Source organism: Lepus europaeus, chromosome X (assembly GCF_033115175.1).
Source record: "Lepus europaeus isolate LE1 chromosome X, mLepTim1.pri, whole genome shotgun sequence".
Taxonomy (NCBI): domain Eukaryota; kingdom Metazoa; phylum Chordata; class Mammalia; order Lagomorpha; family Leporidae; genus Lepus; species Lepus europaeus.
Window position 1 is genome coordinate 93,728,002 of NC_084850.1, and position 72,089 is coordinate 93,800,090.

The 72,089-nt window shown below is 38.2% G+C and overlaps 1 protein-coding gene and 1 pseudogene across 1 annotated transcript; one reads left to right on the forward strand and one right to left on the reverse strand.

The window, feature by feature from the left end:
• Positions 1-27,830: 27,830 nt before the first annotated feature.
• On the forward strand, positions 27,831-29,330 carry LOC133752766 (target of Nesh-SH3-like). The gene is given in 1 exon segment (XM_062183101.1): positions 27,831-29,330. A coding segment is annotated over 1 exon segment (1,500 nt).
• A 30,041-nt stretch (positions 29,331-59,371) lies between these two features.
• Positions 59,372-72,089, reverse strand: part of LOC133752767 (phospholipid-transporting ATPase ID-like) — a 13,295-nt pseudogene continuing 577 nt past the window's right edge.

Here is a 72,089-nt window from a genome sequence, read left to right on the forward strand (position 1 = left end):
CCGTTTAATTTCCTTTTCTTGCCTAATGGCTCTGGCTAAAACTTCCAGAACTACATTGAATAGCAGTGGTGAGAGTGGGCATCCCTCTCTGGTACCAGATCTCAGCGGAAATGCTTCCATCTTTCCCCCATTCAATAGGATGTTGGCCGTGGGTTTTTCATATATTGCTTTGATTGTATTGAGGAATGTTCCTTCCATACCCAGTTTGCTTAGAGTTTTCATCATGTTTGGGTGTTGTATTTTATCCAATGCTTTCTCTGCATCTATTGAGAGAATCATATGGTTTTTCTTCTGCAGCCTGTTAATGTAGTGTATTACGTTGATTGTTTTGTGGACGTTGAACCATCCTTGCATACCAGGGATAAATCCCACTTGGTCTGGGTGGATGATCTTTCTGATGTGTTGTTGCATTCTAATGGCCAGAATTTTATTGAGTATTTTTGCATCTATGTTCATCAGGGATATTGGTCTGTAATTCTCTTTCAATGCGGCATCTTTTTCCGGCTTAGGAATTAAGGTGATGCTGGCTTCATAGAAAGAATTTGGGAGGATTCCCTCTTTTTCGATTGTTCTGAATAGTTTGAGAAGAGTTGGAGTTAGTTCTTCTCTAAATGTCTGGTAGAACTCAGCAGTGAATCCATCTGGTCCTGGGCTTTTCTTTGTTGGGAGGGCCTTTATTACTGTTTCAATTTCTGTCTCAGTTATGGGTCTGTTTAGGTTTCCTATATCTTCCTGGCTCAATTTAGGTAGGTTGTATGTGTCCAAGAATCTGTCCATTTCTGATAGATTTCCCTGTTTGCTGGCATACAAGTCCTTGTAGTAATTTCTGATGATTCTTTTTATTTCTGTGGTGTCTGTTGTTATGTTTCCAATTTCATCTCTGATTTTATTGATTTGGGTCTTTTCTCTTCTTTTTTTAGTTAGTTGGGCCAATGGGGTGTCAATTTTGTTTATTTTTTCAAAAAACCAGCCCCTTGTTTGGCTGATTTTTTGTAATGTTTTTTTGGATTCAATCCTGTTGATTTCTTCTTTGATTTTAATTATTTCCCTTCTTCTACTGGGTTTGGGTTTGGTTTGCTGCAGATTTTCTAGATCCTTGAGATGACTTGAAAGCTCATCTATTTGGTGCCTCTCCAATTTCTTTATGTAGGCACCTATTAATACAAATTTTCCTCTTAACACTGCTTTTGCTGTATCCCATAGGTTTTTGTATGATGTGCTGTTATCCTCATTTACTTCCATAAAATTTTTGATTTCTCTTTTAATTTCTTCTATGACCCATTGTTCATTCAGGAGCATGTTGTTCAATCTCCATGTGTTTGCACGTGCTCTGGGGATTCCCGAGTTGCTAATTTCCAATTTCATTCCTTTGTGGTCTGAGAAGCTGCATGGTATGATACTAATTCTCTTGAATTTGCTGAGACTTGCTTTATGGCCTAGTATGTGGTCAATCCTAGAGAAGGTTCCATGTACTGCTGAGAAGAATGTAAAGTCCTTAGATGTAGGATGAAATGTTCTGTAGATATCTGTTAAATCCATTTGGGCTATAGTGTCATTTAAATCTGCTGTCTCCTTGTTGATCTTCTGTCCTGTTGATCTGTCTATCTCTGAGAGTGGAGTATTGAAGTCCCCCAGTACTATTGTATTGGTGTCTAAGTCTCCCTTTAAGTTCCTTAACAAGCCTTTTAAATAAGCTTGTGCCCTGTGATTAGGTGCATATACATTGATAATTGTTATATCTTCCTGTTGAATGGATCCCTTAATCATTAAATAGTGCCCCTCTTTGTCTCTCCTTTCAGTTTTTGTGGTAAAGTTTATGTTGTCCAATATTAAGATGGCTACGCCCGCTCTTTTTTCATTTCTGTTGGCATGGTATATCTTTTTCCAGCCTTTCACTTTCAGTCTGTATGCATCATTGTTGGAAAGATGAGTTTCTTGTAAGCAGCAAAAAGATGGGTTTTGTTCCTTAACCCAATCAGCCAATCGGTGTCTTTTAACTGGACAGTTCAATCCATTAACATTCAATGTGACTATTGAGAAGGAGTAACTTTGCCCTGCCATTTGCCAAAGATATTTTCTAATATCTGGTTTGAGATTCCTGTGATCTTTTGCTGTGAGGTTTCCTTCCTTTACCTTCTTTCATATTGGTGACCATGTTTCTGTGTTTTTATATGTAACACATCTTTAAGCATCTTTTGCAGGGCTGGACGAGTGGCGACAAATTCTTTCAATTTCTGTTTGCTGTGAAAGGTCTTTATTTCACCTTCATTCACAAATGAGAGCTTTGCAGGATATAATATTCTGTGCTGGCAGTTTTTCTTTCTTAGTACCTGGGCTATATCTCGCCATTCTCTCCTGGCTTGTAGGGTTTCTGAAGAGAAGTCAGCTGTGAGTCTAATTGGAGATCCTCTGAGAGTAATCTGATGTTTCTCTCTTGCACATTTTAGGATCTTTTCTTTGTGTTTCACTGTGGTGAATTTGATTACGACGTGTCGTGGTGAGGATCTCTTTCGATCATGTTTATTAGGGGTTCTATGAGCTTCCTGTACTATGATGTCTCTGTCCTTCTCCAAACCTGGGAAATTTTCTGCTAGTATCTCACTAAAAAGGCCTTCTAATCCTTTCTCCCTTTCCATGCCTTCAGGAACTCCTAGAACCCGAATGTTGGGTTTTTTAATGGTATCCTGTAGATTCCTGACAGTATTTTTTAGATTTCTGATTTCTTCTTTTCTTTGATTTGACTGTTACCTTTCCTGTTCTCTGTCTTCTAATTCTGATATTCTCTCTTCTGCTTCACCCATTCTGTTTTTAACGCTCTCTAATGTGTTTGCCATTTGATCTATTGAGTTCTTCATTTCATTGTGGTTTTTTGTCACCCTCTCAGTTTCATGTTCTACTAGTTGTTTCATTTCATTTTGATTCCTCCTTAATATTTCATTTTCACGGGAGAGATTTTCTATCTTGTCCATTAAGGATTTCTGTAGTTCAAGAATTTGTTTTTGAGAACTTCTTAATGTTCTTTTCAATTTTTCGAGATCTGCTTCTTGCATTTCCTCTATCTCTTCATCTTCATAATCTTGCATTGGCGTGTCTTTCTCATTTGGGGGCGTCATAGTGTCTTCCTTGCGCTTGTTACCTCAGCTTCCATGTTTGTTGTTTGGCATGTTGGAGATAATTTATGGTGTTTTTTTTTTGGTTTTTGTTTGTTTGTTTGTTTGTTTTTTTGCTGTGGTGTTTTTTTTCTCGTTATACTATGCCTCTAAGTGAGCTGTCTGCTTTGTTGGATCCTTAGGGGCTGTGATGAGTGTGGCCAGAGAGCTATGCTTGATTCTTCAGGTTTAAGGCTGTGCAAAGAGCAACTCTCCCAGATTGCTCACTCCCTTGCTCCTTGCTGGAACACACTCTCTCTCTCTATTTTTTTTTTGACTCAGTTGGGAGTGGAGTTGAGGGTAGTTGAAATCTGGCCTCTGTGAGTATTCGTTTGATCTACCCCTGGGACCACACAAAGAGTTTATGCAGCCTTCAATGTGTTCTCAAGTTTTGCTAAAGTTACTGAGTTTGGCTGTGCTTTACATATGTAAAATCGCGGTGCTCTTTGTTTTGCTTGGTGAGTGAAGGGAGAGGCCTCTGTTCCCCCCCCCCCAATGTCTCGGGTTTCTGAGGTTTTTGTCTTAGCCTCCTCCGTTGGTTCCCGTGCTGGCGAGATTCTGTGGCTCGTCTCCCGCCGCTCGGTTCGTCTCCCGCCGCTCGGCTCCTCTCCCGCCCAGAATGTTTCTTTTTCATCTGATGTTTTTTTATCTTTGTGCTATGGCTCTGTGGCTTAGTAGATGTCTATGTTTTCAGTCAATACCAAGAGGTGTGTGGTGCGTGTGGCCAGAGATTTCTAGTCAGTGCTTCAGGATGGAGCAAGTATCCAGGGTACCACCAAATTGGTATCTTTCCTATGGTTAACTGGATGGAGAGGAATGGTCACCTTTGTTCATACGACCACTCTTTCTCCAAGCTGAAGAAAGTCCAAGTGTTAGTCCCCAGTGTGTCCAACACCCATCTGCACCTCTGTATGAACCATATTTATGATCTGTGCAGCTCCTTATGTGAGCACTGTTCCCTTTGCTATGAGCTTCTCTAGGCAACAAAGGAGCTCTGAGAGTACGTCACTGCACTCTGTGATTTCCCAGAACTAACCTACACCTTTCTCCTTTCACTAAATCACTGTGTTTTCTCAGGTTAAAACCCAGGATTCTCGGGATCAAGGGGTGCATGTAAAGCCTTTCCAGCCTGCTATCCCGTCCTGTGTACAGGGGAACTGAGGCTTTCCAAGGACCACTGTCCACATGTGTTCCAGCCTGCTGGATGGAGTCCTGTCTTCCCAACCACAAATGATGCCAGTTGGGAATGCAGGTTTTTCTCTCTGGTAAATTCTCTGGATCACAGGTGAGCACAATACTACCAGCTGCAGCCCTGCTCACTTCACAGTTGTGCTTAGATCATAAGAGTTCCACAGGCAGCACTTCCCTTTCATAGAGATGGATCCCTCTCCTTTCCCATTGCTGGGTGGGGAAATTTCTCCATCAGTTGCTCTTGCACTGCTGTGGGTTCCCTCACCAACTGGGTGGAAGGCTACCCCAAAACTTTCTGAGGTAGCCACTGTGTGCCTATGTCCAAAAATGACACCAGCCCTCCTATTGCTGGCTGCAGGCCCCTGTGTAGGAGGGAGGATGGGAGACAGAGAGACATGCTGCTTTTTTCCCCATCTGGGAGAGCAGTTGCCCTGCTGTCCTGAGGGATCCAGGCTGACTCAAAAGTGCAGTTAACTAACCTCTCCTCCTTCTGTATCAACAATGGAATGGGCCCATGGAATCCAACTTCACCTGGTTTGCCAGGGAGGGTGCCTTCTTTCACAGATCCAAGCCACTGGGTTCTTCTGTTGTCTTGCTGTACGTTGCTGTGTCTCTACTTTCTCCACAGGTTTGGGCTGTTTCTCTGCTCTTGCAGGATCTCACACTGCAGTTTCCCCTGTAGCTTCACCCTGAGAGTGTAATTTCTCCAGCTTTTTACATTAATTTAGCCCTACATAAATCAGATAACCTTGTCACTATTCTGCCTTCCTGGAAATTCTCAGATGCTACTCTTTAAATGTGAAGGAGAAATAAAATGTTTTCTACATATGAAAAACTGATAATTCACGACCACCAGACCAGCATTACAAGAGATTCTGCAGTGTGTCCTACATTAGGAGTAAATCGTAGGGGGAAATCCCAAGAAGTTGGATTAGGAGATGTTGTGCTGTTCTAGGCTAGAGATAAATAGTAAAAAATAAAAAATTAGGAAGTGTACTTTCATGGGAGAATTACAAAAGGAAGAGAAATGTCAAGGATCTGTGTGAAATGTGCAGATGTGCGGCACAATCACAGACACAACATATGACTGCAGCAGCCAAGCAAGTGGCAGCTTGCAGATGGAGGTGAGAAAAGACTGCAGCTACCCATAGTGGTATAGCCAGAGGGAGAGTGAGGCATGAGTCTAGACTGGAACCCTAAGGGATAGCAGTTATTAGCAGTTACCTGCAGACCCAAGGGAAGTCAAAGGGGCATGTTTATTTAATCCAATCCTCCCAACAGCGATGTCTGCTGCTTGGCTGAAAAATGGTGGGCTCCACTTTGGGCTCTGGCAACAGCTGCAGAAGCCATTGTGTGTGCAAACAGCAACTGGCTGAGACATGATGCCACCTTCTTGGCAATAATGGTGGCAGTGGTAGGCAGAAGGCAACATTAAGTCAATGCTCTTGTATATGTGTGTGATCCAGAGATTCTAGCAGAGGGAAAAACCTGCAGTCTCCACTGATTTGAGCATGGCTGGGAGAAGTGACGGGTGGCTGGGCATCAACTTAGGACTGTGGGGAATCCCCAGCTTCCACACATACTACATGCTCTGGTGCTCAAGTTCCCTTGGCAGAGCTGCTCAGGGAATATTTGTCTCTGTTGAATGGACAGGCTGTCAGGGCAGAGCCAAACCTCTGCATCAAGTGACTGCAGTAGCCTATATACAGACACTGGAGGATTTGGTGGCTACATGAGAGAGTGCAGGGTGTAGCTGGGTCTATGGGCAATCACAGGGTGTGGCTCTACACATTCAGTCCTTCTTTGTTTTCTGGGACCGGTCATTGCAGCTAGAAATTTACTCAGTGTGAGGATTGTGCAGATCATTTGTGTGGTTCATAAAGAGCCATGCATGCCTGTTGAACCCATTGGAGACTAACACCAGGCATCACTAAGCTTGGAGAAAAGGTGAGGGGTGATCACACCAACAGAAGTGGCCATTCCCTCCCCTCTTTTGTTAACAAGAGATCCACTATGATCAACTTGGGTGTTACCCCAGATAGTCCCCTGCCTGGAGCAATGAGCAGAACTCCTTGGCCACACCCAGCACACACATCTTGGTATTCAATGACAGTGCAGACATTCCTGTAAGCCAAAGAGGCATAGTACAAAGATAAATGCTGGGGCCTGCGCTGTGAGCAGCGGGTTAATGCCCTGGCCTGAAGCACTGGCATCCCATATGGGCGCTGGTTCGAGACCAAGCTGCTCCACTTCCAATCCAGCTCTCTGCTAGGACCTGCAGATGGACCAAGTCCCTGGGCCCCTGCACTCATATGGGAAACCCAGAAGAAGATCCTGGCTCCTGGCTTTGGATCAGGACAGTTCCAGCCATTGTGGCCAATTGGGGAGTGAACCATTGGATGGAAGACCTCTCTCTCTTTCTCTGTCTCTCTCTCTCTCTCTGCCTCTCCTCTCTCTATGTAACTCTGACTTTCAAATAACTAAATAAATCTTTAAAAATAAAAGATAAATGCAATCAGGAGAAAAACCAATAAAGAATTCCACAAATGCCTAAAAATAAACACAGTAATTGAAGAAACAAGAATAAGAAGACATCCTGATCCCTGCACCTCTTACTAAAGGAACATAACATTTTAATGTTAGAATGTGAAGATGAAGTGGTGGATAAAGTGCCAGAAACAGAATTCAAATATTTAATTAGAGGATTATCAAAAAGCAATTAGAAGCAAATCCACTAAGTAAAGAAAACCATGCATGACATGAATGAAAATTTTCCTCAAGAAATTGAGATTTTACAGATAAATCTAGGGAGCCAAGATGGTGGAAGAATGAGGGCATGCACCAACAGTTCGGGAAAAGATAGTTTAACAAAAGTGGATTTACTGTACCCTCGGGAAGAGACTCAGAAAAAAAACTGCAGAGGAAACACTTCCGGATCTAGTGGATGTGACACAGAAGACCTACGGGAAGAGCAAGGTGGCCCACTGCCACGCCGAGCCGCGCCACAGGAGCCGCGAGAGCGGGGAACCCAGCAAGCCCAGACACAGGAGCCTAGCTGCAGAATTTGAGCCCCAGCGCTGCAAGGAAAGGTAACCCGAGACATTGGCCGGGAAGGTTAGAGCATGAGCTGAGGTCCCACGGGGGGAAACTGCACCAGGCTGACTGGAGGATATAAAAAAAAGCGAATAAATAGGGGGAACCAGCAGGGTTACTAGCCTCTCTCTCCACTCACCTTACAAAGCCAAGCAAGACAAAGGGTACGCAACATTTTACATATGTAAAACAAATTCCATAACCTAGGCAACTCGGTGAGCTGTGTGAAATTTCTTCCCAAGTGTATAAAAAAAAAAGAAAGAAAGAAAAAGAGCAAGAGAGCAAGCCAGAGAAAAACCCTGAAGAACCAAACAAAGCTCTTTGGCCACACTTCCAAGATGCCAAACAAACGTAGAAACCAAGGTAACAAGAGCAAGGAAGACACTATGATGCCCCCAAATGAAAAAGGCACCCAAATGCAAGGTTATGAAGATGATGAGATAGAAGAAATGCAAGAAGCAGATCTTGAAAAATTGGTAAGATCATTAAGAAGCTCTCAAAAACAAATCCTTGAACCACAGAAATCCTTAATGGACAAGATAGAAAATCTCTATCATGAAAATGAAATATTAAGGAGGAATCAAAATGAAATGAAACAACTAGTAGAACAAGAAACTGTGATAGTGACGAGAAACCACAATGAAATGAAGAATTCAATAGATCAAATGACAAACACATTAGAAAGCCTTAAAAACAGAATGGGCGAAGCAGAAGAGAGAATATCAGACTTAGAAGACAGAGAACAGGAAAGGAAACAGGCAAGCCAAAGAAAAGAAGAAGAAATTAGAAATCTAAAAAATATTGTCGGGAATCTACAGGATACTATTAAAAAACCAAACATTCGGGTTCTAGGAGTTCCTGAAGGCATGGAGAGGGAGAAAGGATAAGAAAGCGTTTTCAGTGAGATACTAGCAGAAAATTTCCCAGGTTTGGAGGAGGACAGAGACATCCTAGTACAGGAAGCTCATAGAACCCCTAATAAACATGAAAAAAAGAGATCCTCACCATGACACATTGTAATTAAACTCACCACAGTGAAACAGGAAGAAAAGATTCTAAAATATGCAAGAGAGAAACGTCAGACCACCCTCAGAGGATCCCCAATTAGACTCACAGCTGACTTCTCATCAGAAACCCTACAAGCTAGAAGGGAATGGTGAGACATAGCCCAGGTACTAAGAGAGAAAAACTGCCAGCCCAGAATATTATATCCTGCAAAGCTCTCATTTGGGAATGAAGGTGAAATAAAGACCTTTCACAGCAAACAGAAATTGAAAAAATTTGTCTCCATGCGTCCAGCCCTGCAAAAGATGCTTAAAGATGTGATACACGCAGAAACACAGAAACACGGTCATCAATATGAAAGAAGGTAAAGGAAGGAAACCTCACAGCAAAAGATCACAGGAAACCCAAAAATGGTAGGGCAAGGTTACTACTTATCAATAGTCACAATAAACGTTAAAGGCCTGTACAATCCAGTTAAAAGACACTGAGTGGCTGATTGGGTTAAGAAACAAAACCCATCTATTTGCTGCTTAAAAGAAACACATCTTTCTAACAAAGATGCACACAGACTGAAAGTAAAAGGCTGGAAAAAGATATACCAGGGCAATAGAAATGAAAAATGAGCGGGTGTAGCCATGTTAATATCAGATAACATAAATTTTACCACGAAAACTATTAAGAGAGGCAAAGAGGGACAGTATATAATGATTAAGGTATCCATTCAACAGAAAGATGTAACTATTATCAATGTATATGCACCAAAATACAGGGCACCGGTTTATTTAAAAGACTTGTTAAGGGAATTAAAGGGAGACTTAGACCCCAATACAATAGTACAGGGGGACTTCAATACTCCACTCTCAGAGATAGACAGATCAACAGGACAGAAGATAAAAAAGGAGACAGTAGATTTAAACGACACTTTAGCTCAAATGCACCTAACAGATATGTACAGAACTTTTCATCCTACACAGAAAGCATTTACATTCTTCTCAGCAGTACATGGAACCTTCTCTAGCATTGACCACATACTAGGCCATAAAGCAAGTCTCAGCAAATTCAAAAGAAATAGAATCATACCATGCAACTTCTCAGACCATAAAGGAATGAAGTTGGAAATTAGCACCTCAGGAATCCCTAGAGCACGTGCAAACACATGGAGATTGAACAACATGCTCCTGAATGAACAACGGGTCATAGAAGAAATCAAAAGAGAAATCAAAAATTTTCTAAAGTAAATGAGGATAATAGCACATCATACAAAAACCTATGGGATACAGCAAAAGCAGTGTTAAGAGGAAAGTTTATATCAATAGGTGCCTACATCAAAAAATTGGAAAGGCACCAAATAGATGAGCTTTCAAGTCATCTCAAAGATCTAGAAAATCAGCAGCAAACCAGACCCAAAGCTAGTAGGAGAAGAGAAATAATTAAAATCAGAGAAGAAATCAACAGGATTGAATAAAAAAAAATTACAAAAAATCAGCCAAACGAGGAGCTGGTTTTTTGAAAAAATAAACAAAATTGACACCCCATTGGCCCAACTAACTAAAAAAAGAAGAGAAGAGACTCAAATCAATACAATCAGAGATGAAAAAGGAAACATAACAACAGACACCACAGAAATAAAAAGAATCATCAGAAATTACTACAAGGACTTGTATGCCAGCAAACAGGGAAATCTATTACAAATGGATAGATTCCTGGACACATACAACCTATCTAAATTGAACCAGGAGGACATAGAAAACCTAAAAAGACCCATAACTGAGACAGAAATTGAAACAGTAATAAAGCCTCTCCCAACAAAGAAAAGCCCAGGACCAGATGGATTCACTGCTGAATTTAAAGAAGAATTAACATTTAAAGAAGAATTAACTCCAATTCTCCTCAATCTATTCAGAGCAATCGAGAAACAGGGAATCTTCGCAAATTCTTTCCATGAAGCCAGCATAACCTTCATTCCTAAGCCAGAAAAAGATGCAGCATTGAAAGAGAATTACAGACCAATATTCCGGATGAACATAGATGCAAAAAATCCTCAATAAAATTCTGGCCAATAGAATGCAACATCACATTAGAAATATCATCCACCCAGACCCAGTGGTATTTATCCCTGGTATGCAGGGATGCTTCAATGTTCACAAAACAATCAACGTGATACACCACATTAACAGACTGCAGAAGAAAATCCATATGATTCTCTCAATAAATGCAGAGAAAGTATTTGATAAAATACAACACCCAAACATGATGAAAACTATAAGCAAACTGGGTATGGAAGGAACATTCCTCAATACAATCAAAGCAGTTTATGAAAAACCCACAGCCAGCATCCTATTGAATGGGGAAAAGTTAGAAGCATTTCTGTTGAGATCTGGTACCAGACAGGGATGCCCACTCTCACCACTGCTATTCAATATAGTTCTGGAAGTCTTATCCAAGCTATTTGGCAAGAAAAAGAAATTAAAGGGATACAAATTGGCAAGGAAGAACTCAAACTATCACTCTTTGCAGACGATATGATTCTGTATTTAGGGTACCCAAAGAACTCTACTAAGAGACTATTGTAACTCATCGAAGAGGTTGGCAAAGTAGCAGGATATAAAAGCAATGCACAAAAATCAACAGCCTTTGTATACACAGGCAATGCCACGGCTGAGGAAGAACTTCTAAGATCAATCCCATTCACAATAGCTACAGGAACAATGAAATAACTTGACATAAACTTCAGCAAGGACGTTAAAGATCTCTATGATGAAAATTACAAAACCTTAAAGAAAGAAATAGAAGGGCATACCAAAAAATGGATAAATCTTCCATGCTCATGGATTGGAAGAATCAACATCATCAAAATGTCCATTCTCCCAAAAGCAATTTACAGATTCAATGCAATTCCAATTAAAATACCAAAGACATTCTTCTCAGACATAGAAAAATGATGCTGAAATTCATATGGAGACACAGGAGACCTTGAATAGACAAAGCAATCTTGTACAACAAAAACAAAGCTGGAGGCATCACAATACCAGATTTCAGGACATACTACAGGGCAGTAGTTATCAAAAGAGCATGGTACTGGTATAGAAACAGATGGATAGTCCAATGGAACAGAATAGAAACACCAGAAATCAATGCAAACATCTACAGCCAACTCATATTTGATCAAGAATCCAAAACCAATCCCTGGAGTAAGGAAAGTCTATTTAATTAATGGGAAAACTGGATTTCCACGTTCAGAAGCATGAAGCAAGACCCATACCTTTCACCTTACACAAAAATTCACTCAACATGGATTAAAGACTTAAATCTACGACCCGAAACCATCAAATTATTAGAGAGCATTGGAGAAACCCTGCAAGATATAGGCACAGGAGACTTCTTGGAAAATACCCCAGGAGCACAGGCAGTCATAGCCAAAATTAACTATTGGGATTGCATCAAACTGAGAAGTTTCTGTATTTCAAAAGAAACGTCAGGAAAGTGAAGAGGATACCAACGGAATGGGAAAAAATATTTGCAAACTATGCAACAGATAAAGGGTTGATAACCAGAATCTAAAAAGAAATTAAGAAACTCCACAACATCAAACGAAAAACCCACTTAAGAGATGGGCCAAAGACCTCAACAGACATCTTTCCAAAGAGGAAATCCAAATGGCCAACAGACACATGAAAAAATGTTCAAGATCACTAGCAATCAGGGAAATGCAAATCAAAACCACAATGAGGTTTCACCTCACCCCGGTGAGAATGGCTCACATTCAGAAATCTACTAACAATAGATGCTGGAGAGGATGTGGATAAAAAGGGACACTAACCAACTGTTGGTGGGAATGCAAACTGGTTAAGCCACTACGGAAGTCAGTCTGGAGATTCATCAGAAACCTGAATATAATCCTACTATTCAACCCAGCCATCCCGCTCCTTGGAATTTACCCAAAGGAAATTAAATTAGCTAATAAGAAAGCTGTTTGCATATTAAAGTTTATCGCAGCTCAATGCACAATAGCTAAGACCTGGAACCAACCCAAATGCCCATCAACAGTAGACTGGATAAAGAAACTATGGGATGTGTACTCTATAGAATACTATGCAGCAGTAAGAAACAATGAAACCTGGTCATTTGCAAAAGATGGAGGAATCTAGAAAACATCATGCTGAGTGAATTAAGCCAGTCCCAAAGAGACAAATATCATTTGTTTTCCCTGATGGGTGACAAAGAACTGAGCACCAAAGGGGAAACATGTTGAAGCGAAATGGACACTATGAGAAACAGTGACTTGATCAGCTCTTGTGCTGACTCTAGATGTACAATGTAATACTTTGTCCATTTTAGTATCTTTTTTTTCTAGTACTAGTGGTTGAACTCTGTAATTAACACACAATTATTCTTAGGTGTTTAAATCTTAACTGAAAAGTGATGCCAGTTAAATATAAGAATGAGAAAAAGAGAGCGAGGAGATGTACAATTGAGGACATGCTCAATCGTACTTGCCCCAAAAGATGGAGTTAAAAATGTGCCAGGGGATTCCAATACAATCCCATCAAGGTGGCATGTACCAATGCCATCTCACTAGTCCAGGTGATCAATTTCAGTTCACAATTAATCACACTGATAGATCTAAAAGTCAAAGGGATCACACAAACAAGACAAGTGTCTGCTAATACTAACTGATAAAACCAAAAAGGTAGAGAAGGATCCAACATGGGAAGCAGGAGACACAGCAGACTCATAGAATGGCAGATGCTCTAAATAGCACTCTGGCCTCAGAATCAGCCCTTAAGGCATTTGGATCTGGCTGAAGAGCCTATGAGATTATTGTAGGCATGTAAAGCCAAGACACTCTGGAAATAAAAAAGAAAAAGAAGCAGAAGACCTAAATGAAAGATCTCAGCGAGTGTGATCCCAGTGGAAAGAACGGGCCATCAAAGAAGGAGGTACCTTTCTCTGAAGGGAGGAAGAGAACTTCCACTTTGACTATGACCCTATCAGAGTAAGATCAAAGTTGGTGAACCCCAAAGGCTTCCATAGACTCGGCAACTCATGACTAGAGCCTAGGGAGATTACTGACCCTATAAACAAGAGTGTAAAATTGTTAAATCAACATCAAGAGTCACTGTGTACTTACATCTCATGTGCGATCTTTCCTTAATGGGTTGTCCAATGTGAAGTAATGCTATAGCTAGTACTGAAACAGTATTTTTACACTTTCTGTTTCTGTGTGGGTGCAAACTGGTGAAATCTTTACTTAGTATATATTGAATCGATCTTCTGTATATAAAGGTAATTGAAAATGAAAAAAAAAAACCTTGATGTTAAATTGGAAATTACATAGAAAATTAATCAATCTTTTTTTTTTAAAATATCATGTAGGATCTCTGTCCTTAATGTGCTGTACATTGTTATTTAATGCTATAACTAATACTCCAACCAGTATTTTTTCACTTTGTGTTACTATGTGATGGCAAACTGTTGAAATATTTATATATACTGAGCTGATATTCTGTTTATAAAGAGAATTGAAAATGAATATTGATGTGAATGGAAGGGGAGAGCGTTTGGGAAAGGGGAGGGTTGCAGGTGGGAGGGAAGTTATGGAAGTTATGGGGGGAAGCCATTGTAATTCATAAGCTTTAATTTGGAAATTTATATTCATTAAATTAAAAAAAAACTTCCGTGGAAAATTTAATTAAAGAATAATATAATTTTTTTTAAAAAAGATAAATCTAAATGAAATATTAGAAAAGAAGAATTCAATAGATCAAATTAAAATGCAGTGAGAAGCCTTAACAAAAGAACTGGTGAGGTAAAGTAAGAATATTTGAATTAGAAGACAAATCTTTGGAAATCTTAGAGTCACACACACACAAAAAAAGAAGAAGAATTGATACTATGGGCAAATGGAAATAACTGATATCTACAGAATTTTTCAACCATACAGTTGCAGAATACACATTTTTTTCTCAACAATGCATGGAAAATTCTCTAAGATAAACCATATACAAGGCTATAAAGCAAGTCACAACAAATTCAAAATAATCAAAATCATACCATGCACCTTTCGGATCACAATGCCTTGAAGCTTGAAACCAATAACTCAAGAATCTCAAGAACATGTGCAGAAACATGGACACTGTAAAACATATTCTTAAATAAACAGTGGACAATAAAAGAACTCTAAGGAGAATTCTAAAATAATTCTGGAAATAAATGAAGATGACAATATTTCATAAGAAAACCTATGGGGTACAGCAAAAGTTCTGTTAAGAGGGAAGTTTATAGCAATTAGTACCTACATCCAAAAACTGGAAATTCAGCAAATATTTCAACTGTCAATGCATCTCAGGGACCTAGAAAGAAAACAGCAAACTAAACCCCATATTATTAGGAAGAAAGGAATAATTAAAATTAAGGAAGAAATAAACAAAATTGAAACCAAAAAATACAAAAGATCAATTAAATGAAGAGCTGTTTTTTAAAAAAAAATAAACAAAATTGACACACCATTGGTTCAATTAGCCCAAAAAAGAGGGGTAGGATCCAAATCAAATTCAGAAAATAAAACAAAAAAAGAAAGAGAAAATATAACAGATAACACAGAAATAAAAAGAATCATCAGAAATTACTACAAAGAGCTGTATTCCAACAAATCAGGAAAGAGAGAATAAATGAATAGATTCCTAGATACACAGGCCCATCTAAATTGAATCATAAACACAAAGAACACCTAAATAGAGCAATAAGAAAGACAAAAATCAATCAGTAATAAAGACATTTCCAAAAAAGAAAAACTCAGGTCTTGATGGTTTCACTGCTGAATTCTATCAGACATTTAAAGAAAAACTGATTTCAATTCTTTTCAAGCTGTTTTAAACAATTGAAAGGGAGGGAATCCTCCTAAACCCTTATATGAATCCTGCATCACCTTAATTCTTAAGCCAGAAAAAGATACAAATATCTGGGCAAGATGGCGGAATAGGAAGGGAGCACACTATTAGTCCATGGGAGAGACAGGTTAATAAAAGTGGAGATACTGCAGGGTCAAGGAAGAGTAGGGGAAGAAACAGCAGAGGAAACACTTCCGGAACTAGTGATTCACAGTGGACCTGCGTGGAGAGTGTGGGAGCCCATGTTCGGGACACCAGCGGCAGACTCAACACACCAGCGCTGGAACGCGAGGTGAGCCGAACCTCAATAGCCCAAGACACCAGCGGGCAAGCGGAAAGAGGAGACTTGAGGGAACGAGGCTTGAAACTCCGTGGGGAAAAGTTCACCAGGCTAACTAGAAGAGAGAGAGGGAAAAAAAAAGTGACCGATACGGACACGAGTTTCTCTCTCTCCTCTCAACGCTCAAAGGCGAGCAAGACAAAGAGCAGGGGCCATTTTGGACATCTGTCATAAGCAGGGCGACCTCAGGTCTGCACCGGCCCTGAGCCTAGCAGAAAAACCTGACTCTGGGGGGAGGGGTGAAATAACAGGAGATTAGCATCTAACTTGGCAACCCAATGGGAGACTGCAGGAGAATTGGAGCCCAAACTGAGGGCAGCACAGATTCCCTGTGTGGTCCTTGTGAAAGAGCTTCGAATCTCTGGCTCCTGTGGGTATATCATTTGCCTGCTAACTACCTCCAATTACGTTCAGCTGTGCGGAATTACTTCCCTTTTGAATCAAAAAAAGAAAGAAAGAGAGATTTACCACACCTAACCTGGGAGTGTCATCTTTGACACACCTTCAACCCTGAGGAACCAAACACAGCTCTCAGTCCACACTCATCTCAAGCCTCTAAGGCTCCACCGAAAGCAGACAGTCCACTTAATATAGAGCCATAGTGTAACAAGAAAAAACACCACAGTGAAGAAACCAAATATCTCCAACATGCCAAACAACAAACACAAAAACCAAGCTAACAAGAACAAGGAAGACACTATGACGCCCCCAAATGAAAAAGACACCCCAATTCAAGATTATGAAGATGATGAGATCGAAGAAATGCAAGAAGCATATCTCAAAAAATTGGTAAGATCATTAAGAAGTTCTCAAAAACAAATTCTTCAACTACAGAAATCCTTAATGGACAGGATAGAAAATCTCTCTCGTGAAAATGAAATATTAAGGAGGATCAAAATAAAATGAAACAACTAGTAGAACAAGAAACTGTGATAGTGACGAGAAATCATAATGAAATGAAGAATTCAATAGATCAAATGACAAACACATTAGAAAGCCTTAAAAACAGAATGGGCGAAGCAGAAGAGAGAATATCAGACTTAGAAGACAGAGAACAAGAAAGGAAACAGGCAAACCAAAGAAAAGAAGAAGAAATCAGAAATCTAAAAAATATTGTCGGGACTCTACAGCATACTATTAAAAAACCCAACATTCGGGTTCTAGGAGTTCCTGAAGGCATGGAGAGGGAGAAAGGATTAGGAGGCATTTTCAGTGAGATACTAGCAGAAAATTTCCCAGGTTTGGAGAAGGACGGAGGCACCTTAGTACAGGAAGCTCATAGAACCCCTAATAAACATGACCAAAAGAGATCCTCACCACGACATGTTGTAATCAAACTCACCACAGTGAAACATAAAGAAAAGATCCTAAAATGTGCAAGAGAGAAACGTCAGATTACTCTTAGAGGATCTCCAATTAGACTCACAGCAGACTTCTCATCAGAAACCCTACAAGCTAGAAGGGAATGGCGAGACATAGCCCAGGTACTAAGAGAGAAAAACTGCCAGCCCAGAATATTATATCCTGCAAAGCTCTCATTTGGGAATGAAGGTGAAATTAAGACTTTTCATAGCAAACAGAAACTGAAAGAATTTGTTGCCACTCATCCTGCCCTGCAAAAGATGCTTAAAGATGTGTTAACCACAGAAACACAGAAACATGGTCACCAATATGAAAGAAGGTAAAGGAAGGAAACCTCATAGCAAAAGATCACAGGAAACTCAATTTCTCTTTGACATAGAATTAAACTCTGATGCTCTGTTAAAGCAATGTGTTAAAGTAATCTATTATGTTCTCTTGATGTCTGTTAAATTCGAATTGTTCAAAAACAGCTGAATTTTTATTTATTAAGAGCTATGGGTTATTTAAATATGTGCTTATTTTCAAAGATTTGAATAATCACCTTGTAACAATGATCAAATTTGGTCTATGTTATGTCATGATTTTAAGGAATCTTATTTCAACCAGATATTCTGGATTTTGAGCCTTCTTGGCATTCTTGACAGGCATTCAAAAAATCAAAGTTTCAAACAATCTGGTCTCTAAAATTTCCAGTAAACCCTGGACTTTGGTTTTTCCAGTTTAGGCCCAACTGAAAAAATCGAAGGACCTATGTCTCTCATCTTATAGAGACACCAACTAATCAGGCTATTTGGATTATATTAGAAGTACTGTCAAGATGTGATGTGGTACCAAACTTTAAGTTTCTATAATGGAAAATGCTATTAATACAAATGTTTGAGAATTAAAAAGTCTAATGATCTTGTGTTACTAGACATGATAGTTATCTTAATGAGAAAGCCCCAGAGGCCTAAAGGGTTAAATACTTGTAAAATCCTACAGGCGCTTTCAAAAATACTGTGAAGTAAGCAAGTGCCTCTTGTTGGTTGATGAGTTTATAATTTTAAACATGGCGACGTAAAGTCTTTTGTCATCCACAGTTATATATGATGTGCTGCTCATAAAACTAAAGTGTTGTTGGTTCTGTGTTGAGCTGTCCTCCTATAGGTTCCTATGGACTTTTTCCAGCCACTTCTATTGTATTCAGTACTTTGGGATGGCACTGTAAACAGATGAAACCAATAATGTATTAACAGTACCAACTGAGAGAAAGTATGGTTAACTGAGGTTACTAAAAACAAAAAGCAATTGAAATCAATTGGCAATCTACAAAAAGAGTTAAAGATTTTAAAAGCTATTATTAAAATTGCTATATTGGTCTACTATGCTATGTTATATGTGTGTACATATTGTATGTCCACATGAAGAAATTTTATTAAGAGTTTTATTTTAAATGGCTTATAGATAAGATTGTCTATAAATTTAAGCTGCTAAAATCAATCAAAGATACATTTTAAGTTGTGTGACCTGAATGTCTGCATCATATGTTTTCAACTTGTTGGTAGAAAGAAACTAAAAACATTTTATATGGTTGTGCTTAAGTTTACTGGTTAAACAAACTACACCATTTTAGATATTTAAGAGGTGTTTCCAAATACATGATTCTTAAATTTTATAGAAGGCATTGGACCTTCTAGTAAATGTTTTCTTAAGTTGTTATCTAATGGTTGAAACTGTTTGCTAAGTATTCATGTGATATTGCTATTGTCAGCAAGCGATCTAGGACTTACTCCCTCATTTCTCTATTCTAAGCCCAACTTGTTCTTTCATTTCTCTATTCTCCTCAAGGTAGGAAACTAATTCTATTATGAGGGAATCTGTAGGATGCACAATTTAATCTTTAGACCTTATAAAAGAGATGGCTAACATTTTTCTTTAATAGCATAGCCAAAATAAGAACTTAAATAGTAATGTCATAGCTAGATTCTCTTCGCCATCAGCGAAGTATACAGTAAGTAGAAAAAACCTCCCTTTCAGACCAAAGGGGATGAAAGTTTTAAAGTGAGAATAGAATTTTCCTCATGGGCATTGTCTACCTTAGAAAAACTACTACAGAACATGCCTGTGACTATAGACTTGTAGTTCAGGCCACCGAAGATTAGAGATGGGACACGGGCCTCCCTTGACTTGCATCCTCTGGGCTGCTTTAACACAAACCAGGAGGAAAAGGAAGCTGGGCATCAGAAGCAATGGGTGGCAGGCCTATTAATGGCTGATCTGTACAGTGATCTGCCCTCAAGGAGACCCAACAGGCCAGTACACTGCAGTGGCTTTCAATGTGGTAAGCCTGGGCTTCAGCAGAAGTCAGCTTGTGAAGAGCCCTGGCAGCTCTGCCAAGAGTTGGATCACTGGAAATGGACCTGCCCTGGAGTCGAAGGATGCCCAGGTCAGAGCCACAGATCTTATTGGCTCTAAGCTGAAAAGCCCTTCACTCAGCCCAACTTCCAAAGTGACCACTGCAGCTGAGGGTATGGCCAAGTAGGGTCAGCAACATTGCAGGCAGAAGTGTAAATTTCTTGTTAGAGATGCCACCTGCCTTTACCTGGCCAGCTCTCCTCCCAGGCCAGCCAAGTAATGAAAGTCAACAGAGTGCCTTCCCCTAGGAGGTTCACACCTCCCTTAGGATATACCCCATGTGAAGAGATAGATAGGTCTGGGCCTCTTAACTTACAAGGCCTAAATCCCAAAAGATTATTATGAAGCCCCTTCTATCAGGTTCTATTTGCCTCTCAATCAGAAAACTTAATTGTAGCTTAGACAGCACCTTTCTTAGCTCCTCTAATAATGACTCTGTCTTTTGTTCTAGAACCTGTCTAGCGCACTTGGGCCTCATTCCTTGGTAATCATAACCTCTACTCTACCACCAATGGCTCTACTCCCAACATGTGTGCACTGATGGTCCTCTTCCCCACTTAATGCTGTTTAATTGTTCAAACCTGGTTAATGCCACTCTTAGGATCATTGATTACTATCCTCACTCTGTCTTTTATGACCTTGTCTAAATATGATCAGAGTCGGCAAACTTGGAAGGCTTCCATATCCTTGGCAACTCATGACGACAGCCTAGGGTGGTTACTGGCGCCATAAACTAGAGTGTCAATTTGTTGGGTCAACAACAGGAGCCACTGTGCACTTGCTCCTCATGTGGGATCTCTGTCCTTAATGTGCTGTACATTTTGATTTAATGCTATAACTAGTACTCAAACAGTATGTTTCACTTTGTGTTTCTATGTGGGTGCAAACTGTTGAAATCTTTATACTAAATTGTTCTTCTGTATATAAATAGAATTGAAAATGAATCTTGATGCAAATGGAAGGGGAGAGGGAGCGGGAGAGTGGAGGGTCGTGGGTGGGAGGGAAGTTATGGGAGGGGGAAGCCATTGTAATCCATAAGCTGTACACTGGAAATTTATATTCATTAAATAAAAGTTAAAAAAGAAGATTCAAATATCCCTGATGAATAGAGACTCAAAAATTCTCAACAAAATTAATACTAACCAATTGAATCCAACAACACATCAGAAAGATCAGTCAAGTGAGATTTATTTCTAATATTTTGAGATGGCTCAACATCTTAAAATCAATAAAAGTGATAAATCACATTAACAAGCTGAAGAAAAACTACATTATTATCTCAATAGATGCAGAGAAAGCATTTGACAAAATTCAATATGCTTTTATGATGAAAACCTTGAGCAAATTTGGTATAGAAAGAACATTCGTCAACATAATCCAAGCAATTTATAACAAACCTACAGCCAGCATACTACTGAATGGGGAAAATTTGAGGCTTTCTCATTAAGATCCGGAACAAGCCAAGGATGCCCACTCTCACCATTGTTATTTATTATAGTCCTGAAGTTTTAGACAGAGACATCTGGCAAGAAAAAGAAATCAAAGGGATACAAATAGGGAAGAAAAAATCAAATGAGCACTATTTGTTGATTGCATTATTCTACATATATAGGGAACCTGAAAGACTCCATGAAGATTCTATGGGAACTCACAAACGAGTTTGATAAAGTAGCAAGATATAAAGTCAACACATAAAATATCAAAAGCCTTTGTGTAAATATACAATGCCATAGCTGAGAAGGAACTTCTAAAATCAATCCCAATTTAAACAATTTAAACAAGGACATCAAAGATCTCTACAATGAAAATTACAAAATATTAAAGAAATAGAAGACATAAAAAGTTAAAAAAATTTCCATGTTCATGGTTTAGAAGAATCAATATCTTCAAAATGTCCATACTACTGAAAGCAATTTAGAGGTTTAATGTGATACCAATCAAAATACCAACAACAGTCTCAGATCTGGAAAAATTGATGCCAAAATTCGTATGGAAGCACAAGAGACCCCAAATAGTTAAAGTAATCTAAAACAAACCAAAAAAATCTGGATGGTATCACAATAACAGCCCTCAAGATATACTATAGGGAAGTTATAATGAAAAGGGATAGGTACTGGCACAAAAAGAGATGTGTATACCAGTGGAGTAGAATAGAAACTCCGGAAATAAATCCACACTTTATGCCAAAGTGTCTGACTTTCCATTCCTGAAATACTCTCATGGGCTTTTTAGCCAGATCTGAATGCATTAATGGCTGCTTCTGAGGCCAGAGTGCTGTTTAGAGCATTTGTCTCTCCATTTAATTCGATCAATTATTGTTAACAGACACTGTTCTTATTTATGTGATCCCTTTGATACTAAATAATATCTTTATGATCAGTTAGCATGTGCTGAACTGTATATCACCTCCCTTTCTTATTCCAACTCTTATTTTTATTTTTTTTAACTTTTATTTAATGCATATAAATTTCCAAAGTACAGCTTATGGATTACAATGTCTTTCCCCCCTGCAAACTTCCCTCCCACCCACAACCCTCCCCTTTCCCGCTCCCTCTCCCTTTCCATTCACATCAAGATTCATTTTCAATTCTCTTTATATACAGAAGATCAGGCTAGTATATATTAAGTAAAGATTTCAACAGTTTGTACCCACATAGCAACAAAAAGTGAAAAATACTGTTGGAGTACTAGTTATAGCATTAAATCACAATGAACAGCACATTAAGGACAGAGATCCTACATGATATTTTTTTAAAAATTAATTAATTTTCTATGCAATTTCCAATTTAAAACCTAGGGTTTTTTTTAATTTTCAATTATCTTTATATACGGAAGATCGATTCAGTATATACTAAGTAAGGATTTCATCAGTTTGCACCCACACAGAAACACAAAGTGTAAAAATACTGTTTCAGTACTAGTTATAGCATTACTTCACATTAGACAACACATTAAGGACAGATCCCACATGAGAAGTAAGTACACAGTGACTCCTGTTGTTGATTTAACAATTTGGCACTCTTGTTTATGGGGTCAGTAATCTCCCTAGGCTCTAGTCATGAGTTGCCAAGGCTATGAAAGCCTTTAGAGTTTGCCGACTTTGATCTTATTCCGACAGGGTCATAGTCAAAGTGGAAGTTCTCTCCTCCCTTCAGAGAATTTTTTTTACTGCTGTGTAGTATTCCATAGTGTACATACCCCATAATTTCTTTATTCAGTCTTCTGTTGATGTGCATTTTGGTTGATCCCATGTCCTGGTTATTATGATTTGAGCTGCAATAAACATTGAGGTGAAGATAGCTTTTTACTTGCCAAGTTAATTTTCCTTGGGTAAATTCTGAGGAGTGTGCTGGCTGGTTCACATGGTAGGGCTATATTCAGATTTCTGAGGAATCTCCAAACTGTCTTTCATAGTTGCTTTACCAGTTTGTATTCCCAACAAGAGTGGATTAGTGTATCTTTTTCCCCACATCCTCAAACAGCATCTGTTGTTAGTTGATTTCTGTATGTAAGCCATTCTATCTGGGGTGATGTGAAACTTCATTGTGATTTTAATTGCATTTCCCTGATGGCTAGTTATCCTGAACATTTTTTCATGTGTCTGTTGGCTGTTTGGATTTCCTCTTTTGAAAAATGTATGTTTAGGTCCCTGGCTCATCTCTTAGGTGGGTAGTTTGTTTTGTTGTGGAATTTCTTGATCTCTTTGAAGATTCTGGTTATTAAAACTTTATCAGTTGCATAATTTGCAAATATTTTGTCCCATTTTATCAGTTGTCTCTTCACTTTCCTGACTGTTTCTTTTGCGGTACAGAAATATCTCATTTGAAGTGATCTCAATTGTTAATTTTTGCTTTGACTGTCTGTGCTTGTGGGAACTTTTCCAAGAAAGCTTTTCTGTGTCTATATCTTGCAGGGTTTCTCCAACATTCTCTAATAATTTGATGGTGTCATGTCATAGATTAGATCTTTAATCCATATTGAGTAGATTTGTGTATAAGGTGTAAGGTAGGGGTCTTGCTTCATATTTTCGCATGTGGAAATCTGGTTTTCCCAGCACCATTTGTTGAATATACTGTCCTTGCTCCAGGAATTTGATTTAGCTCCATAATCAAATATAAGTTAGTTGTCGGGGCTGGCGCCGTGGCTCACTTGGTTCATCCTCCGCCTGCAGTGCCAGTAGCCTATATGGGCGCCGGGTTCTAGTCCCGGTTGCTCCTCTTCCAGTCCAGCTCTCTGCTCTGGCCCGGGAAGGCAGTGGAAAATGGCCCAAGTGCTTGGGCTCCTGCACCCACATGGGTGACCAGGAGGAAGCACCTGGCTCCTGGCTTTAGATTGGCACAGCACCGGCTATTGTGGCCAAATGGGGAGTGAACAAAAGGAAGGAAGACCTCTCTCTCTCTCTCTCTCTGCCTTTCTTCTCTCTGTGTAACTCTGACTTTCAAATAAATAAATAAAATGTTTTTTAAAAAGTTGGTTGTAGATTATTGGATTGATTTCTGGTGTTTCTATTCTGCTCCATTTTCTTTCAATTTGTTTTTGTACCACTATCATGCTGTTTTGATTATAACTGTACTGTAGTATGTCTTAAAATCTGGTATTGTTATGCCTCTGGCTCTTTTTATCTGTTCAATATTGCTTTATCTGTTTGAAGTGTCCTGTGCCTCTATATGAATTTCAGCTTCATTTTTTCCAGATCTGAGAAGATTGTCTTTAGTATTTTGATTGGTATCACATTGAATCTATAAATTGCTTTTGGATAAATGGACATTTTGATAATATTGATTCTTCTAATCCATGAACATTGAAGATTTTTTCATTTTTTTTATATACAGAAGATCAATTTAGTATATACTAAGTGAAGATTTCAACAGTTTGCAACCACACAGAAACACAAAGTTTAAAGTACTGTCTGAGTACTAGTTATAGCGTTGATTCACACAGTACAACACATTAAGGACAGAGATCCTACATGGGGAGTAAGTGCACAGTGACTCCCATTGTTGATTTAACAATTGACACTCTTGTTTATGGCATCAGTAATCACCCGAGGCTCTTGTTATGAGTTGCCAAGGTTGTGGAAGCCTTTTGAGTTCAGCAATTCCAATATTATTTAGACAAGATGATAGTCAAAGTGGAAGTTCTCACCTCCCTTCAGAGAAAGGTACCTTTTTCTTTGATGGCCCGTTCTTTCCCCTGGAATCTCACTCACAGAGATCTTTCACTTAGGTTTTATTTTTGCCACACTGTCTTGGCTTTCCATGCCTGAAATACTCTCATGGGCTTTTTAGCCTGATCAGAATGCCTTTTTTTGGTTAGTTGGGCCAGTGGTGTGACAATTTTATTTATTTTTTTAAAAAAACAGCTCTTCGTTTTCCTGATCATTTGTAATGTTTTCTTGGATTCAATTTTGTTGATTTCTTCTCTAATTTAATTACTTCCTTTCTCCTACTAGTTTTCTGTTTGGTTTGTTTTAGTTATTCTAGATTCTTCAGATGCATTGATAGCTCATTTATGCGGTGCCTTTCCAATTTCTTGATGTAGGCACTTTCGCTATAAATGTTCCATTTAACACTTTTTTGCTGTATCCTATAAGTTTTGATATGTTGTGTTGTTATCTTCATTTGCTTCCAGAAAGTTTTTGATTTCTCTTTTGATTTCTTCTATGACCCACTGTTTATTCAGGAGCATGTTGTTCAGTCTCCATGTGTTTGCATATGCTCTAGAGATTCCTGAGTTGCTGATTTCCAGATTTATTCCGTTGTGTTCTGAAAAGATGCGTGGCAGGATTTCGATTCTTTTGAATTTGCTGAGACTTGCTTTATTGCCTAGTATTTAGTCAACCCTAGAGAAAGTTCCATATACTGCTGAGAAGAATGTGTATTCTTCTTCTGCAGAATGAGAAGTTCTGTATATATCTGTTAGGTACATTTGGTCTATAGTGTCAATTAAATCTTCTGTTTCCTTGTTGATTTTCTGTCTGGTTGATGTGTCCATTGCTGAAAGTGGAGTATGGAAGTCCCCCAATACTATGTCATTGGAGTATAAGTCTCCCTTTAAAACCACTAACATATCTTTTTAATTCCCTGATGCCCTGTAATTAGGTGCATATACACTTATAATAGTTACATCTTCCTGTTGAATTGATTCCTTAAACACTATATAGTGCCCCTCTTTGTCTCTTTTAACAGTTTTTGTGATAAAGTTTATTTTGTCTGATATTAAGATGGATATATCATCTCTTTTTTTGTTTCTGTTGGCATGAAATAACTTTTTCCAACCTTTCACTTTCAGTCTGCATGCATCTTTGTTAGAAAGATATGTGCCTTGTAAGCAGCAAATAAATGGGTTTTGTTTTTCAAAACTGAAAGAGCCAGTCTGTGTCTTTTAACTGGAGAGTTGAGGTCATTTACATTCAATGTGACTATTGATAAGTAATGACTTTGCCCTGACATTTTTCCGAAGATATTCCTAATCTATACTTTTAGCTTCCTGTGAACTTTTACTGGGAGGTTTTCTTCCTTTACCTTCTTTCTGTTTGTAACACATCTTTAAGTGTGTATTGAGGGCTGGATGAGTGGTGAAAAATTCTTTCAATTTCTGTTTGTTATGAAAGCTCTTTATTTTACCTTCATTCAAAAATGAGAGCTTTGCAAGATATAATATTCTGGGATGGCAGTTTTTTTCTCTTAGTACCTGGGCTATATCTTGCCATTCCTCCTAGCCAGTAGGGTTTCTGATGAGAAGTCTGCTGTGAGTCTAACTGGAGATCCTCTGAGAGTAATCTGGCATTTCTCTCTTGCACATTTTAGAATATTTTCTTTATGTTTCACTGTGGTGAGTTTGATTACAGCGTGTCATGATGAGGATCTCTTTTGGTCATGTTTATTAGGGGTTCTATGTGCTTCCTGTACTTGGATGTCTCTGTCCTTCTCCAAACCCGGGAAGTTTTCTGCTGGTATCTCACTAAAAAGGCCTTCTAATCCTTTCTCTCTCTCCCTGCCTTCAGGAACTCCTAGAACCCAAATGTTGGGTTTTTTAATAGTATCCTGTAGATTCACAACAATATTTTTTAGATTTCTAATTTCCTCTTCTTTTGTTTGGTTTGACTGTATACTTTCCTGTTCTCTGTCTTCTAAGTCCGATATTCTCTCTTCTACCTCACTGATTTTGTTTTTAAGGCTCTCAACTGTGTTTTTCATTTGTTCTATTGAATTCTTCGTCTATTTTGTTTTTTCTTCAATATCTCAATTTCATGTTCTTCTAAATTCCTCTTTTCATTTTGATTCCTCCTTAAGATTTCATTTTGACAAGAGAGATTTTTCTGTCCTCCCCTGTATTGATTTCTGTAGTTCATGCATTTGTTTTTGATAACGTCTAAATGTTCTTATCATAATTTTTTAATTCCATATTTTTGCATTTCTTCTCTCTCATCATCTTCATAATCTTGTATTTAAGTGTCATGATTTTTTGGGAGCATCATATTGTCTTCCATATTCTTGCTTTTTGGGATGTGCATTTTTTGTTTGGCATTTGTGGATATATTTGTTGGTTTCTTCTTTTTTTCTCCTGTGGTGGCTTCTCTCATTGTACTATGACTCTGTAGATAAGTGGACTGTCTGCTTTCAGTGCATCTCTAAAGACTTGTAGTGGGTGTGATCAGAGAGATCTGTTCAATTCTCCGGGGTTAAGGATGTGCCTAAGGTGACACACCCAGGTTTGTTGTGGTAAATCTCTCTCTCTTTTTTGTTAATCAGAAGGGATATAATTCTGCTCAACTGATCTCTTCTCCTCAATGATGACCAGTGCCTGAGCACTAGCCCCAATGGGTACAGTATTTGTCTGCTCTGTCCCAAGAACCACACAAAGGATCCATACAGTCCTCAGTGTAAGTTCAGATTCCCCAGCAATGTCTCTCACCAGGTAACCAGGAGTGCCTGAGCTTGCAACATCTCCCAGCTAGACTGCTCAAAGTCTCAGCCACACTGTGAGTTCTTTCACATACCCTCAATTTTTTTTCACAGTCCCAGTTCAGAAGCTTCACACAGTTACAAGGTCCTAGCCCCATGTTATTTCTAACCACCAGAGTCAGCTTTCTCCACTTAGCTGATTTCTGGTGTGCACACAAGCTGGCACAGCTGTTACTTATGTCCAAAATGCTGCCTGCTCTATCAGCTTATATACCTTTGTGAGGTGATCAGAGAGAGAGAAACGTGTCCATATCATCCTTTTTTTTTCTTTCCTCTAGTCAGGATGGTGCACTTCTCCCCATGGGGCTTCAAGCTTCATTCCCTAGCCTCTTCCTGCTGCTTGTTTTCGACAGTGTTTCAGGTTTCGGCTGCTGCAGTCTGATCTCACCTCACTTTCCAGCGCTGGTGCCTAGGTTCTCAGCTATTGTTATCCAGAGCCATGGGCGCCCATGCCCTCCATATAGGTCCAGCGTGTCCCTCTAATTTCGGTAGAGTTTCCTCTGCCAACTTTTCCCATGATTGGACATTGCCAAGTCACTGCCCCAATGACAGATTTTATACAATTCGCTATAGAGAAAAGGATAAGGAAAAGAAATGGGTTTTTCAAATCTGTCCAACCACAGAAACAATTGTGGAAAATCTAAAACCCAACACAGTGTATGAATTTGGAGTGAAAGACAATGTGGAAGGTGGGATTTGGAGTAAGATTTTCAATCACAAGACGATTGTTGGAAGTAAAAACAAAGTAAATGGGAAAATCCAAAGTACTTATGACCAAATCCACACGGTGCCAGCATATGTCCCAAAGCTAATCCCAATAACAGTCATTAAACAAGTGATTCAGAATGTTACTCACAGGGCTTCAACTAAATCCCCAGAAAGGACTCCCCTGGGAGAAACCATATTAGTCCACCTTATTATTCCTAGTCTTAATGAAACTGCTGTAAAACTTACTATGTCCATAATGTTGGAGATTTCAGATGCAATCAAGGTGCAGCTCGCCAAGAATGAAACCTTGGCATTACCCCCTGAATCTAAGAACCCAGAGGTTGAAAAGATCCCAGCACAGCCCATAACAGCGACGCCTGAAACAGTACCAAGAACCACTAAACCCACTGTGTCTAGTGCATTAGATCTATCAGAAACAACCCTAGTTCTCAGTGAAAGGACTCCAGAAATATCACAAACAATTCTAATACCTAAGTTTGAATTGCCACTGAGCACTCTAGCTCCAAAAAGGCTTCCAGAATTTCCTGAGGCAAAAACACTCTTCCCTTTTGAGAAAACTGAGGGATCCTTGGCATCAAGTGAAAACCCACGGATTGTACCAACAGTTAAAAGATCTGAAAATTCCAAAGTTCCTCAGGCTCAAATGGCAACTTACGATGCTATCTCAAGCCCTACATCTTCAGATGAGCCTGAAATAGCAGAACCTCACACAGCAACAAGTGAGCTTATTCTGGATTCTGTCTAACCTAAAACTTCTAGAACTCTTGAACAGCCAAGGGCAACACTGGCTCCAAGTGAAACACCATTTGTTCCTCAAAAACTGGAAATCTTTAGCAGTCCTGAAGGGCAACCTGCAACATCTGCTCCCCAGAAAACTACATCTACCCCTTCTACACATAAATGACGCCCCAGACCCAAAACACCAAGAACCAAACCTGAAAGAACTACAACAAGTCCTGGAACAATTACATGTAAAATTTTTAAAAAACATGAACCTACACGAACACTGGCTCCCAGTAAAACACAGTTTATTTCTTTGACACCTAAACTACCTCTCAACCCAGAAGTGATACATACCAGACCTGGTAATTACCCTGAATTTCTTAATATTCTAAAAGTAGGGTTGCAACTTTTTGGAGCAAGAGCTTTTGATATTTACATCAGTTTCAGACATTTTTTCCATGAGAAGTGCAAAACTGCAATGAAATGATCTCATCTTACCAAGCTGCTTCGATATTATCACAGTGTTGCTCTGAGCTGTGTGGGGGATCATTATGTTCATGAACATCACAGAGAAAACACAGAAATCTAACGATGTGAATGATTGAGGATCTCCTTGTCTAGGACTACAAAGTCCTCCCCAGTACCACAACTGACTGGAATTCTGCACCATGAGTAATGGTTTTTCAGCTGCAAAGGGGAGAAGGGTTTCCATTCTCTAATAACTTTGTTGTTTGGGGCCTTCTAAATTCTCAGCTGCAACACCAAAAAGGGTTAGATTTTCCTAATGCTCCAAGATTTCCAAGTTAGCACTATTTTTTATTTTATTATATATGAAGCAGAGGCAAAATAGATACAAAAAGAGTTCTCATCAGTTCGTTCACTTCCCATGTGCCCACAACAGCCAGGTCAGGGCCAGATGGAAGCCCAGAATCCAGGACTCCCACAGTGGGTGCCCTCCCAAAGTGCCCATGAGCAGGAACCTGGAGTTAGAAGTAGAGCCAAGGCTTAATCCCAAGTACTCCAATGTGGAATGTAGGCATCATAAGCAGTATCTTATCTATTAGACCAACTGCCCACACATTGGGGCTGATTTCTGAGCACTGACTTCTGATTTGCTAAAGAAAAAAGGTTCTTTTGAAAAAAAATGGGGAACAGTTATTCTATAAATATAACTAAAGACAGAGACCATTCCTTACATAAGGATCATGGGACAGATTGAATGACCAAATCTTTGTGTTTATCTACATTTTAAACCCTTGGCTCTGAAAAGAGTATATTTCTCACTATAATGCTTCATGGCTTTGAACTTGCATTTCCATTAATGGTTTGTTTATACAATTGGATTATGAAAGCAAGAGATTTTCTGCTTAAGTAGGCATGATTTATTTTTGCAATGAAATGGGTAAAGAAGAAAATTGTAATTGCTCAGAAAAAAACAAAGCTCTCATAGCTAAAGAAACAGTGGGATTTCCAGATGTAGGTGGTAGATATTAGAGATTGGGCAAGGAGAGAAGAGTTGACACTGACCAAGGGAGTGAGCTCCAAGATGGAATGAAAAACTTCCCTTTGCAGAGGTTGTTTGGAGAAAGTAAAGCTAAGCTTAACGAAAAAAAGCCCTAAGCAGCTTAAATCTAAGAAATGTGACAGTTACTTGAAAGAAAGTTTTAATGTACATTTATTTAACAATCATGTTTATAGGGCTTTGGAATGAGGTACCATCCATTATATTTATGCTGCTTTTTGAATGTTATCAGGAGATTAAGAAATATGACTACCTGGTTTGTTTACTACATTTAAATAAATATTTCTCTAAAGTTAAAAAAATAAGTAACTTGATGCTTTTCTCTTACAATCTTTAGGGTTCGCTATCTATTTTTAACATTATAAAATTTATTGACAATATGCACTGGAGAAACAATTTAGGTTGAGTCTGCTTGGGGTTCTTTAAGATTCTTATCTGGATATCCATGTCTCTCAAGACCTGAGAAATGTGCAACTATTATTTCGTTTAGCAGGTTCTCAATTACTCTTTTCCTTTTCTTCTCCTTCAGGAATACCTATAATATGAATATTTGGACATTTAATGATAGCTAATATTTTGCATAGAGTTTTTTTTATTCTGTAAAGTTATTTTCACTTTTTTCACTTTCATTTAATGAATATAAATTTCCAAAGTACAGCTTATGGATTACAGTGGCTTTCCCCCCCCCCCATAACTTCCATCACATCCACAACCCTCCACTCTCCCGCTCCCTCTCCCCTTTCATTCACATCAAGATTCATTTTCAATTATCTTTATATACAGAAAATCAATTTAGCATATACTAAGTAAAGATTTCAACAGTTTGCACCCACACAGAAACACAAAGAGTAAAACACTGTTTGAGTACTAGTTATAGCATTAAATCACATTGAACAACACGTTAAGGACAGAGATCCTGCATGAGGCATAAGTGCACAGTGACTCCTGTTGTGGACTTAAGAAATTGGCACTCTTCTTTATGGCATCAGTAATCACCCTAGGATCCTGGCATGAGTTGCCAAGGCTATTGAAGCCTTTTGAGTTCGCCGACTCTGATCTTATTTTGACAAGGCCATAGTCAAAGTGGAAGTTCTCTCCTCCCTTTAGAGAAAGGTACCTCCTTCTTTGATGGCCCGTTCTTTACACTGAGATCACATTCACAGAGATCTGTCATATATGCAACCGACAGAATGGGAAAAAATATTTGCAAACTATACTACAGATAAAGGATTAATAACCAGAATCTACAAAGAGATCAAGAAAATCCACAACAACAAAGCAAATAACCAACTTAAGAGATGGGCCAAGGACCTCAATAGACATTTTTCAAAAGAGGAAATCCAAATGGCCAACAGAAACATGAAAAAATGTTCAAGATCACTAGCAATCAGGGAAATGCAAATCAAAACCACAATGAGGTTTCACCTCACCAGGGTCAGAATGTCTCACATTCAGAAATCTACTAACAATAGATGCTGGAGAGGATGTGGGGAGAAAGGGACACTAACCTACTGTTGGTGGGAATGCAAACTGGTTAAGCCATTATGGAAGTCAGTCTGGAAATTCCTCAGAAACCTGAATATAACCCTACCATTCAACCCACCCATCCCACTCCTTGGAATTTACCCAAAAGAAATTAATTTGGCTAATAAAAAAGCCATCTGCACCTTAATATTTATTACAGCTCAATGCACAATAGCTAAGACCTGGAACCAACCCAAATGCCCATCAACAGTAGACTGGATAAAGAAATTATTGGACATGTACTCCATAGAATACTATACAGCAGTCAAAAACAATGAAATCCGGTCATTTGCAACAAAATGGAAGAATCTGGAACACATCATGCTGAATGAAATAAGCCAGTCCCAAAGAGACAAATATCATATGTTCTCCCTGATCAGTGACAACTAACCGAGCACCAAGAAGGAAACCTGTTGAAGTGAAATGGAAACTATGAGAAACAATGACTTGATCATCCCTTGTCCTGACTGTTGATTAACAACTTAATACTTTATCCCTTTTACTATTTTTTGTTCTACTTCATACCATTGGTTGAACTCTGTAATTAATACAGTTATTCTTAAGTGTTGAAATTTAACTTAAAAGTGATCTCTGTTAAATATAAGAGTGGGAATAAGAGAGGGAGGAAATGTACATTTTAGGACATGCTCAATCGGACTTGCCCCAAATGGTGGAGATAGAAACATGCCAGGGGATTCCAATTCAATCTCATCAAGGTGGCATGTACCAATACCATCTCACTAGTCCAAGTAATCAATTTCTGTTCACAATTGATCATAATGACAGGTCTAAGAGTCAAAACGATCACATAAACAAGACTAGTGTCTGCTAATACTAACTGATGGAATAAACAAGGGAGAGAACGATCCAACATGGGAAGCGGGATACACAGCAAACTCATAGAATGGCAGATGTCCTAAACAGCACTCTGGCCTCAGAATCATCCCCTAAGGCATTCGGATCTGGCTGAAGAGCCATGAGAGTATTTTAGGCATGGAAAGCCAAGACACACACACACACACACAAAAAAAAAAAAAAACCTATATTTTCACTTTATTTTTCTCTGATTGAGTTATATCAAAACTCTTATCCTCAAAATCAGAAATTATTTCTTCTGCTTGTTTTTGTTTCTGCTTCTTCATTGAAACATAGTGCTTCTTTGTTCTTTGTATATCTCGGAGTAACTTATTTGTGCGACTATACCCTATTCATGCATCTTGAATTTTTCTTGCTCTCTGTGTTCCTGCTGTGTCCTTTTTTTTTTTGGTCCTTAAAATCAGTCCTTTTTTATCTTTATATGTGATGTGCAATTTTGTAGATAACATATTTTTAAGCCTTGTTTTTAATCCATGTCAACCTACATCCTTTGATGGGAGTAATAAATCCATTTACATCATTCAGGATTAATAGTAATAGATAAATCGTAATTCTTCTCATTTTTTTATTAGATACTAATTGTATCTACTTTGTTAGTAATTTGGTAGTGTCATGTGTTTTCATGTTTATGTCTAATGTAGAACTCCACTATGGATGCTTTGTAAGGCTGGTATAATGGTGATGTCAGTAAAGCCTAGTTGGAAAATACTTGTTTCAACTTCACTTTTAAAGATAGCTTTCATTGGTTTAATAGTCTTGGTTGGAATATTTTTATCCTTGAAGCCCTTTGATATATCATACCTTACTTCTGGCCTGTCAAGTTTCTCCAGAAAAGTTAATTTTCAGTGTAATTGGTGTTTACTTATAAGTAATTCGACACTTTTCTCTGTCTCTAAGATTCCTTCCTAGCCCCTAACATTTTATAGATATTTATTTATATATGAGTTACAGACAGAGAGAGTGAGAGACAGAGAGGGAAGTCTTCAGTCTGCTGGTTCACTTCCCCAGTGGCTGAAATAGCTGGATCTGGGCTGATCCAAAGCCAGGAGCCAGAAGATTCTTCAGGGTATCCCACATGGGTGCAGGGAACCCAAGCACTTGGCCATCTTCCATTGTTTTTCCAGGCTAAAAGCAGAGAGTTGGAAGAAACCAGGACACGAGTCAGCACCCACATGGGATGCTGGAACTGCTGGTAGATAATTAACTTTTTATACCAAAGCACTGGCCCTGACCATAATTTTTGACAGCTTGATGAAGATATTTCTTTGGAGAAAGTTTTTCTTTTTAACTTAAGTCTGTTTGGTTTCCCCTGAGCATCCTGAATCTAAATTTCCATATCTATTTCAAGATCTGAGAAATTTTCAACTATGATTTCATTCAGTAGGTTCTCAATGGCTCTCCCCTCCCTCTTCTCCAGGAATCTTCGTAATAAGAATATTGTTTTTGTATTATGGTATCCAATAGTTTACACATCCTTTATTCATTTATTTTATTATTTTCTCTTAATTTTGGTTTACTGGGTGATTAAAAATTATTCTCTTCCAAATAGTAAATAATTTCCTCTGATTTCTATTCTTATATTGACACTCAAGGTTATATTCCTTATTCCATTGATTAAAATCTTATCTCCAAAATTTCTGTTCTATTTCTCTTTATTCAACACCTCTTTATTGAATTTCTAATTCATATTATTGTTTGCCTCGTTTTGGTATTTTTGGCCACATATTATATTATTATTTCAGAATTTTACATTATTTTTCAATTGTTAGATCTTATTAATATAAACAGAACAGATTGCATACATTTCATACATACAATTCAAAGACTACGATGATACCGTACTCCCTTGCTCCCTTTCTCTCTCCTTCCCTGCTGTGGGGGCTAGTGGCCCTGGTCCGACGTGAGATGCAGCAGGCTGAGGCTGTCCCTTATCTAATCCTGTTTCCTGTGCTTATTGTTCTGAAGGCACAAGACTCATTCCTGCAGGCAGGATGTGACTTCTGATGAAGGTTTATGATGTTCTTTGCTCTATCAGCAGAGCTTGTACCCTGATCTTTGCAACCTTGTAAACTTGCTTTGTTCCTGTGCTATGCATGACTGCACACAATGAATGTTATCTGTATGGGGCCTGGGGTATATATCCTTGTCTTTCTGTGTGCTCACTGCTGGAGGCTGAAGAGTTTCCCCAGGGAGATGCAGGGCCCCCTACTTTGGCCTGGAACGCGACAAGGCAATAAACGTGATGATGAATTGACTGAGTGCTGCTGCGTCTCTGTGTGGTTTGTCGGGTGGCCTCTGACACCCTGCTTCCTTCACTACTCCTTCATTTCTCTCTTTTCCTTCAATTTTTGCTATAAAATCTTTTCAATTTACTTTATAATCACATCAATGATCCTCCAAAAAAAGAACTCTATAAGTGAAGGTATACAGATGTTATATACAGCAATCATACATCAGTTTAGTTAAATATGTGTTGTTTCTTTTTGTACTGTACATATTGGCTACAATCTATTAGAGAAAACATGATATTTGTCTTTATTTCACTAAGCAAAAATAGGATTTCATTCTTTTTTAGGGCTGAGCAGGATCTCATCATGTATATGCACATTTTCTTTATATAGTCATCAGTTGATGTGCATGTGTGTTGATACCACATTTTAGCTATTGTGAATTGAGCTACGATAAACATGAGGGTATAGGTAACATCTTCATATGCTGATTTCATTCCTTTTCACTAGATTTCTAGGAGTGGTTTGACGGAATCATGTAGTATATCTATTTTCAGATTTTTGAGGACTTTCCATACTGTCATCTCCAATGCTTTTATGAGTTTACATTCTCATCAACGGTGTATAGAGTATCATTTACCTCACCTCTTGCCAACATTTGTTTTTTTTTTATTTTTGGATGATACCTATTCTAACTTGGATGAGGTAAAATTTCGTTGTGATCCTGAACATATTTAAATGTGTCTGTTGGCCATTTGAATTTACTCTTTTAAAAAATATCTATTTAGGTACATGGCCCATCTTTTAAGTGGTTTTCTTTTGTTATTGTGGAGTTTCTTGATCTCTTTGTAGATTCTGGTTACTAAACCTTTATCAGCTGCCTCTTCACTTTCCTGACTGTTTCTTTTGCAGTACAGAAACTTCTCAATTTGATGTAATCCCAATTGTTAATTCTGGCTTTGACTGTCCCTCTTGGGTATTTTACAAGAAGTCTTTGCCTGTACCTATATCTTGCAGGGTTTCTCTGATGTTCTCTAATAATTTGATGGTCTAGGATCGTGCATTTAGATCTTTCAGCCATGTTGAGTGGATTTTCGTGTAAGGTGTAAAGTAGGGGTCTTGCTTCATGATTCTGCACATGGAAATCCAGTTTTCCCAGCACCATTTGTTGAATAGACTGTACTTGCTCCAGAAATTGGTTTTAGATTCTTGATCAAATGTAAGTTGGGTGTAGATGTTTGGATTGATTTCTGGTGTTTCTATTCTGTTCCATTGGTCTATCCATCTGCTTCTGCACCAGTACCATGCTGTTTTGATTATAACTGCCCGATAGTATGTCCTTAAATCTGGTATTGTGATGCTTCCAGCTTTGTTTTTGTTGTACAGGATTGCTTTGGCTATTCGAGGTCTTCTGTGTCTCCATATGAATTTCAGCATCATTTTTTCCATATTTGAGAAGAATGCCTTTGGTTTTTGATTGGTATTGCATTGAATGTATAAAGTGCTTTTGGGAGAATGGACATTTTGATGATATTGATTCTTCCAATCCATGAGCATGGAAGATATTTCCATTTTTTGGTATCTTCTTCTATTTCCTTCTTTAAGATTTTGTAATTCTCATCATAGAGATATTTGACATCCTTAGATAAGTTTATTCCAAGGTATTTGATTGTTTTTGTAGCTATTGTGAATGGAATTGATGTTTGAAGTTCTTTCTCAGCCATGGCATTACATGTGTATGCAAAAGCTGTTGATTTGATTTTGTCCATTGATTTTATATCCTGCTAGTGTTCCCAACACTTCTATGAGTTCCAATAGTCCCTTAGCCATCAGAGAAATACAAATCAAAACCACAAAAAACCTGCCTCTGGTTAGAATGGCTTATGTATAGAAATCAGCTAACAACAGATGCTGGTGAGGATGTGGGGGAAAAAGGGCACTAACACACTGTTGGTGAGCCATTCCCAAAGGGACAAATATCATATGTTCTCCCTGATCAGTGACAACTAACTGTGCACCTAAAAGGAAAACTGTCGAAGTGAAATAGACATTATGAGAAACAAAAAAAAAGAAAAGAAACAATGACATGATCAGCCCTCCTACTGACTGAATAACTTATTATTTTATCCCTTTTAGTACTTTTTGTTCTACTTAATACCATTGGTTGAACTGTCTAATTAACACACAATTATTCTTAGGCAATTAAAATTAACTGAAAAGTGATCCCTGTTAAATGTAAGATTGTAATAAGAGAGGGAGGAGATGTATAGTTCTGCACATGCTCAATTGGACTTACCTCTAATGGTAGAGCTATATATGTGCCATGGGATTCCAATTCAATCTCATCAAGGTGGCATGTACCAATACCATCTTACTTGTTAAAGTGATAAGTTTAAGTTCATAATTGATCAAAAAGATAGGATTAAGTGTCAAAGGGATTATGTAAGTAATACCAGTGTCTGCAAATAACAGTTGATAGAATTAAAAAGGAGAGAATGATCCTACATGGGAAGCAGGATACACAGCAGACTCATAGAATGGCAGATGTCCTAAACAGCACTCTGGCCTCAGAATCAGCCCCTAAGGCATTCGGATCTGGCTAAAAAGCCCATGAGAGTTTCACAGGCATGGAAAGCCAATACACTGTGCAAAAAAATAACCTAAATGAAAGATCTCTGTGAGTGAGATCCCAGAAAAAAGAACAGGCCATCAAAGAAGCAGGTACCTTTCTCTGAAGGGAAGAGAGAACTTCCATTTTGACTATGGCCTTGTGCCAGTACCAGGCTGTTTTGAATGCAACTGCCTTGTAATATATCTTGAAATTTGGTATTATGATTCTAGCTTTGTTTTTTATTGTCCAAGATTTCTTTAGTTACTGGGTTTCCATATGAATTTTTGAATGTTTTTTATAGATATGAGAAGGAGGTCCTTGATATTTTGATTATAATTACAATGAATCTGATAGAAAGGGTTGGGAAGGATTCCCACCCATTCAATAGCTTTGAATAGATTAATAAGTATTTGTATTAGTTCCTTTAAAAAATTTTACTTAAGGTATACAGATTTTATGTATTTCATATATAGATTCAGGAATGTAGTGATACTTCTCACTATACCCTTCCTCCTGCCCATGCTACACACTTGTTCCTCCTCCCTCTCCTATTCAAAGTCTTAATTTTTACAAACTTCGATTTTAGTTTACTTTATACTCATAAGATTAACACTACACTAAGAGTTCAACAAATAGTATGAAGGAAAAAGCACACTGTTCCTCAACAATAGTGACAAGTGTTATAAACAATCATTAAATCTCAAAAAATATTAATTTCACTCCTATACACTATATTTTTGGTATTCTGTTAGTTACCACAGATCAGGAAAAACATAGGGTATTTTTCTTTTGAGGACTGGCTAATTTCACTAAATGTAATGGACTCTAATTGCTTCCATTTTGTTGCAGTAAACAGGATTACACATTTGTTTACCACTGAGTAGTAGTCTATGGTGTATATACAGCAGAATTTATTTTAAATAATTTTATTAATTTATTTGAGAATAATAGCTACAGACAGGGAGAGGGAGAGACAAAGACAAAGGTCTTCCAAAAACTAGTTCACTCCACATATGGCCACAATTGCCAGAGATGGGAAGAGCTAAACCCAGGAGCCAAGAGCTTCTTCTGGGTCTCTCATGGATCACATGCACACACAGGAGCTGACAGCTGAAGCCCTACACATTTCACAATTGGTCTTCTCCTGGCCAGTTGCCATGCAAATGCAAGAGTCTTTTCAGTCAGTACTGATGTCTGAGTGGCTCTTCTCCCTGCCTGTTGCCAGGTCCAAGCACACAAACTGCTGCAGCTGTAGATCTGACAAAATGGTGTCTTCTCCTCGCCAGATGTTAGGCATGTGCACAGGGGCTGCCATAATTGCCATCTACTTATATCTATAATGACACCTTCCCCTTCTCAGATTGTTGCTGGACACCACTGAGGGGATGGAGAGAGAGAAAAACATGCCTCCATTTTCCACTGAGTTAGTGAGCACCCTGTTTCCCTCAGGGCTCCAGGCCAGACTCAAATGCAGTGAAGTCTGTTAGGCTCTCCTTGAGGCTGTATCACCAGTGTCACAGGCCGTTGCAGTCTAATCTTACCTTGATTTCCAAAGCTAGTGCTTTCTCCTTCTCTGGGCTGTTGGATCATGTGTTGCATTTATGCTTTTTTGCTGCACATATCCACCTTCTACATGGGTCTACAGTGTCTCTCCTCCTTCCACAGAATCTCCACTACAGTTTTCCCTTGAACTCTCTCCTGAGAATAGCATTCCCTCTTTCATCCTAAAATGTCATCCTAATTTTGAGTTTAAAAGATGGTTTTTATCCATACAAAGTAACACCTTTCTATTCCTAATTTATCAAGCATTCAAAGGCATTCACTTATCTAATGAAAAGATCACATTGATTTTGCCTTTCTTTATTAATTTTTTGTAATGAATTGGTTGATTTTTGTTTAAGCCAGATTTTTATTCCTGTGATAAAAGGCACATGTTAATAGATTAAAATTCCTTTTATCATTTTATGTATTTTGCACATGTATTATTTTATTATTATTCTGTTGAGAATTTGGACATCTATGTTCTTTTTTATTTTTATTTACCTAAGGGAAACAAATTACATGTATTACATGTAAATATGCATGTATATAATATATATTTTTTTTCATAATATTTCTCACCCTAACTTCCCCCTTCATTTTCTTACTTTTAAAATAATTTTATTGGCTAGTGCCGTGGCTCACTAGGCTAATCCTCTGCCTGCAGCTCCGGCACCCCGGGTTCTAATCCTGGTCGGGGTGCCGGATTCTGTCCCTGTTGCTCCTCTTCCAGTCCAGCTCTCTGCTGTGGCCTGGGAAGACAGTGGAGGATGGCCCAAGTGCTTGGGCTCTGCACCCACATGGGAGACCAGTAGGAAGCACCTGTCTCCTGGCTTCGGATCAGTACAGCGTGCCAGCCGTAGTGGCCATTTGGGGGGTGAACCAATGGAAGGAAGACCTTTCTCTCTCTCTCTCTCTCTCTCTCTCTCTCACTGTCTAACTCTGCCTGTCAAAAAATAATTTAATAATCATATACTTTCAATTTACTTTATAATCACATAATCACAAACTAAATCCTCTACTAAATAAATAACTCAAGAATTAGTAAGTAGTGTATTCTAAAGTACAGCGGTTATATAATCGTTTAATTGTTATGTTTCCCTTTAGCACTGATATCAGGATAATGTTACCCCCATCATAATCAGTTGTAAAGTTTCCCTCATCCTCTACCATGTGAAAGTTTTTATAGATTAATATAAACTCTTTCTTAATGTAAGGGTAAATGCATCAGTGAAGCCAGCTTGTACAAGGGTTTATATGAAGAATTTCTAAGTAGTTCTTAGAAAAAATATTCTGAGATAATTGCACATGGATTCCAAATTTTTTTATATTTTCTTTTTTTTTTATTATTAAACTTTTATTTAATGAATATAAATTTCCAAAGTATAGCTTATGGGTTACAATGGCTTCCCCCCTCCCATAACTTCCCTCCCGCCCGCTACCCTCCCCTTTCCCGCTCCCTTTCCCCTTCCATTCATGTAAAGATTCATTTTCAATTCTCTTTGTATACAGAAGATCAGTTTAGTATATATTAGGTAAAGATTTCAACTTTTTGCCCATATAGCAACATCAAGTGAAAAAACTACCATTGGATTACTAATTATAGCATTAAATAGCAATGTACAGCACATTAAAGACAGAGATCCTACAGAATTTTTTTTTTCAAATTAATTAATTTTCTATGCCATTTCCATTTTAACACCAGGTTGTTTTTTTTTTTTTTTCATTTCCAATTCTCTTTATATACAGAAGATCACTTCAGTATATAATTAGTAAAGACCTCATCAGTCTGCGCCCACACAGAAACGCAAAGTATAAAAATACCGTTTCAGTACCAGTCATAGCATCACTTGGCTTTAGACGACACATTAGGGACAGATCCCACATGGGGTGTAAGTACACAGTGACTCCTGTTGCTGATTTAACAATTTGACACTCCTGTTCATGGCGTCAGTAATCTCCCTAGGCTCTAGTCATGAGTTGCCAGGGCTATGGAAGCCTTTAGAGTTCGCTGACTTTGATCTTATTCCGATAGGGTCATAGTCAAAGTGGAGGTTCTCTCCTCCCTTCGGAGAAGGGTACCTCCTTCTTTGATGGCCCCGTTCTTTCCACTGGGATCTCACTCACAGAGATCATTCATTTAGGTCTTTTTTTTTTTCCATGATATCTTGGCTTTCCATGCCTGCTATACTCCCATGGGCTCTTCAGCCAGATCCGAATGCCCTGAGGGCTGATTCTGAGGCCAGAGTGTTGTTTAGGACATCTGCCATCCTATGAGTCTGCTGTGTATCCCACTTCCCATGTTGGATCTTTCTCTCCCTTTTTGATTCTATCAGTTAGTATTAGCAGATACTTGTCTTGTTTGTGTGATCTCTTTGAGTCTTAGACCTATCAGAGCTATCAATTGTGAGCTGAAATTGGTCACTTGGACTAGTGCGATGGCATTGGTACATGCCATCTTGATGGAATTGTGTTGGAATCCCCTGGCACATTTCTAACTCCACCATTTGCGGCCAGTCCGATTGAGCATGTTCCAAATTGTTCATCTCCTCCCTCTCTTTTTCCACTCTTAGATTTAACAGGGATCACTTTTCAGTTAAAATTTAAACACCTAAGAATAATTGTGTGTTAATTACTGAGTTCAACCAATAGTACTAGAGCAACAACAACAACAACAAATACTAAAAAGGATAAAGTATTACATTGTACATCTAAAGTCAGGACAGGAGCTGATCAGTTCATTGTTGCTTATAGTGTCCATTTCACTTAACAGGTTTCCCCTTTGGCACTCAGTTGTCACCGATCAGGGAAAACAAATGATATTTTTCTCTTTGGGTCTGGCTTAATTCACTCAGCATGATGTTTTCCAGATTGCTCCATCTTGTTGCAAATGACTGGGTTTCGTTGTTTCTTACTGCTGTATAGTATTCTATAGAGTACATGTCCCATAATTTCTTTATCCAGTCTACTGTTGATGGGCATTTGGGTTGGTTCCAGGTCTTAGCTATTGTGAATTGAGCTGCAATAAACATTAACGTGCAGATGGCTTTTTTATTTGCCAAATTAATTTCCTTTGGGTAAATTCCAAGGAGTGGGATGGCTGGGTTGTATGGTAGGGTTATGTTCAGGTTTCTGAGGGGATTCCAAATTTTTTGCGTTGAGGTATTTGTATCTTTAATTTCATTTCCACTAACTTTTTGAAGTTCTCACATATATACAGCAACTTTTAAGTGCTAGTTAAACCTCTGTCTTTATAAGTCTATTAAGTTTTTTTTAATTCTCTTTGAACAATTTTTATAATTTGTGTCTTACAATGAATATGTTTCTATTGCCTAAATTACCCAATTTGTAGTCGGCATTGTTATTAGCATTCTTTATTATCACTTTTACTTCTGTAACTTTTATAGTGATGTCTTTTTTATTTCTTATTTTCTGATTGGTTCTTCTTTTTTATTGCATAGAAAACTAGCAAAATTTTTTCCAATTTATAATGTTATCAAAGAATCATGTCTGTTATTGTTATTACTATTTTATATGTGTAACAATATTTTTAAAATCCTTGTGTTAAATTTGAGATTAATTTGTCTTTTTTATTTCTTAAGGTGTAATATTCTATTTTTACTTTGAGATCATTGTGTTTTGAAATATAAATACCTATAATTATATATTTATCTCTTATTTTTTCCTTAGCGTCGTCTCATGAGTTTGGTATGATATATTTTTATTTTCAAAACATTTTCTAACTCACATGTTAATTTTTTTTTTTTACTTTTAGAGGTTTCTTGATTTAAAGTCAGAGTTACAGAGAGAGAAGGAGAGACCTTTCATCCACTAGTTCACTTCACAGATGTCAACAATCACCAGGGCTGGGTCAGGCCACATCCAAGAGCCAGGAGCTTCTTCCTGGTCTCCCACATGGGTAGCAGTAGTCCAAGTAAATGGAATATTTTCTGCTCCTTTTTTCAGGCCATTAGCAGGGGACTGAATCAAAATTGGAGCAGCGAGGATATGAACCGGTGCCCGTCTGGGATGTCTGCATTGCAGGTGATGGCTTTATCTGCTATGCCACAACATTTGCTTTATGCTGATTTTGTTTTGCACCATTTGATTATTCAGGAGTTTTTATTCACTTTATGGTTTTTGATTTGATTTATACTTTTATTCAAGTTTTAAATGACCAATTTATTTATTTCTCAAATAACTTCTTGTTGAATTTAATATAGTTCTATTATGATTAAAGAACATACTTCTACATGGTTTCATATAGTCTTTTTATTTATTTATTTGACAGGTAGAGTTATAGACAGTGAGAGAGAGAGAGAGAGAGAGAGAGAGAGAGAGAGAGAGAGAGAGAGAGAAAGGTCTTCCTTCCATTGGTGGTTCATTCCCTAAATGGCCACTATGGCCAGCACTGCACCGATCCGAAGCCAGAAGCCAGGTGTTTCTTCCTGGTCTCCAATTCGGGTGCAGGGGCCCAAGCACTTGGGTCATCCTCCACTGCCCTACTGGGCCACAGCAGAGAACTGGACTAGACTGGAAGAGGAGCAACTGGGACTAGAACCTGGTGCCTATATGGGATGCTAGCACCACAGGCAGAGGATTAACCAAGTGAGCCACAGCACTGGCCCCATTGCTTCAAAACCTCTAATTTTTTCTACAATACATATGTTTAAAACATTTTCTAAATATTGCTGAGAGAGAGATAAGAGAAAGAAACAGAGAGAGAGGGAGAGAGGGAGAGAGGGAGAGGGGGAGAGAGGGAGAGAGAGAGAGAGAGAGAGAGAGAGAGAGAGAGAGAGAGACATCTTACATCCATTGATTCACTCTCCAAATGTCCACTACAACCTGGGCTGTGTCGGTCTGAAGTCGGGAGCCTGAATACATCTGATTCTCCTACATGGGTGGCAGGGGCCTAAGCATTTAAGACTTTTTTAAAAAAATAGAATGTCTACTTTCAGTGACTATCTAGAGATTTGTAGTGGATGTGGCCAGGGAGCTATTTTCAGTCCTCCAGGGTTAAGGGAGTGTCTGAAGCGACACCCAGGTTTGGCTCAGTAAATCTCTCTCTCTTTTTTTATCAGAAGGGAGATTTATTCTGCTCGGTTTAGCACCTCTCCTCAAAGAACAGTGCCTGAACACTATCCCCAATGAGTATAATATTCATCTGCTTATCCCAAGGACCAGACAAAGGATCTGTGCAGTCTTCAATGTAAGTTCAGATTCCCCAGCAATGTCTCTCACTAGGTAACCAGGAAGTCCTGAGCATGTGGAGTCTCCCACTGTGACTGCCCAAAATCCCAGCAACACCATAAGTCCTTGTACACACCATCAGTTTTTTTTTTCACAGCGCCAATACAGAAGCCTTACACAGTCACAAGCTCCTAGACTCCTGTTAGTTCTCCCCAACAGAGTTAGGAGTCTCCACTCAGCTGGTAGCTGGGCACAGACATGAGCTGGAGCAGCTCTTATGTATGTACAAAATGTTGTTCACTCTATTGACTTGTTAAAGGACACTGTTGTAAAATGATCAGGGAGATAGAACGTGTCCATCTTTTTTTTATGCTCCTCTAGTTTGCCAGGTACACTATTTTCCCACAGGACTCCAAGCCAGGTTCCCTCTAGGCTGTTCCTGCAGCTTTATCACCAGTGGTTTGGGCTGCTGCAATCTGGTCTCACCTCACTTTCCTTTTTTTATTTATTAAACTTTTATTTAATGAATATTAATTTCCAAAGTACAGCTTATGGGTTACAATGGCTTCCCCCCTCCCATAACTTCCCTCCCACCCGCAACCCTCCCCTTTCAAGCTCTCTCTCCCCTTCCATTCACATCAAGATTCATTTTCAATTCTCTTTATATACAGAAGATCAGTTTAGTATATATTAGGTAAAAATTTCAACAATTTGCCCCCATATAGCAACACAAAGTGAAAAAAATACTGTTGAAGTACTAGTTATAGTATTAAATAACAGTGTACAGCATATTAAGGACAGAGATCCTACATAATATTTTTTTAAAAAAATTAATTTTCTATGCCATTTATAATTTAACACCAGGTTTTTTTTTCATATTCAATTCTCTTTATATACAGAAGATCGATTCAGTATATAATTAGTAAAGATCTCATCAGTTTGTACCCACGCAGAAACACAAAGTGTAAAAATACTGTTTCAGTACTAGTTATAGCATCACTGCACATTAGACAACACCTTAAGGACAGATCCCACATTGGATGTAAGTACACAGTGACTCCTGTTGTTGACTTAACAATTTGACACTCCTGTTCATGGCGTCAGTAACCTCCCTAGGCTCTAGTCATGAGTTGCCAGGGCTATGGAAGCCTTTAGAGTTCGCTGACTTTGATCTTATTCCTATCGATAGGTTCATAGTCAAAGTGGAAGTTCTCTCCTCCCTTCAGAGAAAGGTACCTCCTTCTTTGATGGCCCCGTTCGTCACCTCACTTTCCAATGCTGATGTGTAGGCTCTCTGCTACTGGGTAGGATCTCGGCTGCTGGAGTCCCAAGTTGTGGGCATCCACGTCCTCCATATTCGTCCACTATGTCCCTTTAATTTGGGTAGAGTTTGCCCTGCCATTTTCTCCCTAACTCTTGCCTGAGAATAAACTCTCTCCACTGTTTTTAAACTATATTCTCCTGGATGAAAGCAGTAAGGTCCCTCCCTACTCCTCCATCTTTTTATAACTTTTTTTTTACTTTTATTTAATGAATATAAATTTCCAAAGTACAGCTTATGGATTAGAATGGCTTCCCTCCCGCAAGCTTCCCTCCCACCCGCAACCCTCCCCTTTCCCGCTCCCTCTCCCCTTCCATTCACATCAAGATTCATTTTCAATTCTCTTTATATCAGGTTAGTATATATTAAGTAAAGATTTCAACAGTTTGCCTCCACATAGTAACACAAAGTGAAAAATACTGTTGGAGTACTAGTTGTAGCATTAAATCACAATGTACAGCGCATTAAGGACAGAGATCCTACATGATATTTTTTTTTAAAGATTGATTAATTTTCTATGCAATTTCCAATTTAAAACCAAGTTTTTTTTTCATTTTCAATTAACTTTATATATCGAAGATCAATTCAGTATATACTAAGTAAGGATTTCATCAGTTTGCACCCACACAGAAACACAAAGTGTAAAAATACTGTTTCAGTACTAGTTATAGCATTACTTCACATTGGAAACACATTAAGGACAGATCCCACATGAGATGAAAGTACACAGTGACTCCTGTTGTTGATTTAACAATTTGACACTCTTGTTTATGACGTTAGTAATCTCCCTAGGCTCTAGACATGAGTTGCCAAGGCTATGGAAGCCTTTAGGGTTCGCCGACTTCAATCTTATTCCGACAGGGTCATAGTCAAAGTGAAAGTTCTCTCCTCCCTTCAGAGAAAGGTACCTCCTTCTTTGATGGCCCCGTTCTTTCCACTGGGATCTCACTCGCAGAGATCTTTCTACTTCTCCATCTTGAAACCACCCTTAAACATTCTGCTTCTTCTTGGCATGCATTCAAAGGGAGTTGGATCAGAAACAGAGTATTAGCAGGGAGCTGAATCAGAAACAAAGGAGCTGGTATTTGAACTAATGATCTGATATGGGATATAATAATCCAATCTGGTATCTTAATCCACTATACCACAATGCTTACCCCTTTGAAAATAGTCTATTATTTGTGTAAGCAGAATATATATTCTTCAATATGGATTATCCTATAATATATAAGATCTAGTGGTTGATAACTCTGTTCAAATTGTTTTGTGGTTGAAAATTTTTATGATTTTTCCATATGTTGTCAAAAATTGAGTATTGAAGTCTCCAATTAGTCTGAGTTGCCTACTTCTTCATTAAATTCAGTTAATTTTTCCTTGATGGACACGCATACTTTTATTAATTATTGTATATTTAATATTATATATGCCTGGTAAATGATATCTTGTGTCTTTGCAAAATAAAAAAATGAAAAATGTCTCTACTTATGTTTTATGCATTCATGTCTACTTTGTCTGAAATGAATATTACCATGCTACTTCTTTCATAGTTACTGTTCACATGAAATAACTTTTTATTATTCTTTTAGTTTCAATTTATCTGTATGTCAAAATCTAAAGTATGTTTCTTGTTAGAAGCATGTGATATTTGTAATACCACCTGATTATCTCTGACTGTATATTGGATTTTGTAAAATACTCACACTTAATGTTATTTTATATACATTTGGATTTATGTTTACAAAGTCTGCAGTTTATGTCCTGTTCCTTTCTGTATGTCTCAGAGTTTTTATTAAAATTAATTTTCTATCTTCTTTTGTATTAAATGTATATTTCCTCTTTATTTAAAAGAATGTTTTGTCATTTTTAACTTAAATATTACTTATTTGTTCTATAGATTTCAATATACATCTTCCAAATGTTTCATTAATTTGTTATAATTGTAAATTTTTATGAGGTAAAGTGTGATACTTTGGCAAATATATGAAGAGTGTACTGATTATATCAGAAAAGCTACCATTTACATTTCTTTAACATTTCCTTATATTTGGAAATTTGAGCTCCTGACATCTAGTTATTCATAAAATAAGAATATATTGCTATGAACTATAGTCACACTACTGTGCTGTAGAACACTGGAACATACTCTGTCTATTTTTGTTGACATATCAATTATCTAAACTCCTCTCAACCCTGTATTACCATGTTCCCCAGCCTCTAGAATTCACTCTTCAATGTTCAGATCAATTTGGTTTTTGTTTCCACATATGATAGGGTATGTTTTTTGTCCTAATGTGTCTATCTTATTTCTCTTTGCATAATGACTTCCAGTTATATTCATTTTGATGGAAGTGATAGTATTTCATTTTTATAGCTACAACTCTATTGTGTATATTTAGCACATCTTCTTTATTCAGTCATCTGTTGATGGACACCATGGCTGCTTCTGTGTCTTGCTTGTTGTGTGTAATGCTACAATAAAGATGGTGGTATAGATATCCCTTTAATACAATTTCATTTCTTTCAATACATACCTTTTCCTATTTAGTCGCACACATTTGTGGGGCACAGTGTGGAAACTCATCACATGTGTTCAATGTTTTAAGTTCAAATCATGTTATTTATTACTTCTATCACTTTAACATATATTTAAAATTTTGTATATGTTTAACAATTTTCCATATTTATGGGGTTCAGTGTGATATTTAAAAAATGCATATAATGTATACTGATCAAATCAGTATAATTAACCATATATTCGTCTTGTTAAATTAAATTGGATCTTTCAGGTCCATCCATCTATTTGCTCAGAAAATATATATTTGGTTATTGTGAAGTATAATCAACATACCATAACAATAAAATAAGTTCCTATTGTTACACTGTGCTGTGTATAACACACATCCTGTGGATATAACCAGAAACTTATTCTGTGCATCTAACTGTTATAGTACTCATTATCACACCTCCCATTGTCTCCCTTCAGGCACTATTCTTAACCTGTAATCACAGGTAATCTATGTTTAGAATGACAGGGGAGGGGGAATATGCAGCATGGGTTATTTTTGTTTCTGATTTATTTCCCTTAACAGAATTTCCCCCATATCCATCCATTTTGCTGTGAATGACAGGATGACATTTCTATAGGTGAATAATATTCAATTGTGCCTAGATACCACAATTTATTTTAATAAGTTCATCTATTGATGGAGACTGTGGCTGAATCCATTTCTTGGGTATTGTGGATAATGCTGTGATAAATCTGAAAGTGCAAGTACCTCTTTGATATAATAACTTTATTTATTTTTAGTATATACACAGTCCAATTGTTGGACCATGTGGTAGAAAGGATTTTTTTTAGCTTTTTAAAGAATTTCCATAATTTTTATGCTCTGTAAACAAATAATATTTACTATTTTTGTTACTTTGGTCATAGTCTTTCTAACTGAGGTGCATAATATTATAATTTTTATTTAATTTTATGATGGCTAGTAATATTGAGCAATTCTCCTTATATTTGTTGGGAATTTGTTATTCCTCCTTTGAGAAATATCTCTTCAGATTCTTTCTTCACTTATTAAGTAGAGTGTTTGGTTTCTAGTTGTTGTACTTTCTGTGTGCTTTACATATATTCTTAATACTAATCCTTTGCTAAATGGATAGTTTGCAATCAGCATGCCCTTTTTTGTAGTCTCACTATGTTAATTATTTCTTTTTTGTGCAGAAGCATATTATCTTGATATAACCAATTTTCACTTTTGTTGCCTGGATTTTCATGGTCATAAAAATGGATTCATGCACTGATTCCTTGAAAATTTTCCCATTTGTTTTCTTCTAGTAGAGGCATGATTTTAGTCTCTTTTAAGATTCATTCATTTATTTGAGGGGCATAGTTACAGAGAGAGAGACAGAGAGAGAGAGAGAAAGAGAGAGAGAGAGAGGTAGGTCTTCTATATGCTGGTTCACACCCAAAATGTCAAAATGGCTGGAGCTGAGCTGATCCAAAGCCCAGAGCCATGAACTTCTTCCAGGTCTCCCATAGGAGTACAGGTTCCCTAGCCCTTGGGTCATCTTCCACTGCTTCCCCTAGCCATTAGCAGGGAGCTTAAATCAGAAGTGGAGCAGCCAGGACCTGAACCAGTGTCTGTATGGGATGCCAGGACCACAGGTGGAGGCTTAACTTACTCTGTCACAGTGCAGGCCCCAGTTTTTTAGTTTTAAAGTTAGTTTTTTATTTCATTTTGATTGATTTGTACAGGGTAAAGTTAAGATCAGTTTTTAATATCTTGAATATTTAGACATGCCCTGCATATTTAGATATAACTTATAAGACATAAGAATATCCTCCACTTAATGCATTAAAAAGAAGTAAGTCTTTGAGAACAAGTTTTATCATTAACTAAAGAAGCACCTAAGAGAAAAAGCAATGGAGCTGGACACTTAGGCATAACTAAAACTTATGAGATATAAGAATATCCTGCAATTAATACACTAAAACAAAATAAATCTTTGAGAACAAGTTTTACTGTTGACTCTCATAATACAACTCTTTGAGTACAGAGGTCCTACATGAGAAGTTAGTGTACAGTGATTCCTGTTGTTAATTTAACAATTAACACTCATGATGTCAGTATGACATCAGTGATCACCCGAGGTTCTTGATGTGAGCTGCTTAGGCTATGGAAGCATTTTCAATCCAGAAACTCTTCTTTAAAGTGAGTTAAGTTTCTCAAAAAACTTGTAATTAATTTTGAGATGCAATGATTTTTAACAGCCCTTGTTTCAACTGTTGAGGAACAGTTTTTTTGTTTTCATACAAATTTTTAACTCTTTATTTAGTATAAAATTAATCTTCTGTGTATAAAGTTAATTGAAAATAGTTCTTAGTAAAAAAAAAATAAGACTGGGAATAGGAGAGGGAGGAGGAAGAGGGTGAGAGTGATGGCAAGAAGACAGGTATTGTGGAAAGAATCACTATATTCCTAACGTTTTACTTACTAAATGCATGAAGTTTATAGTCATTAAATAAAAGGTTTTAAAAAACAAAAAAATGCATATTGATATACCATTTAACCAATACCATTTACTGAAGAGCTTAAAACTTCTTCAGCATATGTCTCAAAACTGATGTTGAGAATCAGTTGGCTGCAATTGTGTGGATTCATTTCTATGCTATTTCACTGATATATCCTTCTTTTCAAATGGCAGGACCAAGTCATGTTTGTCACAATATGTTTCTAGTATATCTTGATATCAGATGTTGTGATAAGTCAGTAATTTTTCCTCATGATTTTTTAACATTTTGCTATCATTGGAATGCCTATACACATTTTTATAGACTATTAATTTTTGGCTCAATGGACTGAAGGAGCTGGTACTCTGCTAAGCCACAAAGAAATAGTTCAATGAAAAAATTCATCAATGGAAAAAACCAACAATTCTAATATTTGATTTGAAAATTGTATGTAAAATGAATTATTAATTAATTTTTATTTATATTAAAAAGCTACAGAAAAAAGTACATGTGTATAGGACATTGGGGTCTTTCTTTACATGTATATATTGTATAATGTACAGTCATGCTAAATATACTTTTAAATGTACTTAACATATAAATATGCTTTTTCTTCCAGGCACTTAACTTTTCCTATTTTTTGACATCTAAGATTGCTCTCACTCTTCTATTTTTTAAAATATTACTTTATAATTTTTTAAATTGAATTGGTATTTTTGAGATAATATATTTTTGATTTAAATTATACTCAATGGCTTAATACTACCTGGTAAGTAAAGAGTTCAAGAAATGAAAAGTAAAAGATAATAGTTCAGAATAACACCTGCCAGTAGTTCAGTGTCAACATGTATGGAAAAATTAACAGAAAGGTAGATGATGTCTGAAGTTTAAAACCAATGAATCATATAGCATCACTGCTACAGACTCATACATCCTACTTGATAACCCACTTGGATGACTAATGTGCACCTCAATTTAATACATCAAAAATATTGATGGGATCCCAAAATGGCTGAATGGAGAAGTGATGATTCTAACCAGAAGAAAATAGGGGGAAAAATGTGAAAAAAGTATATTCCCAGGAGATAGTTGGAAAAAGGTTCACAGTGGAAATTCTACAAAAATAAGAAGGCAGCATGGGAGGTGTGGATGTGCAGTGAGCAGCAACACCATCTACAAGAACTACAGCTGGAGACTGAAGGAGATGTTAGGTTTTGAGTGTGAGGTGAGACGAGACTGTGGCAACCAAGTAACTGGTGATATTGCCTGAGGGAGTGTCTTGTGGGCTACACTGTGTTTGTGTCTGGCCTGGAATCACAGCAGGGGGCAGGGGCAGGGTACCTCCTAATACTGCCCATTCCCCACAAGAATTTCCAACAACCAGAGGGGAGAAGTTGCCATCTTGACACAAGTAGAGGCTGTGGTGGCTCTCACAGATGTGACCCTTGGGTTTTAACAGAGTGAAAAATCTGCATTACTCAATAATTTTGTGTCTGGCTGCAAGGCTTGACAGGGGGCTGGTGCCCACTTAGAATTTTGAGGTGACACCATCCCTCAATCTCTCATAGGCTATGGGGCCCAAATTGCCAAGGGAGAGCATCCATAGGCAGCTGGATCTGGAAATAATTCTCCTTTCTCCGTGGAAGGGACAGGCTTGTGAGGCAGAGAGGGGATCCTCTGCAGCCTGTGATTGTGGGAACCTTGCATGCTCTGACTGTGGGAACCCTGTTACTGCACAATAGGGAGTGAGGAGTATGTGGTCTCTGCACAATAACCATGACTGGGGTCAGAGGGTCAGATATGCCTGACTGCTTAGGGTGGATAATCGCTGAGGGTTCTGTGCTCATAATGATAATGGCACAGATACTTTGTGCAGTTTCATGCACCAGGGTGTGTAAGCATTGTATCCACTGTGGGGCAAGCCCAGGCATTGTTCACATGGGAAGAGAGGAGCTGCGGTTGTGATTATGTCAACAGATGTGGTCATAGCCACACTCCTGTTGACAATAAAGGACATCTAGCATGAACAAAATGGGTGTTACCCTGTATTCTTGCCTCACACTTGAGCATTGACAGAGTTTCCTAGCCAGACACAGAACATGTTTCTAGGAATTCCCTGAAGAAGGTACTCCACTGAGCCACAGAGGGATAGTTCAATGAAAAAAAATTCACCAATGGGGAAAACCAACAAGTATCTCTAAAAATAAACATAGCAATATAATAAATGTCCAAGGAAGACAATATGACCTCCAATGCTCCAATGAACATAATAACACTGTAATATGAAGAGATTGATCAAATGTCTGAAAATGAATTCAAAAAATGACTATAGGATTACTCAGAAACAATGAAAATCAAATTATGAGTTAAAGAAATCCATAGATGACATGGGTGAAAAACATTCCTGTGAGATTTAGATTTTGTAGAGAAAAAAAAAAAAAACGGGCCGGCGCCGTGGCTCAACAGGCTAATCCTCCGCCTTGCGGCGCCGGCACACCGGGTTCTAGTCCCGGTTGGGGCACCGATCCTGTCCCGGTTGCCCCTCTTCCAGGCCAGCTCTCTGCTGTGGCTAGGGAGTGCAGTGGAGGATGGCCCAAGTCCTTGGGTCCTGCACCCCATGGGACACCAGGAGAAGCACCTGGCTCCTGCCATCGGAACAGCGCGGTGCGCCGGCCGCAGCGCGCTACCGCGGCGGCCATTGGAGGGTGAACCAACGGCAAAAGGAAGACCTTTCTCTCTGTCTCTCTCTCTCACTGTCCACTCTGCCTGTCAAAAAAAAAAAAAACGGAAGCACCAGAACTGAAAAATTCAATTTGAAAAATAAAAAAAAACAATGGGCAGCCTTAGCAACTTACTTTATGAGTCAGAGGAAATAATATCTAAGCTAGGAGGCAAATTTTAGACCAAGAAAAAAAAGAGGAGAAGGAGAAGCAGGAGGAGAAAGAAGAGGAGGAGGGGGAAGAAGATGAGGAGAGTTAACCTCCCTAAATTGAGCCAGGAAGACATAGAAAACCTAAACAGACCAATAACTGACACAGAAATTGAAACAGTAATAAAGGCCCTCCCAACAAAGAAAAGCCCAGGGCCAGATGGATTCACTGCTGAGTTCTACCAGACATTTACAGAAGAACTAACTCCAATTCTTCTCAAACTATTCAGAGCAATCGAAAAAGAGGGAATCCTCCCAAATTCTTTCTATGAAGCCACCATCACCTTAATTCCTAAGCCAGAAAGAGACGCAACATTGAAAGAGAATTACAGACCAATATCCCTGATGAACATAGATGCAAAAATACTCAATAAAATTCTGGCCAATAGAATGCAACAACACATCAGAAAGATCATCCACCCAGACTAAGTGGGATTCATCCCCGGTATGCAGGGATGGTTCAACATTCACAAAACAATCAACGTAATACACTACATTAACAGACTGCAGAAGAAAAACCATATGATTCTCTCAATAGACGCAGAGAAAGCATTTGTTAAAATACAACACCCTTTCATGATGAAAACCCTAAGCAAACTGGGTATGGAAGGAACATTCCTTAATACAATCAAAGCAATATATGAAAAACCCACGGCCAACATCCTATTGAATGGGGAAAAGTTGGAAGCATTTCCACTGAAATCTGGTACCAGACAGGGATGCCCTCTCTCACCACTGCTATTCAATATAGTTCTGGAAGTTTTGGCCAGAGCTATTAGGCAAGAAAAAGAAATTAAAGGGATACAAATCGGGAAGGACGAACTCAAACTATCCCTCTTTGCAGATGATATGATTCTTTATTTAGGGGACCCAAAGAACTCTACTAAGAGACTGCTGGAACTCATCGAAGAGTTTGGCAAAGTAGCAGGATATAAAATCAATGCACAAAAATCAACAGCCTTTGTATACACAGGCAATGCCACGGCTGAGGAAGAACTTCTAAAATCAATCCCATTCACAATAGCTACAAAAACAATCAAATACCTTGGAATAAACTTAACCAAAGACGTTAAAGATCTCTACCTTACAGAAAGAAATAGAAGAGGATACCAAAAAATGGAGAAATCTTCCATGCTCATGGATTGGAAGAATCAATATCATCAAAATGTCTATCCTCCCAAAAGCAATTTATACATTCAATGCAATACCCATCAAGATCCCGAAGACCTTCTTCTCAGATCTAGAAAAAATGATGCTGAAATTCATATGGAGACACAGAAGACCTCGAATAGCCAAAGCAATCTTGTACAACAAAAACAAAGCCGGAGGAATCACAATACCTGATTTTAGGACATACTACAGGGCAGTTGTTATCAAAACAGCATGGTACTGGTACAGAAACAGATGGATAGACCAATGGAACAGAATAGAAACACCAGAAATCAATCCAAACATCTACAGCCAACTTATATTTGACCAAAGATCCGAATCTAATCCCTGGAATAAGGACAGCCTATTCAATAAATGGTGCTGGGAAAATTGGATTTCCACATGCAGAAGCTTGAAGCAAGACCCATACCTTTCACCTTACACAAAAATTCACTCAACATGGATTAAAGACTTAAATCTACGACCCGAAACCATCAAATTATTAGAGAGCATTGGAGAAACCCTGCAAGATATAGGCACAGGCATAGACTTCCTGGAAAATACTCCAACAGCACAGGCAGTCAAAACCAAAATTAACATTTGGCATTGCATCAAATTGAGAAGTTTCTGTACTTCAAAAGAAACATTCAGGAAAGTGAAGAGGCAACCAACAGAATGGGAAAAAATATTCGCAAACTATACTACAGATAAAGGGTTGATAACCAGAATCTACAAAGAAATCAAGAAAATCCACAACAACAAAACAAACAACCCACTTAAGAGATGGGCCAAGGACCTCAATAGACATTTTTCGAAAGAGGAAATCCAAATGGCCAACAGACACATGAAAAAATGTTCAAGATCACTAGCAATCAGAGAAATGCAAATCAAAACCACAATGAGGTTTCACCTCACCCCGGTGAGAATGGCTCACATTCAGAAATCTACCAACAACAGATGCTGGAGAGGATGTGGGGAAAAAGGGACACTAACCCACTGTTGGTGGGAATGCAAACTGGTTAAGCCACTATGGAAGTCTGTCTGGAGATTCCTCAGAAACCTGAACATAACCCTACCATACAACCCAGCCATCCCACTCCTTGGAATTTACCCAAAGGAAATTAATTTGGCAAATAAAAAAGCCATCTGCACATTAAAGTTTATTGCAGCTCAATTCACAATAGCTAAGACCTGGAACCAACCCAAATGCACATCAACAGTAGACTGGATAAAGAAATTATGGGACATGTACTCCATAGAATACTATACAGCAGTAAGAAACAATGAAACCCAGTCATTTGCAACAAGATGGAGCAATCTGGAAAACATCATGCTGAGTGAATTAAGCCAGTCCCAAAGAGAAAAATATCATTTGTTTTCCCTGATCGGTGACAACTGAGCGCCAAAGAGGAAACCTGTTAAGTGAAATGGACACTATAAGCAACAATGAACTGATCAGCTCCTGTCCTGACTTTAGATGAACAATGTAATACTTTATCCTTTTTAGTATTTGTTGTTGTTGTTGTTGTTCTAGTACTATTGGTTGAACTCAGTAATTAACACACAATTATTCTCAGGTGTTTAAATTTTAACTGAAAAGTGATCCCTGTTAAATCTAAGAGTGGAAAAAGAGAGGGAGGAGATGAACAATTTGGAACATGCTCAATCGGACTGGCCGCAAATGGTGGAGTTAGAAATGTGCAGGGGATTCCAACACAATCCCATCAAGATGGCATGTACCAATGCCATCGCACTAGTCCAAGTGATCAATTTCAGCTCACAATTGATAGCTCTGATAGGTCTAAGAGTCAAAGAGATCACACAAACAAGACAAGTACCTGCTAATACTAACTGATAGAATCAAAAAGGGAGAGAAAGATCCAACATGGGAAGTGGGATACACAGCAGACTCATAGGATGGCAGATGTCCTAAACAACACTCTGGCCTCAGAATCAGCCCTCAAGGCATTCAGATCTGGCTGAAGAGCCCATGAGAGTATAGCAGGCATGGAAAGCCAAGATATCATGGAAAAAAAAAAAGACCTAAATGAATGATCTCTGTGAATGAGATCCCAGTGGAAAGAACGGGGCCATCAAAGAAGGAGGTACCCTTCTCCGAAGGGAGGAGAGAACCTCCACTTTGACTATGACCCTATCGGAATAAGACCAGAGTCAGCGAACTCTAAAGGCTTCCATAGCCCTGGCAACTCATGACTAGAGCCTAGGGAGATTACTGACGCCATGAACAGGAGTGTCAAATTGTTAAGTCAGCAACAGGAGTCACTGTGTACTTACACCCCATGTGGGATCTGTCCCTAATGTGTCGTCTAAAGCCAAGTGATGCTATGACTGGTACTGAAACAGTATTTTTATACTTTGCGTTTCTGTGTGGGCGCAGACTGATGAGGTCTTTGCTAATTATATACTGAAGTGATCTTCTGTATATAAAGAGAATTGGAAATGAAAAAAAAAAACAACCTGGTGTTAAAATGGAAATGGCATAGAAAATTAATTATTTTGAAAAAAAAATTATGTAGGATCTCTGTCTTTAATGTGCTGTACATTACTACTTAATGCTATAATGAGTAATCCAATGGCAGTTTTTTCACTTGATGTTGCTATATGGGCAAAATGTTGAAATCTTTACCTAATATATACTAAATTGATCTTCTGTATACAAAGAGAATTGAAAATGAATCTTTACATGAATGGAAGGGGAAAGGTAGCGGGAGGTGGGAGGGTTGCGGGCGGGAGGGAAGTTATGGGAGGGGGGAAGCCATTGTAACCCATAAGCTATACTTTGGAAATTTATATTCATTAAATAAAAGTTAAAAAAAAAAGATTCAGACTCACTGAATGGATTTAAGAAAGACTCATCTATTTGCTGCCTATTAGAAACACAAATCACCAGCAAAGATACTTGCAGACTGAAATTTAAAGGATAGGAAATGATTTTCCATGCTAATTGAAACCAAAAAAAAAAAGAGCAGGTTCATCCATCTTAGGATAAGAAAAAAAAATAGATTTTAACACAAAAACTTTTAGAATTGAAAAAATAAAGGAACTATGTAATGGTAAGAGATCAATTAAAATGGAAGATGTGAACACAATAAATGTATATGCTCCCAATTACAGGGCACCTGGATATTTAAAAGAAATGTAGGGACCAGAGCTTTGGAGTAGTGGGAAAAGCCGACGCCTTTGGTGCCAGTTTCCCATATGGCTGCCAGTTCAAGTCCCAGCTGCTCCAATTCTGATCCAGCTCTCTGCTATGGCCTGGTAAAGCAGAAGATGGCCCAGGTCCTTGGGCCCCTGTTCCCATGTGGGATGCTCCTGGCTCCTGACTTTGGTTCAACACACCTCCAGCCATTGTGGCCAGTTGAGGCATAAACCAGCATACAAAAGATTTCTCTCTCTCTCTCTCTCTCTCTCTCTCTCTCTCTGCCTCTCCTTCTCTCTGTGTAACTCTGAATTACAAATAAATAAATTTTTAAAAAATAGAAGAACTGTAATGAATCTAAAGGGACACAGAGACTCCAATTCAATACTAATGGGGGACTTCAACAACCCACCTTCAGCAATGAACACATCAACAAGACAGAAAATCAACAAAGAAACAACATAGTTAATATACCATGTGGACCAGATAGACCTAACTGTTGTCTACAGAACTTTCATCCCACAGTTGTAGAATGTGAAGTCTACTCACCAGCACATTAGAACATTCTCTAGGATAGACCACATGCTAGGCCATAAAACAAGTCTCAACAAAATCAAAAGTATTGAAATCATACCACACATCTTTTCTGACAATGAAATGATGCTAGAAATAAGCAACTCAAGAATCTCTAGGACATATGCAAGCATATGTAGGCTGAAAAACACACACCTGAGTGAAGAGTGAATCATAGAAAAAAAATCAAAAAGGAAATAAAAAAAAATTCCTGGAAACAAATGAACATGACAGCACATCAAAACATGCATTACAGCAAAAGCAGCGCTACGAGGGAAGTCTATAGCAGTTAGTGGTTAATAAACAAATTGGAAATATATCAGATAATGAGCCATCAATTCATATCGAGTATCTAGAAAAAGTACAAACCAAATGTCAAATTAGTAGAAGGAAGCCATTAATTTAAATCAAGAAGAAATGAACAAAACTGAAACAAAAAATGCAAAATATCAGCAAAATAAAGAGCTGGATTTTTTAAAAAATAAGAAAAATTGATACACAATTGGCCCAACAACCCAAGAAAGAGCAAGAAGACAAATATCAGTAAAATCAGAGATGAAAAAGGAGATACATCAAGGAATATCACAGAAACAAAACAGAATCATCAGAAATTAATAGAAACAAGGATATGCCAACAAAATGAAAAATCTAGAAAACTGGGCATACTCTTGCACACATATAATCTACCAAATTGTGTCATGAAGACATGGAAAACACAAACAGAACAATAGCTAAGACAGAGACAGCAATTTAATCAGTAATGTAGATACTCCCAACAAAGAAAAGCCCAGGACCAGATGACCTCAGTGCTGAATTCTACCAAAATTTTCAAGATCTAATTCTAATTCTGAACAAATTATTTAAAAATAAAACAATGCAAAGTGAGGGAATCCTCTCAAACTCCTTTTATGAGGCCAGCAACACCGTAAGTCCTAAACCTGAAAAAGACACAAGAAAGAAAGAGAATAATAGAGCAATATCTTTGGGTAACATAGTTGGAAAAATCCACAACAAAATATTGCTAATCAAATCCAACAACAAATAAGAAAGATCATTCACCTGATTCAAGTGCAATTTATTCCTGGAATACAGAGATGGTTCAATATACACAAATCAATAATGAGATGCATCACATTACCACACTGAAAAATAAACCCCATGTGATTATATAAATAGATGCAGACAAAGCATTTGATAAAATAAACATCATTTCTTGAGAAAGATCTTAAGAAAATGAGTTATGCAGGAACATCCCTCAACACAATCAAGCCAATATATGACAAAGCCACCTTGGGTATCATATTGAATGTGGGAAAGTTGGAAGCATTTTCACTAATATCTCGAACCAGACAAGGATGTCAGCTTTCACGGCTGCTGTTCAGTATAGTCCTAGAATTTTTGGTCAAACAATTAGATAAGAAAAAGTAATAAACTGCATACAAATTGGAAAGGAGGAAGTTAAATTATCCCTATTTGCAAATGACAAGATTCTGTATTTATGGGAATCAAATGAATCCAATAAGAGATTATTGGGACTCATGAGACAATTTGGCAATTTAGTAAAGGTGCTGCTATAAAACTAACACAAAAAAATCAATAGTCTTTTTATTAGAAATACAAAGCCATGGATGATAAAAAAAAAAAAACTTGTAAGATCAGTAACTTTCACAACAACTACAAAAATATAAGTACCTTGGAAGAATTTTAACCAAGGAAGTGAAGGATTTCTATGATAAAATTACAAAATGCAAAATGAAGAAATAGAATACACAGAAAAAAAAAACAGAAAAATCTCCTATCGTATCGGATAGGAAGAATTAATACCAAAATGTTCAGATTACTGATAGCAATTTACAGTTTCAATGAGATTCCAAACAAAATATCAATGAAATTCATCTCTGATCTATCAAAATAGCTGCTAAAATTCATATTGAAATACAAGTGACACCAAATACCTAAAGCAAGACTAAACAAGAAAAACAAAGCTGGACTCATAACAATACCAGATTTCAAGACATAAACTGGGGCAGTTATAAATAAAAACAGATGGGCATTGACACAAAAATAGACATGTAGACCAGTGGAACATAATTCCCAAAATCAATCCAGATGTAAAAACTAACCAATTTGACTGTTTTGACTAATTTGACCAAGCATTAAAATCAATCCTGGAGGAGAGGACAGTCTTTCCCACAAATAGTGCAGGGAATACTGGATCTCTACGTGCAAAAGTATGAAACATCAATCTTACTTTATACCTTATGCCAAAACAAATCAAAAGGGATCAAGGATATAAATCGTTGTTCTGATACCACAGAATTAATAGAGGTGAACATTGGGAAAACTCTACAAGACATTGTCATATCAAAGAGTTCTTATGGGAATATGTCAAGGTAATAAGATTCTGCACAGCAAAACAAACAATCCAGTTAAGAAAATGGAAAAGGAATTGAAGAAGCATTTTTCTATTTTATTAAATATTATATTTACTTATTTGTGAGGTAGATTTACAGACAGTGATGGGGAAAGACAGAGAGAATGGATTTCAATCAGCTGGTTCACTCCCTAAATGGCCACAATGGCTGGAACCGAGTTGATCCAAAGCCAGGAGCAAGGAGCTTCCTCCATTCTTATTCTTCCACGTGAGTACAGAATCCAAGTGTTTGGGCCATCATATACTGCTTTCCTAGGCCATAGCAGAGAGCTAAATGAGAAGAGGAGCATCCAGAAACAGAATCAGGGAACATATGGGATGCCAGCACCACAGGCAGAGGATTAACCAACTGTGCCACAGTGGTAGCCCCATAGGCATTTTTCAAAAGAGTAAATTTAAATGCCCAACAGACACATGTAAAATGACCCTGTTGGAATAAGATCGAAGTCAGCGAACCCTAAAGGCTTCCATAGCCTTGTAAACTCATGACTAGAGCCTAGGGAGATTACTGATGCCATAAACAAGAGTGTCAAATTGTTAAGTCAACAACAGGAGTCACTGTGTACTTACTTCTCATGTGAGATCTGTCCTTAATGTGTTGTCCAACGTGAAGTAATGCTATAACTAGTACTGAAACAGTATTTTACACTTTGTGTTTCTGTGTGGGTGCAAACTGATGAAATCCTTACTTAATATATACTAAATCGATCTTCTGTATATAAAGATAATTGAAAATGAATCTTGATGTGAATGGAATGGGAGAGGGAGTGGGAGGTGGGAGGGGTGCGAGTAGGAGGGAGATTATGGGGGGAAAGCCATTGTAATCCATAAACTGTACTTTGGAAATTTATATTTACTAAATAAAAAATGATAAAAAAAAATTCTCAGGATCTCTAGCCATCATGGAGATGCCAATCAAAACCACAGTGATATTTAACTTCACACCAGTTAGAATGCTTTTTGTACAGAAATAAAAAAAGAAAAGAAAACAATAAATGATGAAAATGATGTGGGGAAAAGTTTCCATAATCCACTGTTGGTGGGATGCATGTTATTATATCCTTAATGGATGACAATATGGAGATTCCTCAGAAATCTAAAGTTAGATCCGTCATATGATTCAGCCATTCCATTTCTAGGAATTTATCCAAATGAAATGATATCAGCATATGAAAGAGTTATATCTATGCCACAATATTTACTTATTTATTTTTTACAGAAGATCAGTTTAGTATATATTAGGTAAAGATTTTAACAGTTTGCCCCCATAAAGCAAGACAAAATGAAAAAAAATACTGCTGGAGTACTAGTTATAGCATTAAATAACAGTATGCAGCACATTAAAGACAGAGATCCTATAATATTTTTTTAAAAAAATTAATAAATTTTCTATGCCATTTCCAATTTAACACCAGGTTTTTTTTTATTTCCAATTATCTTTATATACAGAAGATCGATTCAGTATATAATTAGTAAAGATCTCATCAGTTTGTACCCATGCAGAAACACAAAGTGTAAAAATACTGTTTCAGTACTAGTTATAGCATCACTGCACATTAGACAACATATTAAGGACACATCTCACATGGGATGTAAGTACACAGTGACTCCTGTTGCTGACTTAACAATTTGACACTCCTGTTCATGGCGTCAGTAATCTCCCTAGGCTCTAGTCATGAGTTCCCAGGGCTATGGAAGCCTTTAGAGTTCTCTGACTTTGGTCTTATTCCGATAGGGTCATAGCCAAAGTGGAAGTTCTCTCCTCCCTTCAGAGAAAGGTACCTCCTTCTTTGATGGCCCCGTTCTTTCCACTGGGATCTCATTCGCAGAGATCTTTCATTTAGGTCTTCTTCTTTCTTTCTTTTCCATGGTATCTTGGCATTCCATGCCTACAATACTCTCATGGGATCTTCAGCCAGATCCGAATACCTTAAGGGCTGATTCTGAGGCCAGAGTGTTGTTTAGGACATCTGCCATTCTATGAGTCTGCTGTGTATCCTGCTTCCCATGTTGGAATGTTCTCTCCCTTTTTGATTCTATCAGTTAGTATTAGCAGACACTTGTCTTGTTTGTATGATCCCTTTGACTCTTAGACCTATCAGAGCCATCAATTGTGAACTGAAATTGATCACTTGGACTAGTGAGATGGGATTGGTGCATGCCACCCTGATGGGATTGCATTGGAATCCCCTGGCACATTTCTAACTCCACCATTTGGGGCAAGTACAATTGAGCATGTCCCAAACTGTATATCTCCTCCCTCACTTTTTCCACTCTTAAATTTAACAGTGAACCCTTTTCAGTTAAAATTTAAACACTTAAGAATAATTGTGTGTTAATTACAGAGTTCAACCACTAGTACTAGAACAACAACTACAACAACAACAACAAATACTAAAAGGATAAATTATTACATTGTACAACAAGAGTCAGGATAAGAGCTGATCAGGTCATTGTTTCTTATAGTGTCCATTTCACTTAACAGGTTTCCCCTTTGGTGCTCAGTTAGTTGTCGCCGAACAGGGAAAACAAATGATATTTGTCTCTTTGGGACTGGCTTAATTCACTCAGAATGATGTTTTCCAGATTCCTCCATCTTTTGCAAATGACCAGGTTTCATTGTTTCTTACTGCTGCATAGTATTCTATGGAGTACATGTCCCATAATTTCTTTATCCAGTTTACTGTTGATGGGCATTTGGGTTGGTTCCAGGTCTTAGCTATTGTGAATTGAGCTGCAATAAACATTAATGTGAAGACGGCTTTTTTATTAGCCAAATTAATTTCCTTTGGGTAAATTCCAAGGAGTGGGATGGCTGGGTTGTATGGTAGGGTTATGTTAAGGTATCAGACGAATCTCCAGACTGACTTCCATAGTGGCTTAACCAGTTTGCATTCCCACCAACAGTGGGTTAGTGTCCCTTTTTCCCCACATCCTCTCCAGCATCTGTTGTTGGTAGATTTCTGAATGTGAGCCATTCTCACCGGGGTGAGGTGAAACCTCATTGTGGTTTTGATTTGCATTTCTCTGATTGCTAGTGATCTTGAACATTTTTTCATGTGTCTGTTGGGCATTTGGAATTCCTCTTTTGAAAAATGTCTATTGAGGTCCTTGGCCCATCTCTTAAGTGGGTTGTTTGTGTTGTTGTTGTAGATTTTCTTGATTTCTTTGTAGATTCTTGTTATCAACCCTTTATCTGTAGCATAGTTTGCAAATATTTTTTCCCATTCATTCGATTTCCTATTCACTTTCCTGACTGTTTCTTTTGAAGTACAGAAACTTCTCAATTTGATGCAATCCCAAATGTTAATTTTGGTTTTGACTGCCTGTGCTTCTGGGGTCTTTTCCAAGAAGTTTTTGCCTGTACCTATATCTTGCAGGGTTTCTCCAATGCTCTCGAATAATTTGATGGTGTCGGGTCGTAGATTTAAGTCTTTAATCCATGTTGAGTGAATTTTTGTGTAAGGTGAAAGGTAGGGGTCTTGCTTCAATCTTCTGCACGTGGAAATCCAATTTTCCCAGCACCATTTATTGAATAGGCTGTCCTTATTCCAGGGATTAGTTTTGGATCTTTGATCAAATATAAGTTGGCTGTAGTTGTTTGGATTGATTTCTGGTGTTTCTGTTCTGTTCCATTGGTCTATCCATCTGTTTCTGTACCAGTACCATGCTGTTTGGATAACAACTGCCCTGTAGTATGTCCTGAAATCTGGTATTGTGATGACTCCGGCTTTGTTTTGTTGTACAAGATTGCTTTGGCTATTGGAGGTCTTCTGTGTCTCCATATGAATTTCAGCATCATTTTTTCCAGATCTGAGAAGAATGTCTTTGGTATCTTGATTGGTATTGCATTGAATGTATAAATTGCTTTTGGGAGAATAGACATTTTGATGATATTGATTCTTCCAATCCATGAGCATGGAAGATTTCTCCATTTTTTGGTATCCTCTTCTATTTCTTTCTCTAGGGTTTTGTAATTTTCATCGTAGAGATCTTTAACGTCCTTGGTTAAGTTTATTCAAAGGTATTTGATTGTTTTTGTAGCTATTGTGAATGGGATGGATCTTAGAAGTTCTTCCTCAGCCGTGGCATTGCCTGTGTATACAAAGGCTGTTGATTTTTGTGCATTGATTTTATATCCTGCTACTTTGCCAAGCTCTTCGATGAGTTCCAGCAGTCTCTTAGTAGAGTTCTTTGGGTCCCCTAAATAAAGAATCATATCATCTGCAAAGAGGGATAGTTTGAGTTCTTCCTTGCCAATTTGTATCCCTTTAATTTCTTTTTCTTGCCTAATACCTCTGGCTAAAACTTCCAGAACTATATTGAATAGCAGTGGTGAGAGTGGGCATCCCTGTCTGGTACCAGATCTCAGCGGAAATGCTTCCAATTTTTCCCTATTCAATAGGATGTTGGCCTTGGGTTTTTCATATATTACTTTGATATATCTGAGGAATGTTCCTTCCATACCCAGTTTGCTTAGAGTTTTCATCATGAAAGGGTGCTGTATTTTATCCAATGCTTTCTCTGCGTCTATTGAGAGAATCATATGGTTTTTCTTCTGCAGCCTGTTAATGTGGTGCATCACGTTGATTGTTTTGCGAAAGTTGAACCATCCCTGCATACCAGGGATAAATCCCACTTGGTCTGGGTGGAGGATCTTTCTGATGTGTTGGTGCATTCTATTGGCCAGAATTTTATTGAGTATTTTTGCATCTATGTTCATCAGGGATATTGGTCTGTAATTCTCTTTCAATGCTGCATCATTTTCCGGCTTAGGAATTAAGGTGATGCTGGCTTCATAGAAAGAATTTGGGAGGATTCCCTCTTTTTTGATTGTTTTGAATAGTTTCAGAAGAATTGGAGTAAGTTCTCCTCTAAATCTCTGGTAGAACTCAGCAGTGAATCCATCTGGCCCTGGGCTTTTCTTTGTTGGGAGGGCCTTTATTACTGTTTCAATTTCTGTCTCAGTTATGGGTCTGTTTAGGTTTCCTATATCTTCCTGGCTCAATTTAGGTAGGTTGTATGTGTCCAAGAATCTGTCCATTTCTGATAGATTTCCCTGTTTGCTGGCATACAAGTCCTTGTAGTAATTTCTGATGATTCTTTTTATTTCTGTGGTGTCTGTTGTTATGTTTCCAATTTCATCTCTGATTTTATTGATTTGGGTCTTTTCTCTTCTTTTTTTAGTTAGTTGGGCCAGTGGGGTGTCAATTTTGTTTATTTTTTCAAAAAACCAGCCCCTTGTTTGGCTGATTTTTTGTAATGTTTTTTTGGATTCAATCCTGTTTATTTCTTCTTTGATTTTAATTATTTCCCTTCTTCTACTGGGTTTGGGTTTGGTTTGCTGCAGATTATCTAGATCCTTGAGATGACTTGAAAGCTCATCTATTTGGTACCTTTCCAATTTCTTGATGTAGGCACCTATTGATATAAACTTTCCTCTTAACACTGCTTTTGCTGTATCCCATAGGTTTTTGTATGTTGTGCTGTTATCCTCATTTACTTCCAGAAAATTTTTGATTTCTCTTTTGATTTCTTCTATGACCCATTGTTCATTCAGGAGCATGTTGTTCAATCTCCATGCGTTTGCACACGCTCTAGGGATTCCCAAGTTGCTAATTTCCAATTTCATTCCTTTGTGGTCTGAGAAGCTGCATGGTATGATTCTAATTCTTTTGAATTTGCTGAGACTTGCTTTATGGCCTATTATGTGGTCAATCCTAGAGAAGGTTCCAAGTACTGCTGAGAAGAATGCAAAGTCTTTAGATGTAGGATGAAATGTTCTGTAGATATCTGTTAGATCCATTTGGGCTATAGTGTCATTTAAATCTACTGTCTCCTTGTTGATCTTCTGTCCTGTTGATCTGTCTATCTCTGAGAGTGGAGTATTGAAGTACCCCAGAACTATTGTATTGGTGTCTAAGTCTCCCTTTAAGTCCATTAACAAGTCTTTTAAATCAGCTGGTGCCCTGTAATTAGGTGTATATACATTGATAATCATTATATCTTCCTGTTGAATGGATCCCTTAATCATTAAATAGTGCCCCTCTTTGTCTCTCCTAACAGTTTTTGTGGTAAAGTTTATGTTGCCCGATATTAAGATGGCTACGCCCGCTCTTTTTTCATTTCTGTTGGCATGGTATATCTTTTTCCAGCCTTTCACTTTCAGTCTGTATGCATCATTGTTGGAAAGATGAGTTTCTTGTAAGCAGCAAAAAGATGGGTTTTGTTCCTTAACCCAATCAGCCAATCGGAGTCTTTTAACTGGACAGTTCAGGCCATTAACATTCAATGTGACTATTGAGAAGGAGTAACTTTGCCCTGTCATTTGCCAAAGATTTTTTTAATATATGGTTTGAGATTCCTGTGATCTTTTACTGTGAGGTTTCCTTCCTTTACCTTCTTTCATATTGGTGACCATGTTTCTGTGTTTTTATATGTAACACATCTTTAAGCATCTTTTGCAGGGCTGGTCGAGTGGCAACAAATTCTTTCAATTTCTGTTTGCTGTGAAAGGTCTTTATTTCACCTTCATTCACAAATTGGAGTTTTGCAGGATATAATATTCTGGGCTGGCAGTTTTTCTCTCTTAGTATCTGGGCTATATCTTGCCATTCTCTCCTAGCTTTAGGGTTTCTGATGAGAAGTCAGCTGTGAGTCTAACTGGAGATCCTCTGAGAGTAATCTGGCGTTTCTCTCTTGCACATTTTAGGATCTTTTCTTTATTTTTCACTGTGGTGAGTTTGATTACGACGTGTCGTGGTGAGCATCTCTTTTGGTCATGTTTATTAGGGGTTCTATGAGCTTCCAGTACTAGGATGTCTCTGTCCTTCTCCAAACCTGGGAAATGTTCTGCTAGTATCTCACTAAAAAGGCCTTCTAATCCTTTCTCCCTCTCCATGCCTTCAGGAACTCCTAGAACCCAAATGTTGGGTTTTTTAAGAGTCTCCTGTAGATTCCTGACAGTATTTTTTAGATTTCTGATTTCTTTTCTTTTCTTTGGTTTGCCTGTTTCCTTTCCTGTTCTCTGTCTTCTAATTCCGATATCCTCTCTTCTGCTTCACCCATTCTGTTTTTAAGGCTCTCTAATGTGTTTGTCATTTGATCTATTGAGTTCTTCATTTCATTGTGTCACTATCACAGTTTCATATTCTACTAGTTGTTTCATTTCATTTGGATTCCTCCTTAATGTTTCATTTTCGCGCGACAGATTTTCTATCTTGTCCATTAAGGATTTCTGTAGTTCAAGAATTTGTTTTTGAGAACTTCTTAATGTTCTTATCAATTTTTGAGATCTGCTTCTTGCATTTCCTCTATCTCTTCATCTTCATAATCTTGCATTGGCGTGTCTTTATTATTTGGGGTCATCATAGTGTCTTCCTTGCTCTTGTTACCTCAGCTTCTATGTTTGTTGTTCGGCATGTTGGAGATAATTTATGGTTTTTTTTTTTTTGCTGTTGTGTTTTTTTCTCGTTATACTATGCCTCTACATGGGCTGTCTACTTTGATGGATCCTAGAGGCTATGATGGGTGTGGCCAGAGAGCTCTGCTTGATTCTTCAGGTTTAAGGCTGTGCAAAATGTGACTCACCCAGATTGTTCTCTCCCTTGCTCCTTGCTGTATCTCTCTCTCTCTCTCTCTCTCTCTCTCTCTCTCTCTCTCTTTGACTCAGTTGGGAAGTAATTCTGCACATGTGAGTGGAATTGAGGGTAGTTGAAATCTGGCCTCTGTGAGTATTCGTTTGATCTACCCCTGGGACCACACAAAGAGTTTATGCAGCCCTCAATGTGTTCTCAAGTTTCACCATAGACCCAAAGTTACTGAGTTGTGTACTCGTTGCCACTTTACATATGTAAAATGGTGCCTGCTCTTTCTTTTGCTCAAGTGGAGAGAGAGTCCTCTGCCTTTCCCCACCAATGTCTCGGGTTTCTGAGGCTTTTGTCTTACCTCCCGTTCAATATTCTGCGGCTCGGCTCCCGCAGCAGGTCTTCCACGCAGTGGGCTCCCTGTAGGTCCTCTGTGTCACATCCACTAGATCCGGAAGCGTTTCCTCTGCAATTTTTTTCTTGAGTCTTTTCCTGAGGCTACAGTAATTCCACTTTTATGAAACTAAATTTTCCCAGACTATCGGTGCACATCCTCACTATCCGCCATTTTGGCTCCGCCCCCAACACAATATTTATTATCACTCAACTCATAATAGCTAAGATATGGAAGCAACACATATGCCCATAAATTGATGACTGGATTAAGAAAAAGTGGAATGTATATATATATATATGTATATATGTACAAATATATGAAATATTCAGGCATAAGAAATATGAACTCTTCTATCACAATAAACTGGATGCAATTACCTTATTTAGTGAAATTAGCCAGTCCCAAGAAGACAAATACCACACATTTCCTTTGATGGATGGTAACTAATAGAATACAAGAAATGTGATATGCAATTGTTTTCGTTTCAATTTGTATAAAAATATTCATGTGCATAAACTGTTGAGAAGAAATAGCTGAAATTGTAAATGAACTAAATTATTATTTTATAACCACAGAGGAAATATTATGTGCTAACTTGTCATCAATTGTATTTCATTGAATTAAATAATGAATGAATAAAAAAGTTGTATAAGAGTAAAATGGTCACTTAAACATTAAATCATTTGTATGACCATTGTCTGCATTCTCACTAAACTATGGCTTTTTTAACTTTTTAAACCTCTTATTTGGGGATTATTAAGATTTTAATATAATATAAACTAAAATTTCTTATCTTAAAAATTTAAAAAAAAAACAGAAAGGTAGAAGGATGGAAGATGGTAGGGAGGAGGAGTTAGAAGGGTGGAGGAAGTGAATATCATTATGTTCATAGACTCGCATCTACATGTCATACTGAGATTATTAAGATTTTAATATAATATGAATTAATTTTTTTATTTTAAAAATGAAAAAAAACTAGAAAGGTAGGATAGAGGATGGTAAGGAGAGCGAGTTGGAAGGGTGGAGGAAGTGAATATCGTTATGTTCAAAAACGTGCATCTACATGTCATAGTGAGTCTTTTAAAATTAATTAAAATGAAAATTTAAAAAGACCATGGTCCAGCAGGAATGTTTACAAACCCTATAAGCAATAATCAAAAGAAAAGATGCCAATTTTACTCAAAAAACAGTAAATATTTTAAAAAGACTTATTTATTTGATTTTTTAAAGATTTATTTTTTACTTGAAAATTAAATTATGGAGAGAGAAGGAGATTGAGAGAGCCAGAGAGAGCCAGAGCGGGGGCTATCTTGCCTTCCCTGGATCACTCACTAGAAGGCCCCAATGGCCAAGACTGGGCCAAGCTAAAGTCAGCCGCCAGCAGCTTCATCTGGAACTCCCACATGGGTGGCAGAAGCCCAAACCATTCAGTCATCTTCTGCTCTTTTTCCCAGGCCATTAAGAGGGAGCTGGATCAGAAGTGGAACAGCTGGGAAGCAAACTGCCTTCGCATGGGATGGCAGTGTTGCAGGCTGACCCAGAAAGATATATGTAAATGAAAGGCAGGACAGTCTATCCGGGGAGCAATAAATTCTGACACACTGTTCCGTCATTGACCAGCCGGCCCCTCATGCTCTGGTCACCAACTCAGGGCATCCAAGTCCTGGCCAGAGATGAAAACTCCTAAGTCCTCCTGGCAGGAGAAGGCATAGCCAGAGCGTGAGGACCCTGTGTGGTGGACTCCCCACATTCAGCAACGCTTGTACTTTCTGCTTCTTCCTTACCAGGTGTGCGGGGTGGACCATGTTGAGGAGAAGCAATCTGGGTTCAGGCTGATCCAGAGGAATGAAAACGTGACAACAGTCATGATGCAAACAACAGTGACGATCAGCCACACCACACTGTGGGCCAGGTCATCGTGTTCAGGGCTTTTCCTATAAACCAGAACTGGTTCAAGAACATGTCAAAGAGCCATTGCTGGGCATGGCAAAGATGACAGCAAAATAAACAGTGAGGATTCCTCAGATGAAGAAGTGATTGCTAGCTCTCCAGTAGCCTACATCCAGCCCAATCTCCGCACTAACCATCATGACCAGCGATATGGCTACTGTGATGGCAAAAGTTTGGTAGTCAGCCAGCTGGATGCCATCATCCCAGGTGGCCTCAGCAAGCACACCATAGGGGATAAAGAACCAATGTTGAGGTATTGGAGCCCTGGTTGACACAGATGAAGAACTCTTACTTGTTGAACAGAAGAGTCAGCTGACCTGGCTCATACAGCATAGGGTACTCCATGCTTCACTGCTCTGGGACATCCTGGTCAAGAACCCACAGAGACAGGACTGGGAGTGAAGTGTACATACAGCTAAATGGGGAGGGGGGCTGAAATACTGGCTATAGACGGTTTGGGCTGAGAAGCCACAGAAGAAGCCAAACCATTAGTGGACCATGGCAAAAGCATAGTGTCTGCAAAAGAAATAACAGAGGAACTTACACATGCACAGGTAGAACCATGGACCACACGCCAGCAGGAGGAACTGCAGGAACTTTTGCTACAAAAAGGAATAATCTGAGGCCAAAGACAGCCTGGAAACCTTCCTGCCCACTGTTGCCCATACCAATGTGAGCCATTTTGATCATGCTGACATCGTTGACACCATCCTCAATGACAAGTGTCACAGCATTCTTGGACTTCTTAAACAGTTCCACAAACTGTGCCTTCTGCAAGGGGACACCAGGCATCAGATGATAGCTTTGCAGGCCCATGCTGTCTCTAGTAACACCAGTTCCCATCTGTCTCCAATGCATGGGCCAGGTTGTGACCGTTGATTACCTGTGCATAATCTCAATCAGTGGCTTCCAGGACAGAAGTGAACTTGGAAGAAGAAAAGTTTTTCCTGTTAGGTTAATCCATTGACTACAGTGTGGGACCAGCCCACCGTTTTCTTCCAGGCTTTGCTGAATTTTTTCTGCGCCTCCAGGACAGTGTGCCCTATGACAATGAATACCTCTGTCGTGTTGTCTGTCAGCATCTTGCAGGAAGAGCCAATGTTCTCCTCCATCTCATTTGTCTCTGGTTAAGAATCAAATCTTCATATTGGTCAGTGTGAAGACAGCGATGGTCCTGGGAACTCCCTGCACCACTTGCTTCTCCTGGAAGACTGCCCTACTGGTCCCACCAGAGTGGCTGGGTCAT